Consider the following 72,089-nt stretch of genomic DNA (forward strand, 5'->3'; position numbering starts at 1 on the left):
TGCTAGTTTACATTCATATTCTATTCTCCCTTTATCAGTTTCTTGGTCCTCCTTTGCTGTATTCTAAAATCCTCAGGTTTACTACTATTTCTGGCAACTTTATAGGCTTTTTGTTTTAATCTTATACAATCCTTAACTTCCTTTGTTATCCACAGTTGACTGCCTTTACTTTTGGGGTTTTTGTGCCTTGAAGGAATGTACAGTTGCTGTAAATTATGTAATAATTCTTTAAAGACTGTCCATTGCCTATGTACTGTCATACCTTTTAATGTATTTTCCCAATCCACCTCAGCCAATTTGCCCCTCATACCTTCATAATTTCCATTGTTCAAATTTAACACCCTGGCTTCAGATTGAACTACCTCACTTTCAAACATAATGTAAAATTCTATCATATTATGGTCACTCATCCTTAAAGGTTCTTTTACAACAAGATTATTAATTAGCCCTTTCTCATTACTTAATGCTAGATCTAAAATAGCCTGTTCTCTAATCGGTTCCTCGACATACTGCTCTAGAAAACCATCCCTAACACATTCCAGAAACTCGTCCTCCACAGCATTACTGCTCATTAGGTTTACCCAGTCTATATGCAGATTGAAGTCACCCATGATTACTGTATTACCCATGCTACACGCTTCTCTAATCTCCTGATTAAAACCATACCCCACACTACCACTACTGTTTGGCCTATAAACAACTCCTACCAATGTTTGCTGCCTCTTGCTGTTTCGTAGCTCCACCCAAACAGATTCCACATTTTGTTCTTCTGATCTGAGATCCTCCCTTACTAATGTACTGATCCCATCCCATATTATCAGTGCAACACCACCTCCTTTTCTTTTTTTCCTGTCCGTCCTATTTGGGCCATTAAGTCATCTACCTTGTTGTGAATGCTATGTGCATTCAGGTAGAGAGCCCTTAACCTTGTCTTTTTGACATTCTGCATTCTAAGCCTAGTTGATATTTGTCTTTGTTTCGCCTGTCTTCTAATGTCACGTTACTTTTCTACCTCCTGTTACCAGCTTTGCTTCCTTCCAATTCGAGCTACCCCTCAGGTTCCCATCCCTCTGACAAGCTAGTTTAAACCCTTCCCAATAGCACGAGCAAATCTCCCTCCAATTATATTAGTTCCAGTCCTGTTAAGGTGTAGAATCATAGAACGTTTAAGGCACAGAAAGAGGCCACTTGGCCCATTGTGTCTGTGCCAGCCAAAAAGCGATCTACCTATTCTAATCCCACTTTCCAGCATTTGGTCCGTAGCCCTGCAGATTACGGCACTTGAGGTGCATATCCACACTCCTTCTGAATGAGTTGAGGGTTTCTGCCTCAACCACCCTTTCAGGCAGTGAGTTCCAGACCCCCACCACCCTCTGGGTGAAAAAGATTTTCCTCATCTCTCCTCTAATTTTTCTACCAATCACTTTAAATCTATGCCCCCTTGTCACTGACCTCTCTGCTAAGGTGAGGAACCATCGCTCTCACCAGTATCCAAAATGGAAAACCGATTAGCAAGGCAGGCTCAGGGAACTCCTGCACTGCCTACCTGGTTCTCTTAAACCCCCTGGCAGTCACCCATTCCCTCTCTGCCTGCATGCTCCTTACCTGTGGTGTGACCACATTCCTAAACGTCTATCCATGTATTCCTCAGCCTCGCAGATGGACAACAGTGACTCCAGCCACTGCTCGAATTCCGAAACCCAGAGCTCAAGCTTCTGCAGCCGGAGACACTTCTGCAGTTGTGTTCGTCTAGGTCACATGGTGCATCCATGACTTCCCACATACCGTAGGATGTACATTCCACTTGGCTGAGTTGCCTTCCTTCCACTCACCGAGGTGGAGTTGGCGGCCCAGAGGTTGGGGCAGCTGTTCCGAACATGCCCCACTCCGTCTAAGGTCCAGAAGACACAGTCGACCGTCCCCTGGAACTTGACATCAAAGCAGCCCTCCGAAACCTCCTCCCACGCCAGCTGCATAAATAGCTGGTGGCGGAAGGAGTAAACATGCTCAAGGCTGCTTTCCCGAAGACCAAGCGGGACTGGGGTGATCCCCGACCTCACCTCCCCCAGATGGTGCAAGTGGAGGAGGAGGAGGAGCTCACCAGGAATAAAGGACAGAACCTTTGATAACATTACTCGCTGTGCAGTGGCCCCCAGGTGGTCCACTGGCAGGAAAGTCCTGCCCATGGTGAGCCCCCCACTCAGGGCCAGGGCCACCGCCCACTTGGTTTTCAGGAAAAACACAGCCTTCCCGTACATCTTTGAGGCTGCGACAATGGCCGAGGGGCCGACAACCTCTGTCTTTGCCTTTACACAAACCTCAATAGTCATAGTTGGGTGGGTGTAACTCTTCACCCCAGGCTTTGCTGTTAGGATTTTGAATGGTGACGGGGCCACAGGAGTGGCTGCAGCATAGGAAGGTCCCACCACCGGAGAGGACTGTGATGCCATGAGGCAGAAGAGTCACACCCACAGCTGAACAAAATAGGGTTGAGAATAAATAATTAATTTGTCCCACAAATACTTTGCTAGGGGTTATCACAAGGGAAAAGAGGCTGAAGGAGCGGAAGGTCAGGAGGAGCCAGTCTCTTTGTAGATGTTATTTTAAGGCAGTCCTTTCGCTCGTCTTCCAGTTGGTGGTGTGGGCGGGGGAGTGAGGTCTTCACCTGAGACAGCTGTAGCTGCCCAGACACACTCTGTTTCCGGTGTTGAGGGGAAAGAGAAAGTCTCTTCACCTGGGCAGCTCCAGCTATCCCAGGCTAGATCGTTGGGGTGAGGAGGGAACTCCTATTCAATGCTGTTAAACACAGGAGCTCCCTATTGAACAAAACAACCCCACTTAAGGTCTTCTGGTCTCTTCTCTCCTCCCCCCACCCCCCGCTCCCCTCCCCTCCCCTCCCCCTCCCAACAATCACTGAAAGAGCTTCAAAAAGACAAACACACAAGAGCTGTCAGTTCTTTTAGCCTCCTGTTTTCCTGTTTTGGAATATGGATAGATGGAAAAATCTTCCTTTCAATCTCAGTCTTTCTCCTTGCAGCAGTCACACATCCACAGTCAGCTGCACCTCGTAATCAGGCAGCAGCCACACCCCGTACTGTACCTGTCCTGGGAGTGTTTGATGGGACAGTGAACTCCTTCATCTTCACCTATACACAATTTTCTGATTTCGAAGAGCCCCAATTCAGCAACTCAATATTTTAAACTTTTCAGCGTGAAGTTGAGTCTGATTTGAGGTAATTGATGGTGATGACACTACCACTGTCGGCCTGATGATGGTGCCACTGAGCAAGGTGATTTTGTGATAGCTCTGAAATAAAAACAAGAAATGCTGGAATCACTCAGCAGGTCTGGCAGCATCTGTGGAAAGAGAAGCAGAGTTAACGTTTCGGGTCAGTGACCCTTCTTCGGTTCAGATTTCCAGCATCCGCAGTATTTTGCTTTTATTATATTGTGATAGCTCAGGACTGTCACCTGGTGGCCCCTGGCAGTACTGCAGTAGTTTGAGATTTGCAGCAAATTAAACCAGGGCCCATCAGATTATTATGAACTAACTGTGCTCACTGCAAACCAATTCAAACAGGAGAAATAGCAGCATTAATAGTTATGATTCTATGATAGAAATTGATGAACCCTAATGACTTACACTGTTTTCTTACTGAAATGACAGCTTTCCATCATTCCGTTAACATGTTTCAAAATTAATTTAATGTTAACCGAACAGAGTCGTGATCCTGTGATGGTATTTATTATAATGGACTTGTTTTAAATGCTGCCCTCGGATATATTCCCAGGACTGGGATCAGGTTCCACTCAATACCTGCCTGGCTAAATTTCTTTCTTCAATATCTCCTCTGTCACCCCAACTGTCTTCTCCCATTTCAACATTGCCTGACTTGCTCGAACCATTACCCAAGCTCTCCCTCCCCCTCCCCTCCCCTTCTCCACCTCCTGCCCCTCCCCCTCTCCACCTCCTGCCCCCCTCCCCTCCTCTCCCTCCCCCTCCCCTCCCCTTCTCCACCTCCTGCCCCTCCCCCTCTCCACCTCCTGCCCATACCCCTCTCCACCTCCTGCCACCCTCCCCTCCTCTCCCTCCCCCTCCCCTCCTCTCCCTCCCCCTCCCCCTCCCCTCCCCCTCTCCACCTCCTGCCCCCTCCCCTCCTCCCTCCCCCTCTCCACCTCCTGCCCCCCTCTGCTCCTCTCCCTCCCCCTCTCCACCTCCTGCCCCCCTCCCCTCATCTCCCTCCCCACCTCCTGCCCCTCTCCCCTCCTCTCCCTCCCCCTCTCCACCTCCTGCCCCCCTCCCCTCCTTTCCCTCCCCCTCTCCACCTCCTGCCCCCTCCCCTCCTCTCCCTCCCCCTCTCCACCTCCTGCCCCCCTCCCCTCCTCTCCCTCCCCCTCCCCTCCCCTTCTCCACCTCCTGCCCCTCCCCCTCTCCACCTCCTGCCCATACCCCTCTCCACCTCCTGCCACCCTCCCCTCCTCTCCCTCCCCCTCCCCTCCTCTCCCTCCCCCTCCCCCTCCCCTCCCCCTCTCCACCTCCTGCCCCCTCCCCTCCTCCCTCCCCCTCTCCACCTCCTGCCCCCCTCTGCTCCTCTCCCTCCCCCTCTCCACCTCCTGCCCCCCTCCCCTCATCTCCCTCCCCACCTCCTGCCCCTCTCCCCTCCTCTCCCTCCCCCTCTCCACCTCCTGCCCCCCTCCCCTCCTTTCCCTCCCCCTCTCCACCTCCTGCCCCCTCCCCTCCTCTCCCTCCCCCTCTCCACCTCCTACCCCCCTGCCCTCCTCTCCCTCCCCATCTCCACCTCCTGTCCCTCCCCATTTCCCTGACCCCTTCCCCTCCTCCCTCTCTCCTCTCTCCACCCTCTCCCCCTCCCCCCATCCTCTCTCCCCCCCTATCCCCCTGTCCGCACCCTGCCCCTGCAATTTCCCACCAGGAATGGCTCGGAGTTCCCTGACTGCCCACTTTTTCGTCCTCCCAATTCCCAGGCAGCGCTGTAAGCAGTGTAGATGGAAGCATAAAATTACAAAAAGATATTGATAGATTAAGTGAATGGGTAAAACCGAGGCAGATGGATTTCAGTTAGCAAATACGAGGTTATTCACTTTGAACCAAAAATGGATAGAACAGGGTACTTTCTAAATGGTGAAAAGCTAGAAACAGTGGAGGTTCAAGTACATAGATCATTAAAATGTCAAGAACAGGTACAGAAAATAATCAAACAGGCTAATGGAATGCTGGCCTTTATATCTTTAGGGCTAGAATACAAGGGATAGAAATCATACTTCAGCTATACAAAGCCCCAGTTAGACCACACCTGGAGTTACTGTGAGTAGTTCTGGGCACCACACCTTAGAACGATATATTGGCCTTGGAGTGAGTGCAGTGTAGATTTATAAGAATAACTAGACTTCAAGGGTTAAATTACGAGGAGAACAAATTAGGGTTGTATTCCCTGGTATTTTGATGGTTCAGGGGTAATTTGATCAAAGTTTTCACGATATTAAGAGGAACTAATAGGTAGATAGAGAGAAACTATTTCCACTAGTTGGGGAATCTGAGACTCGGGGGCAAAGTCTAAAATTTAGAGCCAGACCTTTCAGGAGTGAAGTTAGGAAACACTTCACACACAAAGAGTGGTAGAAGTTTGGAACTCTCTTCCTCAAACAGCAATCAATGTTGGATTGATTGTTAATTTTAAATCTGAGATTGATAGATTTTTGTTTACCAAAGGTGTTAAGAGATTTGGGACAAAGGTGGGTTTATGGAGTTAGGTCACAAATCAGCCGTGATCTCATTGAATAGTGGAACAGGCTTGGTGGTATCTTGGTGGAAATGCTGAATGGCCTGCTCCTGTTCCTGTGTTTCCCAGTGAGAGAGTCTGGAGCGTCCTGCTCATTGTGAGCCAAACTTGGACCTGAGCAGTGACTGCTGACTGTTTTGCTGCAAGTCCCATTCACTTATTGCCCCCTTGTTCTCCCTGACCTGCACCACCTCCTCTTCCAACAACATATCCATTTTAAAATTCTCATCCTTGTGTTCAAATCCCTCCATAGTCTTTCCCCTCCCTATCTCTGTCACCTCCTCCAGCCCCACAACCCTCGGGCATCTCTGTAACCTCCTCCAGCCCCACAACCCTCAGACATCTCTGTAACCTCCTCCAGCCCCACAACCCTCGGACATCTCTGTAACCTCCTCCAGCCCCACAACCCTCGGACATCTCTGTAACCTCCTCCAGCCCCACAACCCTCGGACATCTCTGTAACCTCCTCCAGCCCCACAACCCTCGGACATCTCTGTAACCTCCTCCAGCCCCACAACCCTCGGACATCTCTGTAACCTCCCCTAACTCTGGTGTCGTGCATTGCTGATTTTAATTACATTGACAGCTGTCGATGTCAATCCCACCCAATCAGCAGCTAGCTTGATTAGACGAGTGCAGCAAAGTAGAGAATATTTTATGTGCACAAAGATTATATTTGTAGAAAACAAATCTGTGTTTACCTTCCAATCACCTGCCACTTCAGGAGTCGCTCAAACACTGGGATCCTGGGTTCAAAGGTCATGCAACACCTTGGTACCCGCTTAATATTTAAGTTTTCTGCATTTTGGCTCCAACATGTAACAAAGATTTTTTTAATTCTTTCCTGGGATGTGGGGATTGCTGGCTAAGCCAGCATTTATTGCCCATCCCTAAGTGCCCTTGAGAAGATGGTGGTGAGCTGCCTTCTTGAACCGCTGCAGTCCATGTGAGTAACTTTATTAAGAACTTTCAGTCACAACTGCTCAGTGCAGCTATATTTATAAGAGTGTCACAATCCTGAACCCTGTTGTCAGCATTTGTTTGGAGCAGAATTCTAGTCTATACAAGCCACACAGTTACAGAGCCAGGGCTACTGTTTATCCTGAAACTTAGAGCCAACACTTAAACAGGAAACATTCCTTCTAACTTTTCATAATGTTTGCCAAAGTTTAATTGTTTGTCAGCAAAATGAATAAAAGTGATAAGATCTGCATCTGATTAATATCCAGATTAGTAATAAGTGTTTTTTTATATAAATGTTATGTATATGTGTTGGGAAAATTCAGTTTCAATGTTTTTTAAAGGATATAAATGTTTGAAACCGAAAATGATACAGGATCAATGAGGGAGAGACAGAGACAGTGACAGAGTGAGAGAGGGAGAGACAGAGAGAGAGACGGAGTGAGAGAGGGAGAGTCAGAGAGAGAGACGGAGTGAGAGAGAGAGAGTCAGAGAGAGAGACGGAGTGAGAGAGGGAGAGTCAGAGAGAGAGACGGAGTGAGAGAGTGAGAGACGGAGACAGTGACGGAGTGAGAGAGTGAGAGACGGAGACAGTGACGGAGTGAGAGAGTGAGAGACGGAGACAATGACGGAGTGAGAGAGTGAGAGACGGAGACAGCGACGGAGTGAGAGAGGGAGAGACGGAGACAGCGACAGAGTGAGAGAGTGAGAGATGGAGACAGTGACGGAGTGAGAGAGTGAGAGACGGAGACAGCGACGGAGGGAGAGAGGGAGAGACGGAGACAGTGACGGAGTGAGAGAGTGAGAGACGGAGACAGCGACGGAGTGGGAGATGATTTGTTACTTTTCATCAGCTGCATTCAAAAATGTCCAATGTCCGAATTAGCCAACTTGTTTTTAAGATCTGTGATTATCAGAACTAAAACCTTTCAATAATATAGCTCCAGAAAAGAGCAGTTGATTAAAGATTCCATCAAAGATTGCTTTTAAATCTTAGCTTTATGACATGAGCTTGTATTGCTGGACGGAGTGAGCCTGTCTGTCTCATTTCCCACATTTCTACTCTCATCCTTTCCCCTCCCTCCCAGAACCATGATAGGGATCCCCTTGTCCTCACCTTCCACCCACTCTCCATATTCAACAGATCATCCTCCACCATTTCCGCCAACTCCAGTGTGATGCCACTACCAAACACATCTTCCCTTCCCCTCACCTGTCAGCATTCCAAAGGGACTGTTCCTTCCGTGACACCCTGGTGCACTCCTCCATCACCCCCGACAGCTCGTCCCCTTCTCACAACACCTTTGCCCTTTTAACACCTCCCTCCTCACCGCCCACAGCCCCAAACACCCCTTCCATGTGAAACAGCAATTTACTTGTACTTCTTTCAATTTAGTATATTAGAGCATGGCGACCCGAACCCGACGGGACCCGACGACCTGTGTCGGATCGGGCCGGGTCACACTTCCAGGTCCAGCATTTGGGCTCGGGTCGGATCGGGCCGGGTTGGACACGCTCTATCACCACCTCCGGTAAGTGGCTCCAATGTTAATGTATTTTTTGGATTTGAAAGGTGGTTTTGTTACAGTTATTTTAAGCTTGTGCACATTAGCAACAAAGTGAAAAACAGAAGGTAGGTTAACTGATGGTCGGGCCGTGTCAGGCTCAGGGTCAGACACAGTTCTGTCAGGCTCGATCGGGTTTCATTTGTAGACCCAAGCCGGCCTTTATACTGTATTCGCTGCTCACAGTGTGGTCTCATCTACACTGGGGAGACCAAACGCAGATTGGGTGACCGCTTTGCGGAACACCTCCACTCGGTCTGCAAGCATGATCACAAGCTTCCAATCACTTGTCATTTTAATTCTCCACCCTTCTCTCCTCTCACTTCTCTATCTTCAACCTCCTACACTGTCCCAATGAAACTCAACAGAAGCTGGAGGAACAGGAACAATTAGATTAGTCAAACATGATCTATCTTTTATAAATCTGTTCTGGCTACCTTAACTAACTCAAACCTCTCCAAGTGCCTGTTGATTTTTTCCCTGATCATTGTTTCTGAAACCTTACTCACTGTAGTGTTGTGCTGTGTTTTTTTATGTCATCATGTAATGATAACAGCAGGCTTGACATTCAGATTCAACACAAACACTATTTATTGTCTTACTGATCTACATTGCATGATCTCAGGTCCTGGCCTTTTCCTCACTGGTGCGCTCTCTGTAAGCCATGTGCTGAGTGTGTGTCCCAAAATGCTGACTCCTTAAATATGTCTGATGATGTCATCAGTTGCATCAGGGGCCTGATCTCTTAAAGGTACAGTTTCTTAAAGGTGAGGTCACCAATTCACTACATTACACCCTCCACTGATGTTAAACCGACTGGCCTGTAGTTGCTAGGACTGTTCTTACACCCTTTCTTGCCACTTTCCAATCCTCTGGCACCTCTCCTGTATCCCAGGAAGATTGGAAGATTATGGTAAGCCCTTCCGCTATCTCCACACCCACTTCCTGGGATGTAAGCCATCCGGACCAGGCAACTTATCCTCTCCAAGCATAGCCAGCCTTTCCAGTACATCCAGCCTCTCAATTTTAACCCCATCCATTACCTCTACCATCTCCACTTATACTGATATTTTGTCAGATTCATCTTCCTTAGTAAACACCAATACAAAGTACTCATTCAGTATTCTAGTCTTGCCTTACACCTGTAAGCATATATTGTCCCTAATAGGACTCACTCCATCTCTTACTATCCGCTTACTATTTACATGCTGGTAGATGATTTTTGGGTTCCTTTTTATGTTGACTGCCATTCTATTCTCATCTTCTCTCATTATATCCAGTCTTATTTTCCTCTTCACTTCCACTCTCAACTTATTGTATTTGACCTGGTTCTCACTTGAAGAATTCACCTGACATGCATCATATACCCTCCTTTATTTGTTTCATCACATTCTCTATCTCCCTCGTCATCCAAGTGCCCTGTTTTTGGTTCCCTTACCTTTTGCCCTTGTTGGAACGTACCTCAGCCTGTACCTGAAACATCATCTCCTTAAAGATCACCCATTGTTCAGGCACAGTTTCTGCTGTCAATCCAGTCACTGTGTTGAGCTGTTCCAGGTGAAACAGTCTGTGAATGGATACCAATGATTTTTCTTTGCAATATTTTAGATAACTGTCTTTCTGCAGATTTTCCAGCTTGAGAATTAATTTATTCTTGCTTCCAACACCAATCGTAATGGAGTTAAGTCTCATAATTGCAAATTACTTTGACTAATAAAGCAGTTCTCATTAGTTTAGGTGAGATTTTGTTGTTGTGATGCTGAACACACATCAGTTATAGGATGCACTAGTGGAACAGAGAGTCTTGCTCCTTAACAAGAGACTACATGTACATCATTGCTGCATTGGCAAAATTTAATCCCAGCTCTGGTTAAGATCATCATCAGTTATACAGGGCATTTGTGAGATCACATCTGGAGTATCATGTACAGTACTGGTTTCCTTATTTAAGGAAGGATGTAAATGCATTGGAAGCAGTTCAGAGAAGGTTTACTAGACTAATACCTGGAATGAGCGAGTTGTCTTCTGAGGAAAGCTTGGACAGGCTAGGCTTGTATCCACTGGAGTTTAGAAGAGTAAGAGGTGACTTGATTGAAACATATAAGATCCTGAGGGGTCTTGACAGGGTGGATGTGGAAAGGATGTTTCCCCTTGTGGGAGAATCTAGAACTCAGGGTCACTGTTTAAAAATAAGGGGTCGCCCATTTAAGACAGAAATGAGGAGAAACCTTTTCTCTCAGAGGGTCGTGAGTCTTTGGAATTCTCTTCCTCAAAAGGCAGTGGAAGCAGATTCTTTGAATATTTTTAAGGCAGAGGTAGATAGATTCTTGAAAAGCAAGGGGGTGAAAGGTTATCAGGGATAGGTGGAAATGTGGAGTAATCAGTTCAGCCATGATCTTATTGAATGGTGGAGCAGGCTCGAGGGGCCGAGTGGCCGAGTCCTGCTCCTAATTCATATGTTTGTATCTGTTCTGTGGAATGTGCTGCCTGAAAGGGCGGTGGAAGCAGATTCAATAATAACTTCAAAAGGGAATTTGATAAATGTTTGAAATGGAAAAATTTTCACTGTTTTGAAAAAAGAGCAGGGGCTGTAAGACTGATTGGATAGTTCATTCAAAGAGCCAGCACAGACACGATGGGCTGAATGATCTCATTCTGTGCTGTATGATTCTATACATAGCACGGCTGAGAATGAGCTGAATATTTGGAGCTTTGCACAGCTGGTGATTGAGAATTGATGCAGTTTTATCTGTAAAGAAATCTCATGTTGGATGTCTGGACAATTCAGGTCAATGCAGTGCACGATGTGAGAGTGGATTAATTCATAGAAGAGATGTGGGGAGTCTAACACTACATAAACACAACGGAAAGGTAACAATCTCCAGAAATATTGTCCTCAACCTGATGAGCAGTGAATTTGGCTGAGCTTGTGAGAGTCGGCATAATCTAAAGAGGGAAGATTGGAGGAGGTTCAATAAATGACACAAATCTGTGTCCAGTTTCAGAGATGAATCTGCCAACAAATGAAATTACTGATCCTGGAGATCAAGGATTTATAATCCTTGTGCATAATGTGAAACCTAACAATCTGATAAATACCTGGAGTCATGTACATCAGTAAAAAATTATCTCCAAGCTTTAAATCCTTTTACTGTCAGTCTGGCAGAGTTTGTAAATAAAACACTCCTGTACAAACCCTCCAGCTGATTGGACAGATCAGTGGGTCATAAATCTGTTCCCTTGTTCATGGTTCTAGCTCCATGATGTTTAATCTTTTGGGATCAGTTGTATATAATTCATTATCTGCAGAAAGAAGGTTGAGAATGAATGTGAACAGAGAGGTCTGTAGTGAGAAGTGAGATCAGGACCTGACCATCTCTACAGCTTATCCAAAGCCAGTATAAATATGACATTCTAACATTTTAAAATAGCCTCTCTGCATAGCAACAAAATACAACTTTCTAAATGTGTTTAGTGCAGACATGCTGGAGCGATAAACTGAACTGATCTAACTGACAAACTCATTAGTAAAGGGAAGAAAGGGGTAAAAAAGTTTCTGTGTGGGACCAGAACAGAATGAAGGGAATGAAGCTTGTAGAGAATGATTGTTAATGGTGATCCCACAGGGAATTCTTCATAGGGTCAGTGTTATAACCAGGTGAGAAAGAGGTCTAGGGTTCCCTTTCAGCCTTCACCTGGTCTTACTGTAACAGGGTTTAATTTTAAACACACTGTGTTTTTAGCTCCCCCTTTGTGAATCCTTGTTCACCACTTTCCAATTATAAGGCAAAGAAATTAGAACAAACAGGCTTTTTTTGATTTAAAGAAGAAAAGTGAAGTTTATTAAAACTTAAATTCTAATTTGGTTAACGTCTACAGATACATGCCACACCCCACACTAGCATGCATCTGTGATACGCACATGCAAATAGAGACAGAAAAGAACAGAAGAAAAATAAAGTGAAAAAGTTCGAGGCAATCTCTGAAGAGGGGTTTGTTACTGTGCTTCGAACTTGCTGCAGAATCCTTGATTGTAGGCAGATCTGCTTTTCGTTGGGACCCAGTATTCTTCTTAAACCTTGTTCATAGTAGGAGACTTTTTCTCTCTCTACAATGGGTTCTGAAGCTGGTGAGAACGAGATGAGAGCAGATAGAAGAGAGATGTTCTCGGTACAGGGGCAAACAGCTTTCTCTCCAAATTCTCTGTGGCAAGTTAAAAAAAAAACCTCCAACAGCCAGTCAGTCATGTGACTGAACTGGTCTGACCACATCTGTTTGTTTATTTGGCCATTTTAGCAGTTAAACTGGAATACGAGATCCTCCACTCTAAACGTCTGGTAATCAAGAGTCCATTGTGGATTAAATTGGAGCAGGGAGTAGTTCCTTTGTTCCAACACTGTCTGCTAGTATGCAAAAATGTATTTCCAGCCAGGGGGCTTGGCAACACCTTGTAATAGGCCTTCTTTTGTTCCCAGCAACAATTTAAAAATTTAATGCCCATGTGGTGAAATTAATGTGCCTCATTCTTGGCAGGTGAGGCCCTGCATGACAGTTAGATGTTAAAGGATTGAACATTGTCATGTCCCAGAATTGAGAGGAGACGAACTAATATATCAGCAGGTGATTAAAGGTTGGTGCTAATGATAGCAAGAAGAGGGCGTCAGATATAGTTGAAATTCAAACTGCACAGTATTGGGATCTGGAGATTATCAACTGATGTGTGAGAAGCCGTGAATAAGTGAGGGCTGCAGATAGAAGGAGGGTTTGGAATGATGGCAGCAACTGAAAGAAGTTCTGCATTTGGGATCTCAGGAACCGTCAACATTCTGACAGGAAAAGGCGGGGGAGGCAAATGATTCTTCCCCACTATTGATCCCGACCCCATCATCAACCTGTGACGCTTCCCCCCACCCCAACCTTCTGTGGCGGCTGCTCGCTCTCTCCTGCCTTCCTTGTTGCTGCTCCTCTCCTCCTCCATTTCCATTGGCAGCCCCACCAGACCCCGTCTGGAGAGGGACCGGGCTGAATTTTCCCGGCCTCATGATGCCAGGCTTGGAGCCAGGGAAATAGGGGGGAGTTGAATCAGGGTGGGCTCCCCAACTCATTCCCACGGCCAGGGAAGTTTCCCATGGGCAGATGAGGACTCGGATTGGCTGCGCACACGATGGAGATGGGTAGCCAATTATGTTGATTACAGACTTACTGAGAGCAATTTAGAGGGTGCACCAGCATTGTGTTGCCGCTGGAGTGGACCCAGTCACGTGCGGAGGCCGCTATCTCTGTGGAGGTGGCTGGAGGGCGGGGAGGAGGTGCGTGTGGTCATCAGAGCTGGAGGCTCCGTGCTCCAAAGAGGTTTCCTCTCCGCTTCAAGGGGCCCAAAGGCTTCACCTCCTCAGCATTTTAACTTTAAATACACACCTCCTAGGGCACCTCCATGTCGAGGCACCCTCGTGGTCTTCGACCTGCTTCAGCAGCACCCACTTCTTCCAGTGGGGCTGCTGAGGTTCCAGAGCTGCTGGCCCTCTGAGTGGGCTGGCAGGATTGAGAACTCACCCACCTCTGGGAAGATTGCATGTTGATCATGCAGCCGGAAGGCATGGTCTCAGGACCCCCATTTGGTCCACACGTCAGGGACCCAAAGAACACAGGAAAATCCAGCCAGGTATTGCTGGAAGAAAAACAAGTGCAAAAGCAGTAAAACCCCTTCTGTGTTCAACAAAATGAACTTTGAACAATTCCTCTCCAGCAGTTAAACAAACTCAGAGTTTTAATTAATATTAAACTGCAAAACATACACAAATGTGAATGACCTGTACTGTATCTTTATTGCTAAATTTACAGTGTAAAAGAGACAAAGAACTCGACAGTAAATTTAACAGATGTTTAAAGCCACTACCAGTGAAACTACCCCCTCCCTTCCAATCCATATCAAGAATCACTCAGATTTGTACAATGAAAACATGAACAAATATTCATCAAAGTGAATTGCTCCTTTGCCAAAATGTCTGGTGTAAAACAGAATGTCTGTGCCTGTTATAATTCCAATCTCTTTCTCTTCAAGCATTGAAATGTGTTCAACAAGTTTTGGTCACAATATTTATCAATTTACACTTTACGTTGTCACTATGCTCCGCTTTATCCAACCAACAATTCACAATATTTGATGATAAAATGGGTTGTGTTTCAGGTGCCTTGTGGGGTTTGACTGCCATCATACTGGGTAAATGTAGCTTCAGTTCTTGACTCCAGGTTTCCCCAAGGCAGCTGTTGCCAATACTGGGAAGCCAACAGAATGCTCACCTCAACCTCACATTCAAGGACACTCATGATCAGCACCCTCCCGAACCCCCTACCCCTGACCCTCAACCCTCAGCTCCCATTACCCTAGCTCGTGACCCCTGACCCCCAGTCCACAGCTTCCAACCACCAACCCCCAATACCCATCTCACAACCCAAAATCTTCAACCCCGGCCCTGATCCCTGACCACTGTCCGCAACAGCCGGCCCCAGCCCATTCCCTGACCGGTCCCCCAGACCCCTGTTACCTGGTGTGGGGGCTGGTGGGTGTCACTATGACTCTCCCTGTGGCTGCTCTCCATCCACCGGCTCGTTGACAATATCGGGGTCGCCACTGACCCCTCCTCGGTTCAGGCACGCGGTTTCACCCTCATCCCCAGCTCCCATAGCAGCCATTTCCCAAACTCCAGCCCAGACAGTATTTTATACCCAGTCACCCACAGGGTGGTGGAAGCGAATACGATCAATGACTTCAAGAGGAAGTTGGATGGCCACCTGAGAGAAATAGACCTGCAGGGCTACAGGGATCGAGCCGGGGAGTGGGACTGACTGCATAGCATGGACTCAATGGGCCAAATGGCCTCCATCTGTGCTGTAAATTACTCCATGATCTCTGGTACCAGGATGTCACATCGAGTGATCCTGGCCTACAGTGAAGCAAACAATTAGTGTTGGCTTTGTGGATGATTCTCTTATTAAACGTTTTATCTTTTACTCCAGTTCCTGGGCTGCGGCCTCACTGAGCAACATGACCACCAATTGACCACCCTACTCCTCCGTATCTGACATGTTTATTTCAGTACAAATGGCCCAGATGACCAGCTTAACCCTATTGACCAGATTAACCCTATCAACTAACTTAATACTATTGACCAGATTAACTGTATTGATCAGGTATCTTAGCAACTTCACCCCATTGGAACAGTCTGTTTAGTTTAGTTTAGTTTAGTGATACAGCACTGAAACAGGCCCTTCGGCCCACCGAGTCTGTGCCGACCATCAACCACCCATTTATACTAATCCTATACTAATTCCATATTCCTACTACATCCCCACCTGTCCCTATATTTCCCTACCACCTACCTATACTAGGGACAATTTATAATGGCCAATTTACCTATCAACCTGCAAGTCTTTGGCATGTGGGGGGAAACCGGAGCACCCGGAGGAAACCCACGCAGACACAGGGAGAACTTGCAAACTCCACACAGGCAGTACCCAGAATTGAACCCGGGTCACTGGAGCTGTGAGGCTGCGGTGCTAACCACTGCACCGCCCGTCATTGAGAATTGAATGAAAGGACAGTGATTTTTAATAGTTGGCAGTTTAGGATGTGCTGCTCACTCACTCCTGGTGGGACATTTCCCCACCCATGTAAATAAACATCAGTCTTTATTCATGATAGTTTCTGTCATTTCAGAGACTCTCTGCCCATCCCCTCAAACCCGGCTTCAATATTAACCCTTGGTTTGTTTGTGGCTTTATCTCATGCTCTTGACCAATCAGTTAATCAAGGTCAAACCTATTACCTGCTGATCAGCTCCAACCACCATCCTATCAGATTTACCACCATCCAATCAGATCCACCCACCATCCAATCAGATCCACCACCATCCAATCAGATCCACCCACCATCCAATCAGATTCACCACCATCCAAACAGATCCACCAATGTCCAATCAGAGCCTCCCACCATCCAATCAGATCCATCAATGACCAATCAGATCCACCCACCATCTAATCAGATTCATTACCATCCAATCAGATCCACCAATGTCCAATCAGATCCGCCACCATCCAAACAGATCCACCAACGTCCAATCAGATCGACCCACCATGCAATCAGATTCACCATCATCCAATCAGATCCCACCACCATCCAAACAGATCCACCACCATCCAATCAGATCCACCCATCATCCAATCAGATTCACCACCATCCAATCAGATCCGCCACCATCCAAACAGATCCACCAACGTCCAATCAGATCCACCACCGTCCAATCAGATCCACCACCGTCCAATCAGATCCACCACCGTCCAACCAGATCCACCAACGTCCAATCAGATCCACCACTATCCAATCAGATGCACCACCATCCAATCAAATCCACCACCATCCAATCAGATCCACCACCATCCAATCAAATCCATCACCATCTAATCAGATCAACCCACAATCCAATCAGATCCACCACCATCCAATCAGATCCACCACTATCCAATCAGATCCACCACCATCCAATCAGATCCACCACTATCCAATCAGATCCACCACCATCCAATCAAATCCATCACCATCTAATCAGATCAACCCACAATCCAATCAGATCCACCACCATCCAATCAGATCCACCCACCATCCAATCAGATCCCACCACCATCCAATCAGATCCCACCACCATCCAATCAGATCCACCCATCATCCAATCAGATTCACCATCATCCAATCAGATCCGCCACCATCCAAACAGATCCACCAACGTCCAATCAGATCGACCCACCATGCAATCAGATTCACCATCATCCAATCAGATCCCACCACCATCCAATCAGATCCACCCATCATCCAATCAGATTCACCACCATCCAATCAGATCCGCCACCATCCAAACAGATCCACCAACGTCCAATCAGATCGACCCACCATGCAATCAGATTCACCATCATCCAATCAGATCCCACCACCATCCAATCAGATCCACCCATCATCCAATCAGATCCACCCATCATCCAATCAGATCGACCCACCATGCAATCAGATTCACCATCATCCAACCAGATCCACCAACGTCCAATCAGATCCACCACCGTCCAATCAGATCCACCACCATCCAATCAGATCCACCACCGTCCAATCAGATGCACCACCATCCAATCAGATGCACCACCATCCAATCAGATCCACCACCATCCAACCAGATCCCACCAACGTCCAATCAGATTGATCCACCACGCAATCAGATTGACCCACCATCCAATCAGATTCACCTGCTATGCAATCAGATCCACCACCATCCAATCAGATCCACCACCATCCAATCAGATCCACCCACCATCCAATCAGATTCACCACCATCCAATCAGATCCACCCATCATCCAATCAGATTCACCACCATCCAATCAGATCCCACCACCATCCAATCAGATCCACCCATCATCCAATCAGATCGACCCACCATGCAATCAGATTCACCATCATCCAACCAGATCCACCAACGTCCAATCAGATCCACCACCGTCCAATCAGATCCACCACCATCCAATCAGATCCACCACCGTCCAATCAGATGCACCACCATCCAATCAGATGCACCACCATCCAATCAGATCCACCACCATCCAACCAGATCCCACCAACGTCCAATCAGATTGATCCACCACGCAATCAGATTGACCCACCATCCAATCAGATTCACCTGCTATGCAATCAGATCCACCACCATCCAATCAGATCCACCACCATCCAATCAGATCCACCCACCATCCAATCAGATTCACCACCATCCAATCAGATCCACCCACCATCCAATCAGATCCACCCACCATCCAATCAGATTCACCACCATCCAATCAGATCCACCCACCATCCAATCAGATCCACCCTAGTGTTATTTTGGTACCAAGAGATGGGAATTTTTTTCAGCAGTTGTGGCAGTTTCTGAGCGATGAATTATTTGATTAATCTGTAATTAGATCCTTAGTTCTCTGTACATGATGGTCCCAGGAGAGCAAATGACATTTTAGAATGTCAGCAATAATTACACAAAGCATGCGGATTAATGAGAGTCTGCAGACAGGAATACTGCACCCTAAATCTCAACAGCTTCCTCATGACAGGCTCTTGGTATTGGGCAGTCCTGTGGGTCCCAGGTCACAGATCCTCTGTGTAGATGAGGCAGGGATTCACTTTCTCTATGATCTGCAGCTGAACACTGGACATGAATCTTCTCCTGGGGCTCCCAGACTTGTAGTTCAGTGTGGTTTTGTAAATGTTCTTTGCATGTTTTGGGAAGATGATGGTTGTGCTTTCAAAACGCAGAGGTTTCTGTCGTGGCTCAAATAGGAGCTGTGATTTATAATTCCTCCATGTGCAGTTGGGAGTGGTGATAATTGTCTCGCTGTAGCAGGTGACGGTTGGAATGAGTCGGTAATACACACAATCACGGTAGTGCTTGTCTGACTCATAATTCACAGCTGAGTGACACCTGCAAACATATAACCAGCAGTTAGCCTGGCTTCTGCTCACCCAGTGAAACACACATTTCTCCTCGTAGCTACCTCCCCACCAAACCCCACCTTCCCCCCCACCACTACCCCGAGATATTGGCCTTGGAGAGAATACAGTGTAGATTTACCAGAAAGAGCCCTGGACTCCAAGGGTCAAATTATGAGGAGAAATTACACAAAACAGCATTGTATTTCCTGGAATTTAGAAGATTAAGAGGTGATTTGTTCGAAGTTTTCAAAATATTAAGGGAACTGATGGGGTTGATAGAGAGAAACTATTTCTGCTGGTTGGGGAGTCTAGGACTAGTGGGGGAGGGAGGCAGAGTCTAAAAGTTAGAGCCAGACCTTTCAGGAGTGAAATTAGGAAACACTTCACACAAAGAGTGGTAGAAGTTTGGAACTCTCTTCTGAAAATGGTAATTGATGCTAGATCAATTGTTAATTTTAAATCTGAGATTGATATATTTTTGTTAACACAAGGTATTAAGGGATTTGGGGCAAAGGCAGGTTTATGGAGTTAGGTCACAGATCAGCCACGATCTCATTGAATGACCTCCTCCTGTTACTATGTTTGGATATGTGGACACTCAGGACTGGTGCACCGATCTATGTATATCCTGTTACAATCAGGTGAGAAAGGGGTCTAGGGGTTCCCTCTCAGCCTTTTCCTGGTTTGGCTGTAACAGGGTTTTACTTTTAAAACACAGTGTTTTTAGCTTCCCCTCAGTGAATCCTTGCTCACTGCTCTCTATTTGTAAGAAGTCAACCAGTCAGGTTTTCTTAAATTTAAACAAGAAATGTGTAAGTTTATTAACTTTAAAACTCTAATTCTGTTAAAATTACTACGAATACTTGACGTGCCCACGCTAGCAAGCATATGCGATAAACACACACACAGATAGTGATGGAAGAGGAGAAAGAATGAAGGGGAATAGTTTAAAGCAATAGCTGAAGTTCATTTACTGTCTTTTGAGTTCGATGTAGAGTCTTTGACTGCAGTTAAATCTTGCCGTTTCATTGGGGCCTAGTGCACGCTTTCGAACTTGTTTCGATGTAGGGGTCTTCTCTCTTGAGGTTTAAGTGGCTTCAGTGGATCTGGAAATTCATGAGAGAGAGAGAGCCAGGGAGAGAGACCTTCCCTCTCGTTTGTCTTCCAAGTGCAGTTTCTGTCTTCAAAATGTTCTGTGAACACAATTCAAAAACCCTGGGCCAGCAGGTTGGTCATGTGACCAGGTTTGTTCAACAAACTCTCCTGCATTTTTTGCGGATTGTCTATCTTAGCAGACACCCTCAGTGAAGGGGAATGGAATGCCGGCTTGTTACACATTCAGTGTCTGGTGATCAAAATCCATTTGGGTTAATTGAATCAGGGAGCAGTTCCATTGTTTCCTCCAGGCACTATCTCTTGAATGCACATGTTTCCAACCACTGCTGTGATCTTTTTAAACAAGTCCACTTTTCAGTCCAGCAACAGTTTAAAATTACTATTTCACATGACAAAATTAATATGCCTCATTTGTGGCAGGTGGGTCTTCATGACAATCCACTTGCATCATGTGCAGTGGGTCAAATGTACACTGAAACTCAGCAACAGAGCCCCAACAATACTGATCAGCCCGGCTCTCAAATGGTGAGGTGCTGTTACTTTTAACAGGTTGTTAATCAAAAGGAAAACTGCATTTAAATAGCATTTTTCACATCCTCAGGACATCCCAAAGTGTTGCAGAGACAATGAATGATCACTGAAGGGTGGTCACTGTTGGAAACTGCAGTCAATTCTCACACAGCAGGAACCCACATAATAACCAGAGAATCTGCGTTTGCAATATTTGCTGAAGGACAATATTTGCATGGACACTGGGGAGAGCTCCCTTGATCTCCTTCCAAATCGTAGCCATGGGATCTTTTACATCCACCTGAGAGGGCAGATGGGGCCTTGGATTAACATCTCATACAGAAGATGGCACCTCCGACAGTGCAGCACTCCCTCAGTACTGACCCTCTGACAGTGCAGCACTCCCTCAGTACTGACCCTCTGACAGTGCAGCACTCACTCAGTACTGACCCTCCGACAGTGCAGCATTCCCTCAGTACTGACCATCCGACAGTGCAGCACTCCCTCAGTACTGACCCTCCGACAGTGCAGCACTCCCTCAGTACTGACCCTCCGACAGTGCAGCACTCCCTCAGTACTGACCCTCCGACAGTGCAGGACTCCCTCAGTACTGACCCTCCGACAGTGCAGCACTCCCACAGTACTGACCCTCCGACAGTGCAGCACTCCCTCAGTACTGACCCTCCGACAGTGCAGCACTCCCTCAGTACTGACCCTCCGACAGTGCAGCACTCACTCAGTACTGACCCTCCGACAGTGCAGCACTCACTCAGTACTGACCCTCCGACAGTGCAGCACTCCCTCAGTACTGACCCTCCGACAGTGCAGCACTCCCTCAGTACTGACCCTCCGACAGTGCAGCACTCCCTCAGTACTGACCCTCCGACAGTGCAGCCCTCCCTCAGTACTGACCCTCCGACAGTGCAGCCCTCCCTCAGTACTGACCCACCGACAGTGCAGCCCTCCCTCAGTACTGACCCACCGACAGTGCAGCACTCCCTCAGTACTGACCCTCCGACAGTGCAGCACTCCCTCAGTACTGACCCTCCGACAGTGCAGCACTCCCTCAGTACTGACCCTCCGACAGTGCAGCACACCCTCAGTACTGACCCTCCGGCAGTGCAGCACTCCCTCAGTACTGACCCTCCGGCAGTGCAGCACTCCCTCAGTACTGACCCTCCGACAGTGCAGCACTCCCTCAGTACTGACCCTCCGACACTGCAGCACTCCCTCAGTACTGACCCTCCGACAGTGCAGCACACCCTCAGTACTGACCCTCCGACAGAACAGCACTCCCTCAGTACTGACTCTCCGACAGTACAGCACTCCCTCAGTACTGACCCTCCGACAGTGAAGCACTCCCTCAGTACTGACCCTCCGACAGAACAGCACTCCCTCAGTACTGACTCTCCGACAGTACAGCACTCCCTCAGTACTGACCCTCCGACAGTACAGCACTCCCTCAGTACTGACCCTCCGACAGTGAAGCACTCCCTCAGTACTGACCCTCCGACAGTGCAGCACTCCCTCAGTACTGACCCTCCGACAGTGCTGCACTCCCTCAGTACTGACCCTCCGACAGTGCAGCACTCCCTCAGTACTGACCCTCCGACAGTGCAGCACTCCCTCAGTATTGACCCTCCGACTGCACAGGACTCCCTCAGTACTGACCCTCCGACAGTGCAGCACTCCCTCAGTACTGACTCTCTGACAGTGCAGCACTCCCTCAGTACTGACCCTCCGACACTGCGACACTCCCACAGTAATGACCCTCCGACAGTGCAGCACTCCCTCAGTACTGACTCTCCGACAGCGCAGGACTCCCTCAGCACTGACCCTCTGACAGTGCAGCACTCCCTCAGCACTGACCCTCCGACAGTGCAGCCCTCCCTCAGTACTGACCCTCCGACAGTGCAGCACTCCCTCAGTACTGACCCTCCGACAGTGCAGCACTCCCTCAGTACTGACCCTCCGGCAGTGCAGCACTCCCTCAGTACTGACCCTCCGACAGTGCAGCACTCCCTCAGTACTGACCGACAGTGCAGCCCTCCCTCAGTACTGACCCTCCGACAGTGCAGCACTCCCTCAGTACTGACCCTACGACAGTGCAGCACTCCCTCAGTACTGACCCTCCGACAGTGCAGCACTCCCTCAGTACTGACCCTCCGACAGTGCAGCCCTCCCTCAGTACTGACCCTCCGACAGTGCAGCACTCCCTCAGTACTGACCCTCCGACAGTGCAGCACTCCCTCAGTACTGACCCTCCGACAGTGCAGCACTCCCTCAGTACTGACCCTCCGACAGTGCAGCACTCCCTCAGTACTGACCCTCCGGCAGTGCAGCACTCCCTCAGTACTGACCCTCCGACAGTGCAGCACTCCCTCAGTACTGACCCTCCGACAGTGCAGCACTCCCTCAGTACTGACCCTCCGACAGTGCAGCACTCCCTCAGTACTGACCCTCCGACACTGCAGCACTTCCTCAGTACTGACCCTCCGACAGTGCAGCACACCCTCAGTACTGACCCTCCGATAGAACAGCACTCCCTCAGTACTGACTCTCCGACAGTACAGCACTCCCTCAGTACTGACCCTCCGACAGTGCAGCACTCCCTCAGTACTGACCCTCCGACAGTGCAGCACTCCCTCACTGACCCTCCGACAGTACAGCACTCCCTCACTGACCCTCCGACAGTACAGCACTCCCTCAGTACTGACCCTCCGACAGTAGAGCACTCCCTCAGTACTGACCCTCCGACAGTGAAGCACTCCCTCAGTACTGACCCTCCGACAGTGCAGCACTCCCTCAGTACTGACCCTCCGACAGTGCAGCACTCCCTCAGTACTGACCCTCCGACAGTGCAGCACTCCCTCAGTACTGACCCTCCGACAGTGCAGCACTCCCTCAGTACTGACCCTCCGACAGTGCAGCACTCCCTCAGTATTGACCCTCCGACTGCACAGGACTCCCTCAGTACTGACCCTCCGACAGTGAAGCACTCCCTCAGTACTGACCCTCCGACAGTGCAGCACTCCCTCAGTACTGACTCTCCGACAGCGCAGGACTCCCTCAGCACTGACCCTCTGACAGTGCAGCACACCCTCAGCACTGACCCTCCGACAGTGCAGCCCTCCCTCAGTACTGACCCTCCGACAGTGCAGCACTCCCTCAGTACTGACCCTCCGACAGTGCAGCACTCCCTCAGTACTGACCCTCCGGCAGTGCAGCACTCCCTCAGTACTGACCCTCCGACAGTGCAGCACTCCCTCAGTACTGACCGACAGTGCAGCCCTCCCTCAGTACTGACCCTCCGACAGTGCAGCACTCCCTCAGTACTGACCCTACGACAGTGCAGCACTCCCTCAGTACTGACCCTCCGACAGTGCAGCACTCCCTCAGTACTGACCCTCCGACAGTGCAGCCCTCCCTCAGTACTGACCCTCCGACAGTGCAGCACACCCTCAGTACTGACCCTCCGACAGTGCAGCACTCCCTCAGTACTGACCCTCCGACAGTGCAGCACTCCCTCAGTACTGACCCTCCGACAGTGCAGCACTCCCTCAGTACTGACCCTCCGGCAGTGCAGCACTCCCTCAGTACTGACCCTCCGACAGTGCAGCACTCCCTCAGTACTGACCCTCCGACAGTGCAGCACTCCCTCAGTACTGACCCTCCGACAGTGCAGCACTCCCTCAGTACTGACCCTCCGACACTGCAGCACTTCCTCAGTACTGACCCTCCGACAGTGCAGCACACCCTCAGTACTGACCCTCCGACAGAACAGCACTCCCTCAGTACTGACTCTCCGACAGTACAGCACTCCCTCAGTACTGACCCTCCGACAGTGCAGCACTCCCTCAGTATTGACCCTCCGACTGCACAGGACTCCCTCAGTACTGACCCTCCGACAGTGAAGCACTCCCTCAGTACTGACCCTCCGACAGTGCAGCACTCCCTCAGTACTGACCCTCCGACAGTGCAGCACTCCCTCAGTACTGACCCTCCGACAGTGCAGCACTCCCTCAGTACTGACCCTCCGACAGTGCAGCACTCCCTCAGTATTGACCCTCCGACTGCACAGGACTCCCTCAGTACTGACCCTCCGACAGTGCAGCACTCCCTCAGTACTGACCCTCCGACACTGCGACACTCCCACAGTAATGACCCTCCGACAGTGCAGCACTCCCTCAGTACTGACTCTCCGACAGCGCAGGACTCCCTCAGCACTGACCCTCTGACAGTGCAGCACTCCCTCAGTACTGACCCTCCGACAGTGCAGCCCTCCCTCAGTACTGACCCTCCGACAGTGCAGCACTCCCTCAGTACTGACCCTCCGACAGTGCAGCACTCCCTCAGTACTGACCCTCCGACAGTGCAGCACTCCCTCAGTACTGACCCTCCGACAGTGCAGCACTCCCTCAGTACTGACCCTCCGGCAGTGCAGCACTCCCTCAGTACTGACCCTCCGACAGTGCAGCACTCCCTCAGTACTGACCGACAGTGCAGCCCTCCCTCAGTACTGACCCTCCGACACTGCAGCACTCCCTCAGTACTGACCCTCCGACAGTGCAGCACTCACTCAGTACTGACCCTCCGACAGTGCAGCACTCCCTCAGTACTGACCCTACGACAGTGCAGCACTCCCTCAGTACTGACCCTCCGACAGTGCAGCACTCCCTCAGTACTGACCCTCCGACAGTGCAGCACTCCCTCAGTACTGACCCTCCGACAGTGCAGCACTCCCTCAGTATTGACCCTCCGACTGCACAGGACTCCCTCAGTACTGACCCTCCGACAGTGAAGCACTCCCTCAGTACTGACCCTCCGACAGTGCAGCACTCCCTCAGTACTGACCCTCCGACAGTGCAGCACTCCCTCAGTATTGACCCTCCGACTGCACAGGACTCCCTCAGTACTGACCCTCCGACAGTGAAGCACTCCCTCAGTACTGACCCTCCGACAGTGCAGCACTCCCTCAGTAGACTCTCCGACAGCGCAGGACTCCCTCAGCACTGACCCTGTGACAGTGCAGCACTCCCTCAGCACTGACCCTCCGACAGTGCAGCCCTCCCTCAGTACTGACCCTCCGACAGTGCAGCACTCCCTCAGTACTGACCCTCCGACAGTGAAGCACTCCCTCAGTACTGACCCTCCGGCAGTGCAGCACTCCCTCAGTACTGACCCTCCGACAGTGCAGCACTCCCTCAGTACTGACCGACAGTGCAGCCCTCCCTCAGTACTGACCCTCCGACAGTGCAGCACTCCCTCAGTACTGACCCTACGACAGTGCAGCACTCCCTCAGTACTGACCCTCCGACAGTGCAGCACTCCCTCAGTACTGACCCTCCGACAGTGCAGCCCTCCCTCAGTACTGACCCTCCGACAGTGCAGCACTCCCTCAGTACTGACCCTCCGACAGTGCAGCACTCCCTCAGTACTGACCCTCCGACAGTGCAGCACTCCCTCAGTACTGACCCTCCGACAGTGCAGCACTCCCTCAGTACTGACCCTCCGGCAGTGCAGCACTCCCTCAGTACTGACCCTCCGACAGTGCAGCACTCCCTCAGTACTGACCCTCCGACAGTGCAGCACTCCCTCAGTACTGACCCTCCGACAGTGCAGCACTCCCTCAATACTGACCCTCCGACACTGCAGCACTTCCTCAGTACTGACCCTCCGACAGTGCAGCACACCCTCAGTACTGACCCTCCGACAGAACAGCACTCCCTCAGTACTGACTCTCCGACAGTACAGCACTCCCTCAGTACTGACCCTCCGACAGTGCAGCACTCCCTCAGTATTGACCCTCCGACTGCACAGGACTCCCTCAGTACTGACCCTCCGACAGTGAAGCACTCCCTCAGTACTGACCCTCCGACAGTGCAGCACTCCCTCAGTACTGACCCTCCGACAGTGCAGCACTCCCTCAGTACTGACCCTCCGACAGTGCAGCACTCCCTCAGTACTGACCCTCCGACAGTGCAGCACTCCCTCAGTATTGACCCTCCGACTGCACAGGACTCCCTCAGTACTGACCCTCCGACAGTGCAGCACTCCCTCAGTACTGACCCTCCGACACTGCGACACTCCCACAGTAATGACCCTCCGACAGTGCAGCACTCCCTCAGTACTGACTCTCCGACAGCGCAGGACTCCCTCAGCACTGACCCTCTGACAGTGCAGCACTCCCTCAGTACTGACCCTCCGACAGTGCAGCCCTCCCTCAGTACTGACCCTCCGACAGTGCAGCACTCCCTCAGTACTGACCCTCCGACAGTGCAGCACTCCCTCAGTACTGACCCTCCGACAGTGCAGCACTCCCTCAGTACTGACCCTCCGACAGTGCAGCACTCCCTCAGTACTGACCCTCCGGCAGTGCAGCACTCCCTCAGTACTGACCCTCCGACAGTGCAGCACTCCCTCAGTACTGACCGACAGTGCAGCCTTCCCTCAGTACTGACCCTCCGACACTGCAGCACTCCCTCAGTACTGACCCTCCGACAGTGCAGCACTCACTCAGTACTGACCCTCCGACAGTGCAGCACTCCCTCAGTACTGACCCTACGACAGTGCAGCACTTCCTCAGTACTGACCCTCCGACAGTGCAGCACTCCCTCAGTACTGACCCTCCGACAGTGCAGCACTCCCTCAGTACTGACCCTCCGACAGTGCAGCCCTCCCTCAGTACTGACCCTCTGACAGTGCAGCACTCCCTCAGTACTGACCCTCCGACAGTGCAGCACTCCCTCAGTACTGACCCTCCGACAGTGCAGCACTCCCTCAGTACTGACCCTCCGACAGTGCAGCACTCCCTCAGTACTGACCCTCCGGCAGTGCAGCACTCCCTCAGTACTGACCCTCCGGCAGTGCAGCACTCCCTCAGTACTGACCCTCCGACAGTGCAGCACTCCCTCAGTACTGACCCTCCGACAGTGCAGCACTCCCTCAGTACTGACCCTCCGACACTGCAGCACTTCCTCAGTACTGACCCTCCGACAGTGCAGCACACCCTCAGTACTGACCCTCCGACAGTACAGCACTCCCTCAGTACTGACCCTCCGACAGTACAGCACTCCCTCAGTACTGACCCTCCGACAGTGCAGCACTCCCTCACTGACCCTCCGACAGTACAGCACTCCCTCAGTACTGACCCTCCGACAGTAGAGCACTCCCTCAGTACTGACCCTCCGACAGTGAAGCACTCCCTCAGTACTGACCCTCCGACAGTGCAGCACTCCCTCAGTACTGACCCTCCGACAGTACAGCACTCCCTCAGTACTGACCCTCCGACAGTGCAGCACTCCCTCAGTACTGACCCTCCGACAGTGCAGCACTCCCTCAGTACTGACCCTCCGACAGTGCAGCAATCCCTCAGTATTGACCCTCCGACTGCACAGGACTCCCTCAGTACTGACCCTCCGACAGTGAAGCACTCCCTCAGTACTGACCCTCCGACAGTGCAGCACTCCCTCAGTACTGACCCTCCGACAGTGCAGCACTCCCTCAGTACTGACCCTCCGACAGTGCAGCACTCCCTCAGTATTGACCCTCCGACTGCACAGGACTCCCTCAGTACTGACCCTCCGACAGTGCAGCACTCCCTCAGTACTGACTCTCTGACAGTGCAGCACTCCCTCAGTACTGACCCTCCGACACTGCGACACTCCCACAGTAATGACCCTCCGACAGTGCAGCACTCCCTCAGTACTGACTCTCCGACAGCGCAGGACTCCCTCAGCACTGACCCTCTGACAGTGCAGCACTCCCTCAGTACTGACCCTCTGACAGTGCAGCACTCCCTCAGTACTGACCCTCTGACAGTGCAGCACTCCCTCAGTACTGACCCTCTGACAGTGCAGCTCTCCCTCAGTACTGACCCTCCGACAGTGCAGCACTCCCTCAGTATTGACCCTCCGACAGTGCAGCACTCCCTCAGTACTGACCCTCTGACAGTGCAGCACTCCCTCAGTACTGACCCTCTGACAGTGCAGCTCTCCCTCAGTATTGACCCTTCGACTGCACAGGACTCCCTCAGTACTGACCCTCCGACAGTGCAGCACTCCCTCAGTATTGACCCTCCGACTGCACAGGACTCCCTCAGTACTGCACTGGGAATGTCATCCTGGAGTTTGTTGTAGTGGTCTGAAGCGGTTAATGTTTGTGACAGTAAGAGTAATACTGTGATGATGTCAGTGATCAAAAGTGGTCGAGCCTCAAGAGGGAGACACAGCATCATGTCAGCAGGAAGTTAGACCTGCTAAAGAGAAAGTGTAAATAGTTCTTGAAATTGAATCAGTGAATTATTGTTTAAAACCTTCCAAAGACTCAGTAATCTCTACAAGCCAGAGGGATCAAACCTGCCTCCCAGTAATATACACCATTTGGAATGAAAGTTGAATCAGCTGTTCCTGACGCAGTGGGAGTGGCACAGCCCACACCCAAATATATCAGAAAGGCTCACAAACTGCAGCCAATCAGAGCACATTATTCCCGTCACTGATTTCCTCCAATAACTGCAACAGGGGATCAGCAGAACCTCAGAAAACAGGCCGAGTGCTTCAAGAAACTGTCATGGGGTCTTCCTCACAGCCCTACCCTTGACCCTCAAAACATTCCAGTGCAAAAACTGGCCTTTGGTGTCGTTTAGGAGCCAATTGAATCTCTTGAGGGAAAATTTCCCATCTAACTGGATCGCACCAGCACCTCAGACCCACTAGTGACGGGGTAACTCCTTGTTGGGGGGGTAACTCCGAGTGAAGGGGTAACAGCAAGTGACGGGGTAGCTCCGAGTGAAGGGGTAACAGCGAGTGACGGGGTAACAGCGAGTGACGGGGTAGCCCCGAGTGATGGTATAACTGCGAGTGACAGGGTAACTGCGAGTGACAAGTAACTCTGAGTGATGGGGTTGCTCCGAGTGACGGGGTAACTGCGAGTGACAAGTAACTCCGAGTGACGGGGTAACTGCGAGTGACAAGTAACTCTGAGTGATGGGGTTGCTCCGAGTGACGGGGTAACTGCGAGTGACAAGTAACTCCGAGTGACGGCGGCACAGTGGCGCAGTGGTTAGCACTGCAGCCTCACAGCTCCAGGGACCCGGGTTCGATTCTGGGTACTGCCTGTGTGGAGTTTGCAAGTTCTCCCTGTGTCTGCGTGGGTTTTCTCCGGGTGCTCCGGTTTCCTCCCACAAGTCAAAAGACTTGCAGGTTGGTAGGTAAATTGGCCATTATAAATTGTCACTAGTATAGGTAGGTGGTAGGGAAATATAGGGACAGGTGGGGATGTTTGGTAGGAATATGGGATTAGTGTAGGATTAGTATAAATGGGTGGTTGATGGTCGGCACAGACTCGGTGGGCCGAAGGGCCTGTTTCAGTGCTGTATCTCTAATCTAATCTAAAAACTCTGAGTGATGGGGTTGCTCCGAGTGACGGGGTAACTGCGAGTGACAAGTAACTCTGAGTGATGGGGTTGCTCCGAGTGACGGGGTAACTGCGAGTGACAAGTAACTCTGAGTGATGGGGTTGCTCCGAGTGACGGGGTAACTGCGAGTGACAGGGTAACTGCGAGTGACAAGTAACTCCGAGTGATGGGGTTGCTCCGAGTGACGGGGTAACTGCGAGTGATGGTATAACTGCGAGTGATGGGGTAGCTCTGAGTGACAGGGTAGCCCCGAGTGATGGTATAACTGCGAGTGATGGTATAACTGCACTCTTGCATTCTCTGGCACAGTCTGTCCTCAGTTGTTATTTCCTCCTGGGTTTGTCCTTGTCTTGAACTGTCCACCCTCCCCGTGCCAGGGTTAGAATTAGCCTGTGTCCAGGGCACCTCCCATCGAGTCAGTTAGAGCCTCACTGGGTGTGTGTATATAAACCTTATCACAGACAACTGTGACTTTGGTCAGCAATGATTCAGAGATTGAGAAATGAGTGAGTGATTTAGTTGTGAGCCACACCTGCTGTGCGTTTTCTATCATGTGCCTGAACCTCTGCTCCTGTTCTGCAAAGTATCCTCGCTGTTTTAATGAGATGAGGATTTTATTGAAGAATGGTTTGAGATAAACATTATTATGACAAATGCTGTGTAGACCCAGCTGCTAACACCAGCCCAGCAGTACAGCCATAATCAGTATGTTTCCATTAGCAGCAGCTCCAAGGAGCAGCCTGTACACAGAGTGGAACCTTCACTGCTAAAACATCAGTGTGTTTCAGTGTCTGACTCAGTGATAACATCACATTTAACCGAGTTAAAACTGGAATCAAAAGAGCAACATTTCAGAGCGTGTCAGTCAAACCTTAGTGGGGCAATTAAGTGCAAAATGCATTTACAGAGGTATGAAGAGAGAGTTGTCTAAAGCAGGCTGGGAAAATAGACTCAGGGGAAGGTCAGTGGATGAGCAGTGGTAGACATAGGAACAGAGGAAGATAGGAACAGGAGTAGGCCATTCAGCCCCTCGAGCCTGTCCTGCCATTCAATGAGATCATGGCTGATCCACAGCCTAACTCCATATACCTGCCTTTGGCCCATATCCCTTAATATCTTTGCTTAACAAAAATCTATCTCAGATTTAAAATTAACAACTGTTCTAGTTTCAACTGCTGTTTGTGGGAGAGAGTTCCAAACCTCTACCACCCTTTGCATGAAGAAGTGCTTCCTAACATCTCTCCTGAATGGTCTGGTCCTAATTTTTAGACTATGCCCCCGAGTTTTAGAATCTCCAACCAGTGGAAATAGTTTGTCTTTATCTAGCCTGTCTTTTCCTGTTAATATCTTGAAGACTTCAATCACTTAACCTTCTAAATTCTAGCGAAAACAGGCCTAATTTGTGTAATCGCTCCTCGTAACTTCATCCCTGTAGTCCAGGTATCATTCTTGTAAACCTACATTGCATTCCCTCCAAGGCCAATATATCCTTCCGATGGTGTGGTGCCCAGAACTGCTCACAGTACTCCAAGTGGGGTCTAACCAGGGTTTTGTACAGCTGCAGCATAACCTCTGTGTCTTCATACTCCAATCCTCTAGATATAAAGGCTAGCGTTCCATTAACCTTTTTGATTATTTTCTGTACTTGCTCGTGGCATTTTAAAGATCTATGCACCTGAACCCCCAAGTTTCTTTGGACATCCACTGTACTTAACCTCTTCCCATTTAGAAAGTACCCTGCTCTATCCTTTTTTGGTCCAAAATGGATAATTTCACACTTGCCCGCATTGAAATCCATCTGCCACAGTTTTGCCCACTCACCTAGTCTGTTAATGACTCTTTGAAATTTTATGCTATCATCTAGACTGTCTACAATGCTGCCTAACTTTGTATCATCAGCAAATTTGGATATATGATTACTATGCCATCATCCAAGTTGTTAATGAATGATGTGAATAATTGAGGCCCCAACACAGATCCCTGCGGGACACCACTAGTCACATCCTGCCAATCGGAGTACTTACCCATTATCCCCACTCTCTGTCGCCTACCACTCAACCAACTTTCTAACCATGTCAATAATTTGCCCTCAACTCCATGGGCTTCTACCTTAGTTAACAGTCTCTTATGTGAGACTTTATCAAATGCCTTCTGGAAGTCCATATAAATAACATCCATAATTCCCCTGTCCACCACCTTAGTCACTTCTTCAAAAAGTTCATTGAGATTTGTCAGGCATGACCTTCCTGTCATGAATCCATGCTGGCTGTCCCTGATTAACTGAAATTTTTCGAGGTGTTCAGTCACCCTATCCTTGATTATAGACTCCAGCAACTTGCCCACCACAGATGTCAGGCTAACTGGTCTGTAATTTCCTTGGTTCCCCCTTTCACCCTTCTTAAAAAGTGGAGTAACATGTGCAACTTTCCAATCCAGAGGGACTTGGAGGGCTCAATGGCCTGTTCCTGTGCTGGACTGACCACTCCTGAATCTAGGGAACTCTGAAAGACTATAGTTAGGGCATCTACAATGTGGTCCCCTACTTCCTTTAACACCCTCGGATGGAAACCGTCAGGTCCTGGGGATTTCTCATTCTTTAGTTCCATTAATTTCCTTGTTACTGATGTTTTACTTACAATAATTGTATTATGTCCCTGTCCCCTATCGGCTATTAATTTTTCGGGACTTCCGGCAAGTTGTCCTCCTTTTCAACTATAAATACTGTGGCAAAGTAATTGTTCAACATGTCTGCCATTTCCCCATTATCAATGACAATATCTCCATTTTCAGTTTTTAGTGGGCCTACATTGCTCTTGACCACCTGCTTTCCCTTTATGTAACTATAAAATTTCTTCTTATTGATTTTGATGTCCCTTGCAAGTTTCCTTTCATAATCTCTTTTAGTAGCTCTTATAAGCTGCTTTGTGACCTTTTGCTGGTCTTTGTATCGATCCCATTCGGCCGGATCTGTGCTGCATTTTTCGTTTTTGTAAGCCTTTCTTTTTGTTTTATGCTATCCCTCATCTCTTTAGTTGTCCATGGTTGTTTTTCCTGTGAAGTGGAGCTTTTTCCTCTCAGGGATATATACTCGCTCTGTATTCCGTTTAATGTTTCTCTAAGTATTCTCCACTGTTCTTCAGTCGTTTGACCCATTAACAGATCTACCCAGTTTACCGTGCACAGTCTCTGTCTCATCCTGGTAAAGTCAGCCTTACCCAAGTCTAAAATTCTAGTAGCTGATTCATGCTTTTCACTTTCAAACACTACCTTGAATTCGATCATGTTGTGATCACTATTTGATAAATGTTCACGCACAGTTAGGCTACTAATTAAATTTGGCTCATTACTCATAACTAAATCTAATATTGTCCCCTTGTTACATCTAGGACATATTGCTGTAGGAAACTATCCCGGACACATTCCAGAAATTCACTACCTTTCTGACAGGTGCTAGTCTGCCTCTCCCAATCTATGTGTAAGTTAAAATCCCCCATTAATACTACTCTGCCTTAGTTACACACTTGCCTAATATGTGCATTTATACAATCTAACACCTCAGAACTGCTACCAGGAGGTCTATACACAACATCTATTACAGTTTTAGATCCTTTTCTGTTCCTCAATTCCACCCATAAGGTCTCCACTGGATACTTTCCCCTCATTATATCCTCCCTCACCAATGAGGTGATATTATTTCTAATCAGTAAGGCTACTCCACCCCCTCTGCCATTTTCCCTGTCCCTCCTGTAAACTTTATAACCAGGTATATTTAGTTCCCAGTCCCGACCATCCTGCAGCCACGCCTCCGCAATGGCCACCACATCATAATCTTGCATCTGAATTTGTACCTGCAGCTCATCTAGTTTATTCCTTACACTCCGTGCATTTGTATATAGAACTCTTATTTGGGCTATACCCCCTAACCTGTCCCTCTAACATTTAAGCAGATATTTCATAACGCTCAGCAAAAATTTATCCCGGTCAAAAAGAAGGATTCGATGAGAAGGATGAACCACCCGTGGTTCACAAAGGCCGTCAAGGAGAGTATCCAATCAAAAACTAAGGCATACAAAGTGACGAAAACTAGTGGTAGGCCAGAGGATTGGGAATTTTTAGGAACCTGCAGCAAATGATTAAAAAGCTAATAAAGAGGGAGAAAATTGATTATGAAAGTAAATTGGCAAGAAATATAAAAACAAACAGAGCTTCTATGGGTATATAAAAAGAGAGAGAGTAGCTAAAGTGAGCGTGGGACCCTTGGAGGATGCAATTGGAGAATTGATAATGGGGAACAGGGAAATGGCAGATAATTTAAATCAATATTTTGCATCGGTCTTCATGGTGGAGGACACTGTAAACATCCCATAGATATCAGATAAACAAGGAGCTAATGGGAGGAAAGATCTTGTAACAGTCTCCATCACAAGGGACAAAGTATTTGACAAACTAATGGGACTGAAGGCAGACAGGTCGCCAGGACCTGATGGCCTACATCCAAGGATTTTAAAGGAAGTGGCTGCAGAGATAGTGGAGGCATTGGTCGAAATATTCCAGAACTCACTGGATTCCGGGAGCCTCCCAGCAGATTGGAAAACCATTAATGTGACGCCCCTGTTCAAGAATGGAGGGAGACAAAAAGCAGGAAACTATAGGTCAGTCAGCCTAACATCAGTCATTGGGAAAATGCTAGATTCCATTATTATTTATTTTATTTATTGATACAGCACTGAAACAGGCCCTTTGGCCCACCGAGTCTGTGCCGATCAAGAACGACCCATTTATACTAACCCTGCAGTAATCCCATATTCCCTACCACCTACCTACACTAGGGGCAATTTACAATGGCCAATCTACCTATCACCTGCAAGTCTTTGGTGGTGGGAGGAAACCGGAGCACCCGGCAGAAACCCACACGGTCACAAGGAGAACTTGCAAACTCCGCACAGGCAGTACCCAGAATCGAACCCGGGTCGCTGGAACTGTGAGGCTGCAATGCTAACCACTGTGCCCCTGTGCTGCCCCAAGGAAGAAATAGCAGGAAATTTAGAAAAGCTTAATGCAATTAAACAGAGTCAACATGGTTTTGTGAAAGGGAAATCATGTTTGACAAATTTGCTAGAGTTCTTTGAGGATATAACAAGTGGAGTTGATAAAGGGGAACCAGTAGATATAGTGTATTTAGATTTTCAGAAGGCATTCGATAAGGTGCCACATACAGTCATAGAGTTATACAGCACAGAAACAGGCCCTTCAGCCCATCGTGTCTGTGCCAGCCATCGAGCACCTATCCATTCTAATCCCATTTTCCAGCACTTGGCCCATAGCCTTGTACACTATGGCGTTTCAAGTGCTCATCTAAATACTTCTTAAATGTAGTGAGGGTTCCTGCCTCTACCACCCCTTCAGGCAGTGTGTTTATAAAAGATTATTGCACAAGATAGGAGCTCACGGTATTGGGGGTAATGTATTAGTATGGATTGAGGATTGTCTAACACACAGAAGACAGAGAGTCGGGATTAATGGGTCTTTTTCAGGTTGGAAAGCTGTAACTAGTGGAGTGCCACAAGGATCAGTCCTAGGGCCTCAATTATTTACTATCTATATTAATGACTTGGAGGAGGGGGCAGAGTGTAATATATCCAAATTTGCTGATGATACAAAAATAGGTGGGAGGGCATGTTGTGATGAGGACAAAAGGAATCTGCAAGGGGATATTAGATAGGTTGAGTGAGTGGGCAAAAACTTGGCAGTTGGAGTTTAATGTGGGAAAGTGTGAGGTCATGCACTTTGGTCGGAAGAATCAAAAGGCAGACTATTATTTAAAGGGACAGAGATGCCAAAAAAGTGCAGTACAGAGGGATCTGGGTGTTCTTGTACATGAAACACAAAAAGTTAGCATGCAGGTGCAGCAAGTAATTAAGAAGGCAAATGGAATTTTGGTCTTTATTGCTCGGGGGTTGGAGTTTAAAAATAGGGAAGTCTTGTTACAACTGCACAGGGTGTTGGTGAGGCCACACCGGGAATACTGCGTACAATTTTGGTTCCCGTATTTAAGAAAGGATATACTGGCATTGGAGGCAGTTCAAAAGAGATTCACTAGGCTAACTCCTGGGATGAAGGGGTTGTCTTTATCAAGAACAGCTAAACAGGTTAGACCTTTATTCATTAGAGTTTAGAAGAATGAGGGGTGATCTTATTGAAACCTACAAGATTCTGAGAAGGCTTGACATGGTAGATGTTGAGAAGAAGTTTCCACTAGTCGGGGAATCTCAAACTAGGGAACATGGTTACAGAATAAGGGGACACTCATTTATAACTGAGATGTGAAGGAATTTCTTCTCTCAGCGGGTAATGAATGTCTGGAATTCTCTATCCCAGAGAGTTGTGGAGGCTAGATCACTGAAAGTATTTAAAGAGGAGGCAGATTTTTGAAATATCAGGGAGTTGAGGGCGATGAGGAGCTGGTACGGAAGAGGAGTTGAGGTCTGGGGCAGATCAACCATGATCTTATGGAATGGCAGGGCAGATTTGAAGGGCCGAATGGCCTACTCCTACTCTTGTTTCTTATGTTCCTATGTAAATGCAGCAGGTTTCACCAACACTGATCCCGACAGTAACCGAGGGTGAACTGCAACTTGCACTGTCAGGCTGTGCCCAATATTATCATTGAAGAGGTAAATCAACATTAATTTGATGCAAATCCAAGCAATGCTCTGGCAAGAGAACAGAACATTTACCAAGTGTAAAACACTCGCCAACTTCCCAGATTCCACAGAGATGGCAACAGAATTCGAGTTGTGCAGTGACAAATGAGCCAAAGTCACTATGGGTCAGGGGTCAGGGTACGGGTCAGGGCAGGGGTCAAGCTATCGATCTTGTTTGGGATGTCACAGCAGAAACTCTTCTTTCTTTAATCTACGCCACAGTTACTGCCATTCCCAGGTCTTCAAACAGCTAATCCTGTGCTAGAGATAAATCTTTTGTTTAAAACATGAGTTCCTGACGGGACCACATCACAAACTCTCAGATCTGCTTCCCCAGAAAGTAAATTTTAAATCTAAAAAGCCTTTCCATTCCAGGCAGCAAGAGATTCAAGCAGAAAGCATTCTGACAGCACACACAAGGTGTATGTTTAAATTACTTGCCTGTTAACACACTCTGCTCCGCCTCTTGATATTTCAACCAACATTACAGAACAGAAACAGGACATTTGACCCAACAGGTCTCTGCAGGTTTAATCCAGTCTAATCCCACTCTCCCGCTCACTCCCCACAGGCCCTTGGCTTTAATATTGATGGTAAATCCCCATTCCGTATTCCTGTGGGATGCCACTGGATGGAGGATGGATTTGGTATTTACTGCTTATTATCTGTGACTGTGCTCCATCGCTGTGTCTCCTGACTGGGAGATCACAGTGAACTTCCCCTGGGCACACGCACAGTGCATCCCCAAACCACTGAGCTCACACAGTCCTTACCGTATTTCCTGCACTGATTCCGTATTGACTTCAATGCTTTCACCAAAGAATACTGGCTGCAATCTGCGTCTTGGATCCAACATGGGTGAACTCAGGGAAACATACGGGATCTGAAATAAAACCACAGCATATTAACAGGAATGGCTAGACACACACATCAGAGCACGGCTAGACACACACATCAGAGCACGGCTAGACACACACATCAGAGCACGGCTAGACACACCCATCAGAGCACGGCTAGACACACCCATCAGAGCACGGCTAGACACACACATCAGAGCACGGCTAGACACACACATCAGAGCACGGCTAGACACACTCATCAGAGCACGGCTAGACACACATATCAGAGCACGGCTAGACACACACATCAGAGCACGGCTAGACACACCCATCAGAGCACGGCTAGACACACACATCAGAGCACGGCTAGACACCCATCAGAGCACGGCTAGACACCCATCAGAGCACAGCTAGACACACCCATCAGAGCACGGCTAGACACCCATCAGAGCACAGCTAGACACACCCATCAGAGCACGGCTAGACACCCATCAGAGCACAGCTAGACACACTCATCAGAGCACGGCTAGACACCCATCAGAGCACAGCTAGACACACCCATCAGAGCACGGCTAGACACACCCATCAGAGCACGGCTAGACACACCCATCAGAGCACGGCTAGACACCCATCAGAGCACGGCTAGACACCCATCAGAGCACGGCTAGTCACCCATCAGAGCACAGCTAGACACACCCATCAGAGCACGGCTAGACACCCATCAGAGCACAGCTAGACACACCCATCAGAGCACGGCTAGACACACCCATCAGAGCACGGCTAGACACCCATCAGAGCACAGCTAGACACACCCATCAGAGCACGGCTAGACACACCCATCAGAGCACGGCTAGACACACCCATCAGAGCACGGCTAGACACCCATCAAAGCACAGCTAGACACACCCATCAGAGCACGGCTAGACACACTCATCAGAGCACGGCTAGACACCCATCAGAGCACAGCTAGACACACCCATCAGAGCACGGCTAGACACCCATCAAAGCACAGCTAGACACACCCATCAGAGCACGGCTAGACACACCCATCAGAGCACGGCCAGACACCCATCAGAGCACGGCCAGACACCCATCAGAGCACAGCTAGACACCCATCAGAGCACGGCCAGACACCCATCACAGAACGGAGAGATCTGAATATTTTCATTATATGCATTGTTTGAAATTTAAAATGGAAATACAGAATGGTGGAGATACAGAGGATGGTGTCAGAGACACATCAAAGGCATATTGTAGGTTCAATAGGAACAGTGTCAGCTCTGGGTGCTGAAACTCCCAGCGTAAATCTGGGGGAGCACCGCACTGTCGGAGGGTCCGTACCGAGGGAATGCTGCACTGTCGGAGGGTCAGTACTGAGGGAGTGCCGCCCTGTCGGAGGGTCAGTACCGAGGGAATGCTGCACTGTCGGAGGGTCAGTACCGAGGGAATGCTGCACTGTCGGAGGGTCAGTAACGAGGGAATGCTGCACTGTCGGAGGGTCAGTACTGAGGGAGTGCTGCACTGTCAGAGTGTCAGTACTGAGAGAGTGCTGCACTGTCGGAGGGTCAGTACTGAGGGAGTGCTGCACTGTCGGAGGGTCAGCACTGAGAGAGTGCTGCACTGTCGGAGTGTCAGCACTGAGAGAGTGCTGCACTGTCGGAGAGTCAGTACTGAGGGAGTGCTGCACTGTCAGAGGGTCAGTACTGAGGGAGTGCTGCACTGTCGGAGGGTCAGTACTGAGGCAGTGCTGCACTGTCGGAGCGTCAGTACTGAGGGAGTGCTGCACTGTCGGAGCGTCAGTACTGAGGGAGTGCTGCACTGTCGGCGGGTCAGTACTGAGGGAGTGCTGCACTGTCGGAGGGTCAGTACTGAGGGAGTGCTGCACCGTCGGAGGGTCAGTACTGAGGGAGTGCTGCACTGTCGGAGGGTCAGTACTGAGAGAGTGCCGCACTGTCGGAGGGTCAGTACTGAGAGAGTGCCGCACTGTCGGAGGGTCAGTACTGAGAGAGTGCTGCACTGTCGGAGGGTCAGTACTGAGGGAGTGCTGCACTGTCGGATGGTCAGTACTGAGGGAGTGCTGCACTGTCGGAGGTCAGTACTGAGAGAGTGCTGCACTGTCGGAGGGTCAGTACTGAGGGTGTGCTGCACTGTCAGAGGGTCAGTACTGAGGGAGTGCTGCACTGTCGGAGGGTCAGTACTGAGGCAGTGCTGCACTGTCGGAGCGTCAGTACTGAGGGAGTGCTGCACTGTCGGAGCGTCAGTACTGAGGGAGTGCTGCACTGTCGGAGGGTCAGTACTGAGGGAGTGCTGCACTGTCGGAGGGTCAGGACTGAGGGAGTGCTGCACTGTCGGAGGGTCAGGACTGAGGCAGTGCTGCACTGTCGGAGGGTCAGTACTGAGGGAGTGCTGCACTGTCGGAGGGTCAGTACTGAGGGATTGCTGCACTGTCGGAGGGTCAGTACTGAGGGAGTGCTGCACTGTCGGAGGGTCAGTACTGAGGGAGTGCTGCACTGTCGGAGGGTCAGTACTGAGGGAGTGCTGCACTGTCGGAGGGTCAGTACTGAGGGAGTGCTGCACTGTCGGTGGGTCAGTACTGAGGGAGTGCTGCACTGTCGGAGGGTCAGGACTGAGGGTGTGCTGCACTGGCGGAGGGTCAGTACTGAGGGAGTGCTGCACTGTCGGAGGCTCAGGATTGAGGGAGTGCTGCACATTCGGAGGGTCAGTACTGAGGGAGTGCTGCACTGTCGGAGGCTCAGGATTGAGGGAGTGCTGCACATTCGGAGTGTCAGTACTGAGGGAGTGCTGCACTGTCGGAGGGTCAGTACTGAGGGAGTGCTGCACTGTCGGAGGGTCAGTACTGAGGGACTGCTGCACTGTCGGAGGGTCAGGACTGAGGGAATGCTGCACTGTCGGAGGGTCAGTATTGAGGGAGTGCTGCACTGTCGGAGGATCAGGACTGAGGGAATGCTGCACTGTCGGAGGGTCAGTACTGAGGCAGTGCTGCACTGTCGGAGGGTCAGTACTGAGGGAGCGCTGCACTGTCGGAGGGTCAGTACTGAGGGAGCGCTGCACTGTCGGAGGGTCAGTACTGAGGGAGTGCTGCAATGTCGGAGGGTCAGTACTGAGGGAGTGCCGCCCTGTTGGAGGTTCATTACTGAGGGAGTGCTGCACTGTCGGAGGGTCAGTATTGAGGGAGTGCTCACTGTCGGAGGGTCAGTACTGAGAGAGTGCTGCACTGTCGGAGGGTCAGTACTGAGGGTGTGCTGCACTGTCAGAGGGTCAGTACTGAGGGAGTGCTGCACTGTCGGAGGGTCAGTACTGAGGCAGTGCTGCACTGTCGGAGCGTCAGTACTGAGGGAGTGCTGCACTGTCGGAGCGTCAGTACTGAGGGAGTGCTGCACTGTCGGAGGGTCAGTACTGAGGGAGTGCTGCACTGTCGGAGGGTCAGTACTGAGGGAGTGCTGCACTGTCGGAGGGTCAGGACTGAGGGAGTGCTGCACTTTCGGAGGGTCAGGACTGAGGCAGTGCTGCACTGTCAGAGGGTCAGTACTGAGGGAGTGCTGCACTGTCGGAGGGTCAGTACTGAGGGAGTGCTGCACTGTCGGAGGGTCAGTACTGAGGGAGTGCTGCACTGTCGGAGGGTCAGGACTGAGGGTGTGCTGCACTGGCGGAGGGTCAGTACTGAGGGAGTGCTGCACTGTCGGAGGCTCAGGATTGAGGGAGTGCTGCACATTCGGAGGGTCAGTACTGAGGGAGTGCTGCACTGTCGGAGGCTCAGGATTGAGGGAGTGCTGCACATTCGGAGTGTCAGTACTGAGGGAGTGCTGCACTGTCGGAGGGTCAGTACTGAGGGAGTGCTGCACTGTCGGAGGGTCAGTACTGAGGGAGTGCTGCACTGTCGGAGGGTCAGTACTGAGGGAGTGCTGCACTGGCGGAGGGTCAGTACTGAGGGAGTGCTGCAATGAAATGTTATACCCAGGCTCTGTCTGCTCTCTCAGGTGTCTGTAAAAGATCCCATGACACTATTGCTAAGAAGAGCAGGGGAGTTCTCCCGAGCTTCCTGACCAATATTCATCCCTCAATCAGCACCTAAAATACATTTAAAAACAGAAATTGCTGGAAATACTCAGCAGGTCAGACAGCATCGTGCAGAGAGAAACAGAGTTAACATTTCAGCTCTTTTGTCAGAACCTAAAACAGATTATCTGTTGATTAACACTTTGCTGTTTATGCAGCATCAGCACAGGAGAAGCTCATTCAGTCCAATCAGACTGTTCCATATGTCCATTCACCCACCTTGGCTCCATATCCTTCACATCCTTTTATATCCTAATGGTGGAAGGGAGGTGGAGGAGGAAATATGCAGACAAATTTGGGAAATGAGTAAATAAACAGTAGTATATTAATCATGGTGCGTTCGATGTTAACTGGTCAGAAGAGTTAAGACAGGGTTTAAGGGGAATCGGCTTTCTGCAGTTTGTACAGTGTTCCTTTCAAACCCCGTCTGTGAAAAGCCCAACCAGCGAGGATACATTACTGGATCTAGTAATAGGTAATGAACCAGAACAGAGAAGAGAAATAAAAGTATAACAACAACAACTTATATTTATATAGCACCATTAACCTAGTAAAACCTCCCAAGGTGCTTCACAGGAGCATCATCAGCCAAAGTATAACACTGAGCCAGAGATATTAATATAAAATAAAAGCAAAATACTGCAGATGCTGGAAATCTGAAACAAAAACAAGAAATGCTGGAAATACTCAGCAGGTCTGGCAGCATCTGTGGAGAGAGAAGCAGAGTTAACGTTTCGGGTCAGTGACCCTTCATCAGAACTGCCAGAACTGTTGTTGTGTCAGGAGATATTAAGTCAGGTGACCAAAAGCTTGGTCAAAGAGGTAGATTTTAAGGAGTGTCTCAAAGGAGGAAAGCGAGGTGGAGAGACGGAAAGGTTTAGGGAGGGTATTCCAGAGCTTGGGGCCCAGGCAACTGAAGGCGCAAACACCAATGGTGGAACGATTAAAATCAGGGATGATCAAGAGGCCAGAATTAGAGGAATGCTAATATCTCAGAGGGTTGTGGGGGCTGGAGGAGATTAAAGAGATAGGGAGAGCGAGGACATGGAGGGATTTGAAAACAAGGAGGAGAATTTTAAAATCATGATGTTGTTTGAATGGGAGCCAGTGTAGATCAGCGAGCACAGGGATGATAGGTGAACAGGACTTGGTGTGAGTTAAGACATAGGCAGCAGAGTTTTGGATGACCTCAAGTTTACAGAGAGTAGAATGTGGGAGACCAGCCAAGAGTGCGTTGAAATAGTCAATTCTAGAGGTAACGAAAGCATGAATGAGGGTTTCAGCAGCAGATGAGTTGAGACGGACGAAGTCAGGCAATGTTATGGAGGTGGAAATAGGTAGAAAAGTAGGGGAACATCTAGGTAATAGTGACCATAATATAATATTCTTTAAGATGGTAATAGGGAAAGAGATAAGCATGGGAAAGATCAGCTAAATAGATTGGAGAAAAGAGGGGCTGAGATTAGAACTTGGGAAAATAAAATAGGCAACAATGGGAAACATTTAAAAAAGTGTTCAACAGAGTGCAGGTAAAATATATTCCGTTAAAAAGCAGGAATTAAGCACTAATGAGACTCCATGGATGAACATGAGAATTAGGAGCAGGAATAGGCCACTCGTCCCTCAAGCCTAATCCGCCATTCACTAAGTTCATGGCTGAACTGATTTCTCCACATTACCACCTACCCCCGATAAACTTTCAATAAAGACTATTTATTTATAATATAAAAGGAAAGTTGGGATGGGAATAGGACCATTAAGGGACGTACAGAATAAAATCACAGGCAGCAATTGGAAAATGGCAGAAATATTCAATAAATATTTTGCTTCAAAAATAACGAAGTCACATATAATTTGGAAAATGAAGTCTAAATGGGTAGAGGAGCAGCAGCATCTGAAAATTCAAATACACAAATCACTAAAATAAGTGATGTAGGTTAATAAAGCCATAAAAATAGCAAATCAAGCACTGGGGTTTATTTCCAGAGGGATAGAATTGAAAAGTAGAGAAATTGTGCTAAACTTGTATCAAACCTTGGTTTGCCCACACTTGGACCTGGATTTTATACTCTCCCCCATGGTAAGTTTGAAGGTGGGGAGAGCATTTAATTGGGCAGGATGGTGGCGAGGTAGGGGGAACCCCGCTACCATCCCACCACCACCCCAATTAAGTCTGTGGTGGGAAGACCCCTGGACAGCCTTCCCCCTCTGCCACTAATTGAGGCCCATAAGTGGGCAATTAACATCCAATTAAGGGTCTCATCCTGTGACCACCAGTAGCCGAGACCCCCATCACCTACATAAAATACTGCCCTTGGAGAACTGACCAGTTCTGGTCACCAGAGAATAAAAAGGATATATCGACGCACTGGAGAAGGTGCAAAAATGATTAACAAGGATGATTCCGGAACTGAGAGGTTATATCTATCGGGAAATCTGGAACAGGCTGGGGCTTGTTTCTCTGGAAAAGAGAAGGCTGAGGGGTGACCTAATAGAGATCTATAAAAATGCTATCACTATAAAAATAAATGTTAAAGAAATGCAAGTTTTTCTTCCTAATCTCATTGGTTCCACCAAGTATAGAGAGTGCTGTCACTGTCGCGGGGAATGTGAGTTGTGTAATTTATAATTACCCCTTCCACCCTCAGATCAGTCATCCCAATGCAGTGAATCTTGACGTGTGGGTGAGTGTTGCTGCTGTAATTTGCTATTGAAGGAATTGTTTTGTGTTCCACAATAGTTTAATCAAGTCCTAGCCACACCACATGACTGTCTGATCTATCCAGAATATCTCTGATATGTGGTGCACAGACCGCGTGTCCTGTGTATAATAATGTGATGGTGGGTGAGAATTTCTCTGTCATATTTATCCTGGGAGTCAGTGTATAATCAGTACCCAGGATTAGATTCCCCGTGGGGATTTAGTGCAGCTGTGCGTTTACAGTGTGTGAGAGACAGGATAAAGAGAGTATGAGAGAATGGAGAGAGAGTGAGAGAGAAAATGGAAAGAGAGACTGAGTGCAAAGATGAGGAGTGAGTGAAAGAGAAGATGGAGTGAGTGTGAGAGGATGGAACGAGAGTGATAGGATGGTGAGAGATAGAGAGAGGATGGACGGAGCAGACTGCGTGTCCTGTGTATAATAATGTCTGCAAGATCATTGCTCATTATCAGCCCTTGGAGAATTCCCATTAAACCAGGAGATTTCATTCACCTTTCATTAACCCAGACTGATCCACACACTTGCAATTCTAACTTTGGGATTTTCTCAGACATTAATTTTATTTTTAATGTTTCTGTTGTTCCAGAACCTTCCCTTTTGACTGACTGTATTTTGTTGAAACATTTGTCCGGGCCTTTACATCCCCAACATCACAGATTCAGGTGTTTTGATGCATCTTTGTACGTTCCTGCTAAAGTTATTGTAAAGGAAAATGTTAAAGGATATAAATATTCAGTTTGTGATGATAATTCAGAAGGTTCTGCTGACAGAGAGCACTAGCTTTGTGATTGGATGTTACTGGAAGCTGTTGTTGCAACATCAAAATCAGTTAAACAATGAAAAGAGGAACAGAAGCACAGACACAATGGGCCAAATGGCCTCCTTTTGCAGCTGTAAATTTCTGTGAGAAGCACAGGTGTGGCAGGGTTAAACTTTCAATTGTTTGAGATAAGTTACCAGCGTATTTCATGAAACTTTACCAGTGACATTTAAGTTGATCCCATAGCTCCGTGGTGAGCTGGCATGGATTCGATGGGCCAAATGGCCTATTTCCATGCCATAAATGCCTCTCTGACTCTAAACCGATTAATAGATTCCAGGTAATTAATACAGAGAGTAGTGTCTATAGCAAAGAAGGAGTAATAGTAAAGTGTAATGATTATAAGAGTAATTAATGCAGCGAGGAGGAATAGTGAAGAGTAATGAATACTGCGAACATTCACACACACTCACTGACTGTCTTACTGTTTAAATAATGTGAATTATGAGTGACCAGCACAAGTTCCCTTTGTTGAGTGTCACTGTTAACATGTTGCCAAGAATCCCACACTCTGAGATGATCAGGGTGCAGAGACAGTGTTGGATCTTTTCCGATGTGTTTAAATATCTGAAACAGTTACCGGATATTACACGGAGGTATTTGGAACTGAACTGTTACTGTAAGAATGGATTTTCTCAGTATCTGAATGATTAGAAGGCAGTACACAAGGTGCAATAACAAACTTACATATTCAATCCTGGCCTCGTTGCTTTAAAATTGCTCTTTGCACCTGCCTGCAAACTGTGCACTCTCTCTAACTGCATCGAGCTCTGCTGCTCTTCTCACTTTCAGGGACCTTTGGTCAAGGATGTTTGGACTAAGTGCCCTTTGCCAAACCTTGCTGTCTAACAGTTGCCATAGAAACCTGTGGAAATGCTCTGTAACTTGCCACAACGTTAACAGCACAGAATGGAATATCACACCTGGGATAAAAGTTGAGAAATGGGCCACACCATCTCAGAATGGTGAATCACAGGCCTTCATTCTAATGCACTCATGATGGTAGGAGAGGCTCAGTGGAGGGGGGAGGCTAAAGAGTTAAATCTGCGGAGCGGGACAACAACAGGCTGCGCATGTTGCCATTTTTCCAGTGGGGAATATCGGGGTGAGTGAGTGCCCTGCAGTGGAGAGGAAGATCCATCATTAACACATTGAGACTGGCCTCCTGTAGTGCCATCATACCTGATTTATATTTAACAATTACCACACACGTTTCCTGGGTTTGGGATTCCCGTCAGTGAAAGGGAGACGGGAGCTGTCACTTTCATTAATACCTTTTCCAACATTCCTTGTGAGCCAAGGGGAGCTGGAGTGCTCCCCACCCCCAACCCTGCACTCTCAAGCAATCCAACAGCCACTCCAGCCATGATCCCTCCGTCCTCCCTCCCTCCTCCCAGCCCCGATCCCTCCTCCCTTCCCCCTCCCCACAGCCCCAATCTCCGCCCCCCTACACTCGGAGCTGTCTGTACTATTTTGTATTGCTGGTTTACTCAGCCACTTTCTTTCTGTCTGAATGTCAGTGATAACAAACACTGTTTAAACACACAATGACACAGAGCTCACATCCTCACTTTACTGCTTTCTCTACAGTTCTCTATATTGTTAATATTTCACCCTGTTACAGAGTAACACTCACTCACTCCAACACTAATATCTAATCAGCCAGCTGTGTTTCCAAAAACCGTCTGAAGAAAGTTTTAAAATCCAGGTGTTAGCAACACATACACAGGGTCCAAGAGAGTGAAGTGAATTCACCAGAGGCACAATCGGGGGTTGTTTAGAGTGAGTTTGAGCTGACTGAGAACCCCGAATCCCAGTACTCAGCTCAGCAAAAACCACACCAGAAACATCAGACAGTCTCCGCCCCAGGACCTTCACTATCAACAATCAATGAGTAGTCTTTCCCAACATAACCATCTGCAACACCAGGTTCTCACATTTCCTGAACACTCTCAGCTTGTCCAGACAGATTCCACAAAATTGTCGGAGATTCAATCATTTCATGGTCAACAAAAATGCAGAAAGTGCACAAAAAATATATCATAATTAATATATAATATATCAAATATATAATCATGAACTCTTCTGACTCACGAAAAGACCAATCAGCCCATCACACAACTAGCTCACAACAAACCCAGTCGAATCCCACTCTCCCCCTCACTCCCCACACCCTTTAATATCTCACTCAGTCTAATCCCACTCTCCCCCTCACTCCCCACACCCTTTAATATCCCACCCAGTCTAATCCCACTCTCCCCCTCACTCCCCACACACTTTAATATCCCACCCAGTCTAATCCCACTCTCCCCCTCACTCCCCACACCCTTTAATATCTCACTCAGTCTAATCCCACTCTCCCCCTCACTCCCCACACCCTTTAATATCACACCCAGTCTAATCCCACTCTCCCCCTCACTCCCCACACCCTTTAATATCTCACAGTCTAATCCCACTCTCCCCCTCACACCCCATACCCTTTAATATCCCACCCAGTCTAATCCCACTCTCCCCCTCACTCCCCATACCCTTTAATATCCCACCCAGTCTAATCCCACTCTCCCCCTCACTCCCCACACCCTTTAATATCACACCCAGTCTAATCCCACTCTCCCCCTCACTCCCCACACCCTTTAATATCTCACAGTCTAATCCCACTCTCCCCCTCACACCCCATACCCTTTAATATCACACCCAGTCTAATCCCACTCTCCCCCTCACTCCCCACACCCTTTAATATCTCACAGTCTAATCCCACTCTCCCCCTCACACCCCATACCCTTTAATATCCCACCCAGTCTAATCCCACTCTCCCCCTCACACCCCACACCCTTTAATATCTCACAGTCTAATCCCACTCTCCCCCTCACACCCCATACCCTTTAATATCTCACCCAGTCTAATCCCACTCTCCCCCTCACACCCCATACCCTTTAATATCCCACCCAGTCTAATCCCACTCTCCCCCTCACTCCCCACACCCTTTAATATCTCACCCAGTCTAATCCCACTCTCCCCCTCACACCCCATACCCTTTAATATCCCACCCAGTCTAATCCCACTCTCCCCCTCACTCCCCACACCCTTTAATATCCCACCCAGTCGAATCCCACTCTCCCCCTCACTCCCCACACCCTTTAATATCTCACAGTCTAATCCCACTCTCCCCCTCACACCCCATACCCTTTAATATCTCACCCAGTCTAATCCCACTCTCCCCCTCACACCCCATACCCTTTAATATCCCACCCAGTCTAATCCCACTCTCCCCCTCACTCCCCACACCCTTTAATATCCCACCCAGTCGAATCCCACTCTCCCCCTCACTCCCCACACCCTTTAATATCTCACAGTCTAATCCCACTCTCCCCCTCACTCCCCACACCCTTTAATATCCCACCCAGTCGAATCCCACTCTCCCCCTCACTCCCCACACCCTTTAATATCTCACAGTCTAATCCCACTCTCCCCCTCACTCCCCACACCCTTTAATATCTCACCCAGTCTAATCCCACTCTCCCCCTCACACCCCACACCCTTTAATATCTCACAGTCGAATCCCACTCTCCCCCTCACTCCCCACACCCTTTAATATCTCACAGTCTAATCCCACTCTCCCCCTCACACCCCATACCCTTTAATATCTCACCCAGTCTAATCCCACTCTCCCCCTCACACCCCATACCCTTTAATATCCCACCCAGTCTAATCCCACTCTCCCCCTCACACCCCACACCCTTTAATATCTCACAGTCTAATCCCACTCTCCCCCTCACACCCCATACCCTTTAATATCTCACCCAGTCTAATCCCACTCTCCCCCTCACACCCCATACCCTTTAATATCCCACCCAGTCTAATCCCACTCTCCCCCTCACTCCCCACACCCTTTAATATCCCACCCAGTCTAATCCCACTCTCCCCCTCACACCCCATACCCTTTAATATCCCACCCAGTCTAATCCCACTCTCCCCCTCACTCCCCACACCCTTTAATATCTCACAGTCTAATCCCACTCTCCCCCCTCACACCCCATACCCTTTAATATCCCACCCAGTCTAATCCCACTCTCTCCCTCACTCCCCACACCCTTTAATATCTCACAGTCTAATCCCACTCTCCCCCTCACACCCCATACCCTTTAATATCTCACCCAGTCTAATCCCACTCTCCCCCTCACACCCCATACCCTTTAATATCCCACCCAGTCTAATCCCACTCTCCCCCTCACTCCCCACACCCTTTAATATCCCACCCAGTCTAATCCCACTCTCCCCCTCACACCCCATACCCTTTAATATCCCACCCAGTCTAATCCCACTCTCCCCCTCACTCCCCACACCCTTTAATATCTCACCCAGTCTAATCCCACTCTCCCCCTCACACCCCATACCCTTTAATATCCCACCCAGTCTAATCCCACTCTCCCCCTCACTCCCCACACCCTTTAATATCTCACAGTCTAATCCCACTCTCCCCCTCACACCCCATACCCTTTAATATCTCACCCAGTCTAATCCCACTCTCCCCCTCACACCCCATACCCTTTAATATCTCACCCAGTCTAATCCCACTCTCCCCCTCACACCCCATACCCTTTAATATTCCACCCAGTCTAATCCCACTCTCCCCCTCACTCCCCACACACTTTAATATCCCACCCAGTCTAATCCCACTCTCCCCCTCACTCCCCACACCCTTTAATATCCCACCCAGTCTAATCCCACTCTCCCCCTCACTCCCCACACCCTTTAATATCCAACCCAGTCTAATCCCACTCTCCCCCTCACTCCCCACACACTTTAATATCCCACCCAGTCTAATCCCACTCTCCCCCTCACTCCCCACACCCTTTAATATCTCACTCAGTCTAATCCCACTCTCCCCCTCACTCCCCACACCCTTTAATATCTCACCCAGTCTAATCCCACTCTCCCCCTCACTCCCCACACCCTTTAATATCACACCCAGTCTAATCCCACTCTCCCCCTCACACCCCACACCCTTTAATATCACACCCAGTCTAATCCCACTCTCCCCTTCACATCTCACACCCTTTAACATCCCACCCAGTCTAATCCCACTCTCCCCCTCACTCCCCACACCCTTTAATATCTCACAGTCTAATCCCACTCTCCCCCTCACTCCCCACACCCTTTAATATCACACCCAGTCTAATCCCACTCTCCCCCTCACTCCCCACACCCTTTAATATCACACCCAGTCTAATCCCACTCTCCCCCTCACACCCCACACCCTTTAATATCACACCCAGTCTAATCCCACTCTCCCCTTCACATCTCACACCCTTTAATATCCCACCCAGTCTAATCCCACTCTCCCCCTCACTCCCCACACCCTTTAATATCACACCCAGTCTAATCCCACTCTCCCCCTCACTCCCCACACCCTTTAATATCACACCCAGTCTAATCCCACTCTCCCCTTCACATCTCACACCCTTTAATATCCCACCCAGTCTAATCCCACTCTCCCCCTCACTCCCCACACCCTTTAATATCCCACCCAGTCTAATCCCACTCTCCCCCTCACACCCCATACCCTTTAATATCCCACCCAGTCTAATCCCACTCTCCCCCTCACACCCCATACCCTTTAATATCCCACCCAGTCTAATCCCACTCTCCCTCTCACTCCCCATACCCTTTAATATCACACCCAGTCTAATCCCACTCTCCCCCTCACGCCCCACACCCTTTAATATCACACCCAGTCTAATCCCACTCTCCCCCTCACACCCCACACCCTTTAATATCACACCCAGTCTAATCCCACTCTCCCCCTCACACCCCACACCCTTTAATATCACACCCAGTCTAATCCCACTCTCCCCCTCACTCCCCGCACCCTTTAATATCTCACCCAGTCTAATCCCACTCTCCCCCTCACTCCCCACACCCTGTAATATCCCACCCAGTCTAATCCCACTCTCTCCCTCACTCCCCACACCCTTTAATATCACACCCAGTCTAATCCCACTCTCCCCCTCACTCCCCACACCCTGTAATATCCCACCCAGTCTAATCCCACTCTCCCCCTCACACCCCACACCCTTTAATATCACACCCAGTCTAATCCCACTCTCCCCCTCACGCCCCGTATCCTTTAATATCACAACCAGTCTAATCCCACTCTCCCCCTCACTTCCCACACCCTTTAATATCCCACCCAGTCTAATCCCACTCTCCCCCTCATTCCCCACACCCTTTAATATCCCACCCAATCTAATCCCACTCTCCCCCTCACTCCCCACACCCTTTAATATCCCACCCAATCTAATCCCACTCTCCCCCTCACTCCCCACACCCTTTAATATCCCACCCAGTCTAATCCCACTCTCCCCCTCACTCCCCACACCCTTTACTATCCCACCCAGTCTAATCCCACTCCCCCTCACGCCCCGTATCCTTTAATATCACACCCAGTCTAATCCCACTCTCCCCTTCACATCTCACACCCTTTAATATCCCACCCAGTCTAATCCCACTCTCCCCCTCACTCCCCTCACCCTTTAATATCCCACCCAGTCTAATCCCACTCTCCCCCTCACCCTTTAATATCCCACCCAGTCGAATCCCACTCTCCCCCTCACTCCCCACACCCTTTAATATCCCACCCAATCTAATCCCACTCTCCCCCTCACTCCCCTCACCCTTTAATATCCCACCCAGTCGAATCCCACTCTCCCCCTCACTCCCCACACCCTTTAATATCCCACCCAGTCTATTCCCACTCTCCCCCTCACTCCCCACACCCTTTAATATCCCACCCAGTCTATTCCCACTCTCCCCCTCACTCCCCTCACCCTTTAATATCCCACCCAGTCTAATCCCACTCTCCCCCTCACTCCCCTCACCCTTTAATATCCCACCCAGTCTAATCCCACTCTCCCCCTCACTCCCCACACCCTTTAATATCCCACCCAGTCTATTCCCACTCTCCCCCTCACTCCCCACACCCTTTAATATCCCACCCTGTCTATTCCCACTCTCCCCCTCACTCCCCACACCCTTTAATATCCCACCCAGTCTAATCCCACTCTCCCCCTCACTCCCCTCACCCTTTAATATCCCACCCAGTCTAATCCCACTCTCCCCCTCACTCCCCTCACCCTTTAATATCCCACCCAGTCGAATCCCACTCTCCCCCTCACTCCCCACACCCTTTAATATCCCACCCAGTCTATTCCCACTCTCCCCCTCATTCCCTACACCCTTTAATATCCCACCCAGTCTAATCCCACTCTCCCCCTCACTTCCCGTAACCTTTAATATCCCACCTAGTCTATTCCCACTCTCCCCCTTACACCCCACACCCTTTAATATCCCACCCAGTCTAATCCCACTCTCCCCCTAACTCCCCATACCCTTTAATATCCCACCCAGTCTAATCCCACTCTCCCCCTCACTCCCCATACCCTTCAATATCCCACCCAGTCTAATCCCACTCTCCCCCTCATTTCCCGTATCCTTTAATATCCCAGCTAGTCTAATCCCACTCTCCCCCTTACACCCCACACCCTTTAATATCCCACCTAGTCTATTCCCACTCTCCCCCTTACACCCCACACCCTTTAATATCCCACCCAGTCTAATCCCACTCTCCCCCTCTCTCCCCACACCCTTTAATATCCCACCCAGTCTAATCCCACTCTTGCCACACCTGGACAGAAATCCCCTTGTTTAAAATGTTTTTTGGACTCTTTGCAAATGCCTCACCTTTGAACGAGCACCCATTGACTGTGCACACATCCCTAAATACACAGTGCCCCCCCCGTGGAATATGTGAATTCTGAATGGTGACCCTGACAGGAGGCTCATGTGAACATTGATTCCTCAGTGGGAGCCTGTTTGTTCTCTGTCACACTCTGTCTTTATGCCATGTCTCCCTGTCTTCCTATTAAACCTCAGTCACTCACCAGCCGTGTTAATAGGCTTCGTGTAGGGGAAGCAACAGCTTCCCTGACTCTGACCGAAATCAGTTGATGGTAAATGGGAGGGCAGCTCTCCAGACTGCCTGGGGTCAGAATCGGGAACAGAGCCTGATCTCTCCATGTGTTTAACTAGTTCTGTACTAGTGGTTAACTAGTTCTGTACTAGTGGTTAACTAGTTCTGTGCTGGTTTACTGCCCTATGCTTTCCATTTACATTGTAATTCTGCAGTTTATCTTATACTAAATTGAGACCCAATTCCAGTATTTATTTTAATATTGTGAAATATGCAGCACACAGCTTCACTAGTTTGCTGAATGCCATTGTTCAATCTCTGAAAGACTCAGGAGGCTGGGAAAGGATGCAGGTTTGCACTGGGTGAGTGTTTACAGGTGGGAAACCAGCCAAGAAATTCTCAGTGTGGAATTCTCAGCCGCTGGATATTTAAGAGGTGGGTAACACGCAACGTTTTTTTATAGGATATAATCTAATACATCTTAAATCAGCAGCAAATACACACTGTCAGTGACAGTGAATATTAGACAGTGATTGACGTACCTTTAACAAACTTGGAATGTTATCAAACACTCACATTTATACTTCATTGGTTTAACCTTTGATGGATTTTAATGTCATATAAATTGCTCTTTAGAGTGTTCCCACGTTTAATATTTTTACATTTCAGTTAAATAACCATGTATCTGTGAGTCACAGAATTGTAGAACGATACCTCACAGAATGAGGCCATTCAGCCCATCCTCCCTGTGCTGGCTCTTTGAAAGAGCTATTTAAATAGTCTCGCTGCCCCCTCTGCTCTTTCCCCATAGCCCTGCAAATTTTTCCCCTTTCAGGCAGCGCATTCCAGATCACAACAACTCACTGTGTAAAAAATATTTTTCCTCATGTTCTTTCTGGTTCTTTTATCAATCACCTTCAATCTGTGTCCCTCTGATTACCGACCCTCATGTCACTGGGAATAGTTTCTCCTTATTTACCCTTCATGATTGTGAACACCTCTATTAAATCTCCCCTTAACCTTCTCTGCTCTCAGGAGAACAATCCCAGTTTCTCCCAATCTCTCCACATTAACTGAAGTCCCTCATCCCTGGGACCTTTCCAGTAAATCTCCCTCCGCATTCTCTCCAAAGCCTTCACATCCTTCCTAAAGTTTGGTGCCCAGAATTGAACACAATCCTCCAGGTGGAACTGAACCAGTGTTTTATAAACAAAAACAAGAAATGCTGGAATCACTCAGCAGGTCTGGCAGCATCTGTGGAAAGAGAAGCAGAGTTAACGTTTCGGGTCAGTGACCCTTCTCCGGAACTGACAAATATTAGAAAAGTCACAGATTACAAGCAAGTGAGGTGGGGGTGGGGCAAGAGATAACAAAGGAGAAGGTGCAGATTGGACCAGGCCACATAGCTGACCAAAAGGTCACGGAGAAAAGGCAAACAATATGTTAATGGTGTGTTGAAAGACAAAGCATTAGTACAGATTAGGTGTGAATACACTGAATGTTTTATAAAGATTGATCATAACTTCCTCGTTCTTGTACTCTATGCCTCTATATCCCATGTACTTTCTCAACCTGCCCTGACACCTTCAACGATATGTGCACAAATACCCTCAGGTCCCTCTACTCCTGCAGCCCCTTCAGAAACGTATCCTTTATTTTATATTGCCTCTCCTCGTTCTTCCTACCAAAATGTATCACTTCCACCTTTCTGCATTAAATTTCATCTGCCATGTCTCACCAGTCTGTCTATGTGCTCCTGAAGTCTGTCACAATCCTCACAGTACACTAATAATTCAGTAATTGTGTTTACCCAAGGATTCATCAGTATAATCAAACATAACAACATAACACTCCAACAACAACAATTTGCATTTATATAGCACTTTAACATAGACAATTGCCCCAAGGTGCTTGACAGGAAAGTTATCAAACAAAATTTGACACTGAGCCATATAAGGATAAATTAGGGAAGCTGCTTAGTCAGAGGTGGATTTTTAAGAAGCATTTTAAAGGAGGAGAGAGAGAGGTGAAGAGGTTTAGGGAGGGAATTCCAGAGCTTAGGGCCCAGGCAGCTGAAGGCACGGCCGCCAATGGTGGAGTGATGAAAATGGGGGATGTGCAAGAGGCCAGAAATAGAGGAACATCTATTAAACACCAAACAGGCCACATTTAACAAACCCAAAGAGCCCAGTATTGGGAAGCCCCTCCATCATCTCCCATCCTTTCCCCCCATCACCTATCAGTTAAATGTACTCTTACCAGTTTACCCTCTCGGCTCCTTGCAACTGGTGCTGGGCTAACTCTTGGGCTTCCTTTGTCTTCAGGAATCCTTGGAGAAAGTGCAAAGAAAGGTGGGCTGGGGCTCGGTGGGAGCCCAGAGTCAGGACTGTCCAAAAAACGTTCCCAGTTTTTACATTTCCTCTCAAAGTTTTCATCCATCCCTTGTAAGTTAAGGTGACCCACCATTGCTGGGTGTCAAGCAGAATTAATCTGAATGGTTAATCATGAGCCAGAGATCCAGAATAGATCCAGAATCTCAGTCAGGAAGGAATCTGTAAAGAGAGAGCAGAATGAGAAAGGGCTTCAAGACTGGGACCCAGCCATTACTGCAGGTCTAAGGAGAGAAATACTAGACTGAGGCAGAGAGACCCACACACAGAGACACTGGGAGAGAGACACTGAGAGAGACACACACACAGAGACACTGGGAGAGAGACACTGAGAGAGAGAGAGAGACACACACACAGACACTGGGAGAGAGAGACACACACAGAGACACTGGGAGACACTGGGAGAGAGAGACACACACAGAGACACAGGGAGAGAGATACACTGAGAGACACACACACACAGAGACAGTGAGAGACACTGGGAGAGAGACACACTGAGAGGGAGACACACACACACAGACAGTGAGAGACACTGAGAGAGAGACACACACAGAGACACTGAGAGACACAGGGAGAGAGACACACTGAGAGGGAGACACACACACACTGACAGTGAGAGACACTGGGAGAGAGACACACTGAGAGAGACGCACACACACAGAGACACTGAGAGACACTGGGAGAGAGACACAGAGAGAGAGAGAGAGAGAGAGACACACACACACACACACACACACACACACACACACAGAGTGAGAGACACACACACAGAGACAGTGAGAGACACAGGGAGAGAGACGCACTGAGAGAGAGACACACACAGAGACACTGAGAGACACTGGGAGAGAGACACAGAGAGAGAGAGAGAGAGACACACACACACACAGTGAGAGACACACACACAGAGACAGTGAGAGACACAGGGAGAGAGACGCACTGAGAGAGAGACACACACAGAGACAGTGAGAGACACTGGGAGAGAGACACAGAGAGAGACACACACACACAGAGACAGTGAGAGACACTGGGAGAGAGACACTGGGAGAGAGACATTGAGAGAGAGACACACACACAGAGACAGTGAGAGACACAGGGAGAGAGACGCACTGAGAGAGAGACACACACAGAGACACTGAGAGACACTGGGAGAGAGACACAGAGAGAGAGAGAGAGAGACACACACACACACAGTGAGAGACACACACACAGAGACAGTGAGAGACACAGGGAGAGAGACGCACTGAGAGAGAGAGACACACAGAGACAGTGAGAGACATAGGGAGAGAGACGCACTGAGAGAGACACACACACAGAGACAGTGAGAGACACTGGGAGAGAGACACACTGAGAGAGACACACACACAGAGACAGTGAGAGACACTGGGAGAGAGACACATTGAGAGAGACACACACACACAGACAGTGAGAGACAGTGAGGTATAGACACACACACACAGAGACAGTGAGAGACACTGGGAGAGAGACACACTGAGAGACACACACACAGAGACAGTGAGAGACACTGGGAGAGAGACACACTGAGAGACACACACACAGAGACAGTGAGAGACACTGGGAGAGAGACACAGAGAGAGAGAGACACACACAAAGAGACACTGAGAGACACAGGGAGAGAGACGCACTGAGAGAGAGACACACACAGAGACAGTGAGAGACATAGGGAGAGAGACGCACTGAGAGAGACACACACACAGAGACAGTGAGAGACACTGGGAGAGAGACACACTGAGAGAGACACACACACAGAGACAGTGAGAGACACTGGGAGAGAGACACATTGAGAGAGACACACACACACAGACAGTGAGAGACAGTGAGGTATAGACACACACACACAGAGACAGTGAGAGACACTGGGAGAGAGACACACTGAGAGACACACACACACAGACAGTGAGAGACACTGGGAGAGAGACACACTGAGAGACACACACACAGAGACAGTGAGAGACACTGGGAGAGAGACACACAGAGAGAGAGACACACACAAAGAGACACTGAGAGACACTGGGAGAGAGACACACTGAGAGAGACACACGCACACACAGACAGTGAGAGACACTGGGAGAGAGACACACAGAGAGACACACACACAGAGACAGTGAGAGACACTGGGAGAGAGACACACAGAGACAGTGAGAGACACAGGGAGAGAGACACACTGAGAGAGACACACACACACAGACAGTGAGAGACACAGGGAGAGAGACACACAGAGAGACACACACACAGAGACAGTGAGAGACACTGGGAGAGAGACACACAGAGACAGTGAGAGACACTGGGAGAGAGACACACAGAGACAGTGAGAGACACAGGGAGAGAGACACACTGAGAGAGACACACACACACAGACAGTGAGAGACACAGGGAGAGAGACACACTGAGAGAGAGAGACACACACAGACACAGTGAGAGACACAGGGAGAGAGTCACACTGAGAGAGAGAGACACACATACACACACACAGTGAGAGACACAGGGAGAGAGACACACTGAGAGAGACACACACAGACAGTGAGAGACAGAGAGAGAGAGAGAGACACACACACACACAGACAGTGAGAAAGAGACACACAGAGACAGTGAGAGATACTGGGAGAGAGACACACTGAGAGAGAGAGACACACACACAGACAGTGAGAGATACTGAGAGAGAGACACATACATGCACACAGAGAGACACTGGGAGACACACAGACAGAGACAGAGAAAAAGAGAGACAAAAAGAGAAACACAGAGAAAGATAGAGACAGCGAAAGAGAGAGAGAAACAGAGAGATAGGGAGACAGAGAGAGTGATAGAGAAACACTGAGAGACACAGAGAGAGTGAGACTGAGAGAGAAAGAGTCACACACACTAGAAAGGATAAAGAGAAAAACGCTCAGTGAGACAAGCAGTGAGAAGCACTCACTGAGACAGACACACAGGGACGCACACTCAATGCGTGAGAGAGTGGCACACACACACACACACACTCACACTCACACTCTCTCAAACAACACACGCACACTGACACACACATACTCTCACACACACAAGAGCATGCACACCCACACACAAACACAGAGTGACACTCACTGTGAGAGATGGCACTCTGAGTGATTTGGTATCTTTCTCTGAGCTTTGAAACATGAATTCCAGTTGGAGCTTGCAAACAGGAGTGTTTGTGCCCGGGCATACGATAGCTATTAAAGAAAGGCTCCCCTCAGGCTGGCATATGGCCAACCAACCAGGGCAGTGGACTCTCTCCAGTACAGCCATAGCTTATTAACCATTTCAATGTCACTGTATAATCTGCAATTAGGATGGCCACAACCACAGTGCACACTACAAATCACCATTCTCTGACTGGGTGATCTGGTGTAAAACTCTTTGATTTAACACTCACAACTGTCTCACTAGTGTAACTTGCTTTCAGACTGTTTACTTTTGCATCCACTCAGAGGTGTGCTGGCCAGGATAAGGCAGACAGAAAACAGAGCCCAGTGTGTGGAGTAAGTCTGAGCCCAGAAATCAGCTCCCAATGAGCAGCCTTGTTTCTCTTGTTTTTGATTGGCTGAAAGAGCAGCAATTCAGGACAACACCAGCAGGGGGCAGCAGGGTAGTGAGTGGGAACCTGTGTCTGAACAACAAAGAACAGTACAGCACAGGAACAGGCCATTCGGCCCTCCAAGCCTGCGCTGATCTTGATGCCTGTCCAAACTAAAACCTTCTGCACTTCCGGGGACTGTATCCCTCTATTCCCATCCTATTCATATATTTGTCAAGATGCCTCTTAAACGTCTCTATGGTACCTGCTTCCACCACCTCCCCCGGCAACAAGTTCCAGGCACTCATCACCCTCTGTGTAAAGCACTTGCCTCGCACATCCCCTCTAAACTTTGCCCCTCTCACCTTAAACCTATGTCCCCTAGTAACTGACTCTTCCACCCTGGGAAAAAGCTTCTGACTATCCACTCTGTCCATGCCACTCATAACTTTGTAAACCTCTATCATGTCGCCCCTCCACCTCTGTCGTTCCAGTGAAAACAATCCGAGTTTTTCCAACCTCTCCTCATAGCTAATGCCCTCCAGACCAGGCAACATCCTGGTAAACCTCCTCTGTACCCTCTCCAAAGCCTCCACGTCCTTCTGGTAGTGTGGCGACCAGAATTGCACGCAATATTCCAAGTGTGGCCTAACTAAAGTTCTGTACAGCTGCAGCATGACTTGCCAATTTTTATACTCTATGCCCCCACCGATGAAGGCAAGCATGCCGTATGCCTTCTTGACTACCTTATCCACCTGCGTTGCCACTTTCAGTGACCTGTGGACCTGTACGCCCAGATCTCTCTGCCTGTCAATACTCCTAAGGGTTCTGCCATTTACTGTATACTTCCCACCTGCATTAGACCTTCCAAAATGCATTACCTCGCATTTGCCCGGATTAAACTCCATCTGCCATTTCTCCGCCCAAGTCTCCAACCGATCTATATCCTGCTGTATCCTCTGACAATCTTTATCATTATCCGCAACTCCACCAACCTTTGTGTCGTCCGCAAACTTACTAATCAGACCAGCTACATTTTCCTCCAAATCATTTATATATACTACAAAGAGCAAAGGTCCCAGCACTGATCCCTGCGGAACACCACTAGTCACATCCTTCCATTCAGGAAATCACCCTTCCACTGCTACCCTCTGTCTTCTATGACCGAGCCAGTTCTGTGTCCATCTTGCCAGCTCACCTCTGATCCCATGTGACTTCACCTTTTGTACCAGTCTGCCATGAGGGACCTTGTCAAAGGCTTTACTGAAGTCCATATAGATAACATCTACTGCCCTTCCTTCATCAATCATCTTTGTCACTTCCTCAAAAAACTCAATCAAGTTAGTGAGACACGACCTCCCCTTCACAAAACCATGCTGCCTCTCGCTAATAAGTCCATTTGTTTCCAAATGGGAGTAAATCCTGTCCCGAAGAATCCTCTCTAATAATTTCCCTACCACTGACGTAAGGCTCACCGGCCTATAATTTCCTGGATTATCCTTGCTACCCTTCTTAAACAAAGGAACAACATTGGCTATTCTCCAGTCCTCTGGGACCTCACCTGTAGCCAATGAGGATGCAAAGATTTCTGTCAAGGTCCCAGCAATTTCTTCCCTTGCCTCCCTCAGTATTCTGGGGTAGATCCCATCAGGCCCTGGGGACTTATCTACCTTAATGCTTTGCACCAGCAAGATCCCAGGACCTGGGGACGGGGTATTCCCCACAGCACAGGTAGAATGGCATTAGTTACACAATCACTCTTTGCTGACGATGCTGCTTTAACATCTCACACTGAAGAGTGCCTGCAGAGTCTCATCGACAGGTTTGCGTCTGCCTGCAATGAATTTGGCCTAACCATCAGCCTCAAGAAAACGAACATCATGGGGCAGGATGTCAGAAATGCTCCATCCATCAATATTGGCGACCACGCTCTGGAAGTGGTTCAAGAGTTCACCTACCTAGGCTCAACTATCACCAGTAACCTGTCTCTAGATGCAGAAATCAACAAGCGCATGGGTAAGGCTTCCACTGCTATGTTCAGACTGGCCAAGAGAGTGTGGGAAAATGGCGCACTGACACAGAACACAAAAGTCCGAGTGTATCAGGCCTGTGTCCTCAGTACCTTGCTCTACGGCAGCGAGGCCTGGACAACGTATGCCAGCCAAGAGCGACGTCTCAATTCATTCCATCTTCGCTGCCTTCGGAGAATACTTGGCATCAGGTGGCAGGACTATATCTCCAACACAGAAGTCCTTGAAGCGGCCAACATCCCCAGCTTATACACACTACTGAGTCAGCGGCGCTTGAGATGGCTTGGCCATGTGAGCCGCATGGAAGATGGCAGGATCCCCAAAGACACATTGTACAGCGAGCTCGCCACTGGTATCAGACCCACCGGCCATCCATGTCTCCGTTATAAAGACGTCTGCAAACGCGACATGAAATCGTGTGACATTGATCACAAGTCGTGGGAGTCAGTTGCCAGCATTCGCCAGAGCTGGCGGGCAACCATAAAGACAGGGCTAAATTGTGGCGAGTCGAAGAGACTTAGTAGTTGGCAGGAAAAAAGACAGAGGCGCAAGGGGAGAGCCAACTGTGCAACAGCCCCAACAAACAAATTTCTCTGCAGCACCTGTGGAAGAGCCTGTCACTCCAGAATTGGCCTTTATAGCCACTCCAGGCGCTGCTTCACAAACCACTGACCACCTCCAGGCGCGTATCCATTGTCTCTCGAGATAAGGAGGCCCAAAAGAAGACACAATCACTATTGAGAAAGGAGGGAGTTGGTGCAAAGAACAAATTCTCAATCGATATAACAGGCAACATGAAACTTAATGCGTAGAATGTTTCAGCAAAGAACTCATCATTCAAATCATCAGGTCTGTGCCAGAAACAGTCACCATTCACCAGTAACAGTCTTTACATGAACCACCCAGTCTCATCCCACTTTCCCCCTCGCTCCCCAAAACTTTAATAACCCACCCAGTCTAATCCCACTCTCCCCCTCACTCCCCAAACCTTTAATATCCCACCCAGTCTAATCCCACTTTCCCCCTCGCTCCCCAAAACTTTAAAAACCCACCCAGTCTAATCCCACTTTCCCCCTCACTCCCCAAACCTTTAATATCCCACCCAGTCTAATCCCACTCTCCCCCTCACACCCGACACCCTTTAATATCCCACCCAGTCTAATCCCACTCTCCCCCTCACTCCCGACACCCTTTAATATCCCACCCAGTCTAATCCCACTCTCCCGCTCACTCCCCACACCCTTTAATATCCCACCCAGTCCAATTCCACTCTCCCCCTCACTCCCCACACCTTTAATATCCCACCCAGTCTAATTCCACTCTTCCCCTCACTCCCCAAACCCTTTAATATCCCACCCAGTCTAATCCCACACTCCCCCTCATTCCCCACACCCTTTAATATCCCACCCAGTCTAATCTCACTCTCCCCCTCACTCCCCTCACTCTTAAATATGCCACCCAGTCTAATCCCACACTCCCCCTCATTCCCCACACCCTTTAATATCCCACCCAGTCTAATCTCACTCTCCCCCTCACTCCCCTCACTCTTAAATATGCCACCCAGTCTAATCCCACTCTTCCCCTCACTCCCCTCACCCTTTAATATCCCACACAGTCTAATCCCACACTCCCCCTCATTCCCCACACCCTTTAAGATCCCACCCAGTCTAATCCCACTCTTCCCCTCACTCCCCTCACCCTTTAATATCCCACACAGTCTAATCCCACACTCCCCCTCATTCCCCACACCCTTTAATATCCCACCCAGTCTAATCCCACTCTTCCCCCTGAGTCCCCACACCTTTAATATCCCACCCTTTCTAATCCCACTCTCCCCCTCACTCCCCTCACTCTTAAATATGCCACCTCGTCTAATCCCACTCTCCCCCTCACTCCCCACACCCTTTAATATCCCACACAGTCTCATCTCACTCTCCCCCTCACTCCCCATACCCTTTAATATCCCACCCAGTCTAATCTCACTCTCCCCCTCACTCCCCATACCCTTTAATATCCCACCCAGTCTAATCCCACTCTTCCACTCACTCCTCACAGCCTTTAATAACCCACCCAGTCTAATCCCACTCTCCCCCTCACTCCCCACACCCTTTAATATCCCTCCTAGTCTAATCCCACTTTCACCCCTCGCTCCCCACACCCTTTAATGTCCCACCCAGTCTAATCCCACTCTCCCCCCTCACTCCCCACACACATTAATATCCCACCCAGTCTAATCGCACTCTCCCCCTCACTCCCCTTACACTTTGATATCCCACTCACCCCCTCACTCCCCTCACACTTTAATATCTCACCCAGTCTAATCCCACTCTTCCCCTCACTCCTCATAAACTTTAAGATTCCTTTTTTTCCAAGGTGGGTTTTAAGGTGCAGCTTAAAGGAGGAGAGAGAGAGGCAGAGATGTTCAGGGAGGGAATTCCAGAGTTCTGGCTCAGGCAGCTGAAGGCACGGCCGCCAATGGTGGAGTGATGGAAATCTGGGATGCTTGAAGGAGCAGAAGTAGAACAGGGCCAAAATCTCCAAGTGTTGTGGGACTGGAGGAGATTACAGAGATAGGGAGGGGCGAGGAGATTCGAACTTTAAAATCGCTTTGTTAACTAACTGAGAGCCAACATAGGTCAGCAAGCACAGAGTGTGAAAGGTCAGCAGGACTTAGTGGGAGTTAAAATACAGCAGCAGAGTTTTGGATGACTTGAAGTCTACAGAGGGTGAAAAAGGGGTCACCAGTCAGGAGAGTGTTGGAATAGTCAAGTCTAGAGGTTACTGAGGCTGTAGATAGGACTTGAAACTAACCAGTGGGGGGGGGGGGTTCAATTGAAGGGAAGTTTAAAAAAATCAAAAAGAAACGAGAGAGCAGAGGTGCAGGGTAGTGAAGAGGTGAACGGTTATCAAAGTGTGACAGGAAGGGGCAGAAAATATAAACAGAAGAGTGCAGCAGAAATTCGAACCAGAATGAGTAATAATGGTAAAAGGTCAAAGGTGAAGGCTTTTTATCTGAATGCACGCAGCATTTGTAACAAGATAGATGAGTTGACGGCACAAATAGAAATAAATGAATATGACTTGATAGTTATTACAGAGACGTGGTTGCAGGGTGACCAAGACTGGGAACTCAATATTCAAGGGTATTCAACGTTCCGGAAAAATAGGCAAAAAGGAAAAGGAGGTGGGGTACCTTTGTTAATAAAGGAAGATATCAGTACGGTGGTGAGCAGTGATATAGGTGCAATAGATCGCGATGTGGAATCAATTTGGCTGGAAATGAGGAATAGCAAGGGGAAGAAGTCATGGGTGGGAATTGTCTATAGGCCCCCGAAGAGTTGCCTCACTGTTGGACAAATTATAAATCGGGAAATACTGGAGGCGTGTAAGAAGGATGCTACAATTGTCATGGGTGATTTTAATCTGCATATTGACTGGACAAATCAAATTGGCAGATTGGTAATGTGTAATGAGGTAGGATGAATAAGAGATCTCATAATTAAGGATCCTTTAGGGGGAAGCGATCATTTCTTATGTTCTTATGTTACAAAGCCATGGATGAGGTGGCACAGCACATTACACAGAAACGTATACGAGTAATAAAATGTACATCAAGTATTGAAATATAGAGCAGGTTTAGCATTCAATCTCTATTTTATAGTCCCTTGGGCTGAAGAATAAACAGACCAGGTTCACTGACATGAACACGTACAGACTCAGAATTTGTGCTTTCGTCACTAACACTGCATCACTCAACTGCAGCCTCTTAATTAACATTCAAACTTGGATGAGTCTGTAGGATGTTACAAAGGAACAAATGTGTTTGTAATGGGGAACATTATTTGTTCTTGGACTAAAACTGCTTCCTGTAATAATTCAGCTCAATGCATGTGTGATAGACTTGGATGTAGCTATATGTTTACAGTCATATCCACTGCTATAAACTGAATGGTATTCCCAATATCTCTATAAATATACAGGAAAGGAGTTACTGGGACTTCCTGAATTTTCAATACCTGATCTCTCAAATTCACAAAGGGATTGTTAGTAAAAACCGAATGATTTCTCTCTCAGTCTGTAACGGGTGAAATTTTGTTTGAAACTTCACTGCAAAATGCTGCTGTTAAATGCTCTCTGTGCTGCGTGGATTTAAAGGGACTGTCACCAAATGATCATTGGACTAAAAAATTTTCATTTAATTAATTGACATTATGCACCAACCCAAACAAAAATTCACCGACCATCCCTACTGTCCATCTCTCCACCCTCCTCCTCTCCACCTTCCCTCTCTCTATCTCCGATACTCCCATTCCCTTACCTCCCCAGCTCATTCTTGCCTCTGACGAACAGCACTGGGATTGGGAAATGCAGCATTGCTGAGATTTTGTGAGCTGCAGACAGTCTGAGTGTGAAGGTAACTCTGCCAAGGCAGGGTGATTTCAGTGTGTTCAGTAAGACACAGAAGCTGGGACAGATGCTGCTCTCACTCTGAGTGCTGGTCTAGTCCAGGCAGAACTGATGGTCCAGTGGATCTCTGGCTCTGAGTTTCCTCTCAGATGGATCCGCACTGGAGGAGAGTCAGGTGGTGGATTTGATTTTTCACACCTCATTTCTATTCTGTAACTCACTGCATTTTGCTGGGAAAATCCACCTGCTTTTATTGGGAGACTTTGCTGCAGCTTGAACCATGAGTTTTGTTTCCTGTAGTTGGTAAAGAGTCAATTTAAATAGACTCTGTAGACTGCTGTAAGCCGGCCCTGACTCCATGGTGTCAGCAGATACTCTGGCCGTGTCCAGCACTCAGGACAAGAGTCTTTGTCTGGAAGCTCATTGAGCAGCTGCACAGGAGGGCACCGCAATTCAGCAGAGCTGTCCCAGATCACTGTACCACTTGCAACAGGGCCTCATGTCTGCTGAACGGTGGTGGGGGGGTGAGATGGTGAAGGATCTGATCCTCAAGGGGCAGCTGTGCTGGTGACATGCTCAGTGGAGGAGCTTTGCTCTGGGGGTGTGGTCATGGGAAGGGCCATGCTCTGGAGGTGTGGTCATGGGAGGGGCCATGCTCTGGGGGGTGTGGTCATGGGAGGGGCAATGCTCCGGGGTGTGATCAGGGGTGGGCCATGCTCAGGGGGTGTGATCAGGGGAAGGGCCATGCTCAGGAGGTGTGGTAATGGGAGGGGCCATGATCTGGGGGTGTGGTCATGGGAGGGGCAATGCCCTGGGGTGTGGCCAGGGGCGGGCCATGCTCTGGGGGTGTGGTCATGGGAGGGGCAATGCTCCGGGGTGTGATCAGGGGCGGGCCATGCTCAGGGGGTGTGATCAGGGGAAGGGCCATGCTCAGGAGGTGTAATGGGCGGGCCATGATCTGGGGGTGTGGTCATGGGAGGGGCCATGCTTTGGGGGTGTGGTCATGGGAGGGGCAATGCTCTGGGGGTGTGGTCATGGGAGGGGCAATGCTCCGGGGTGTGATCAGGGGCGGGCCATGCTCAGGGGGTGTAATCAGGGGAAGGGCCATGCTCAGGAGGTGTAATGGGAGGGGCCATGATCTGGGGGTGTGGTCATGGGAGGGGCCATGCTCTGGGGGTGTGGTCATGGGAGGGGCAATGCCCTGGGGTGTGGTCAGGGGCGGGCCATGCTCTGGGGGTGTGGTCATGGGAGGGGCTCTCCAGTGTGGGACAGAGAGAGAGATTGTGATAATGGACAGAGATAAAGAGAGCGATCATCTCTCCAAACACACACCAGGGCTTGCAGTTTGATTCTTTATCCCGTTCATCTATTTTCCTCACCCTAAAGATCTTTGGACATTTCCAAGATAACAACATTTGATAAAAGTCTTTCTCTCAGGAGCAGCCTGAGCTGAGATGAGGAACTCACCCTGCGGCTGCCCATCAGCCTGGGAGCTGGGGTGATACAGTTAGGTGTCACTGTCCATTCAGTAAGGGGAACAGAACAACTAGAATCAGCTTTTATAACCAGTGCCACATCACTCACTCTGTTACAGCTGTATATTGCAGCAGCTTCTCGGATTGCTTTTAAATGTCAGCTAATTTTGCAGAAATCCTCCTTTTATTACCAGTTTAACTGTAAACAATAACATCTGCACAGATCTGACACAGTTCTATAATTAATAACTATTCCAAGGGACTTTCAAAATTGCACAGAGCCCAAAAACCCCCAAATAACTGACTGGGGAGTTTGAGAACAGAGACAGAATTTTGCCCAAAACAGGAGTTTCCATGTGAAAGATGGAGACTCTGTATTCTGAGGGAAGAGGTTGTGATACGAATCCAGTAGCAGTCGTATGACTCTACACTGTGTTTAAATAGAGTCATAGAGTTATACAGCACAGAAACAGGCCCTTCGGCCCATCATGTCTGTGCCAGCCATACAGCACCCAACTATTCTAATCCCATATTCCAGCACTTGGCCCGTAGCCTTGTATGCTATGGCGTTTCAAGTGCTCATCTAAATACTTCTTAAATGTTGAGGGTTCCTGCCTCTACCACCCCTTCAGGCAGTGTGTTCCAGATTCCAACCACCCTCTGGGTGAAAAAATGTTCCTCAAATCCGCTCTAAACCTCCTGCCCCTTACCCTAAATCTATGCCCTCTGGTTATTGACCCCTCCGCTAAGGGAAAAAGTTTCTTCCTATCTAACCTATCAATGCCCCTCATAATTTTGTATACATCAATCATGTTCCCCCTTCTGATTAATACACATTTTAGTAATTATTGTCATTCCTGCAGATTCATCTGATGAATTGCCATTTTAAATCTGAGTTTCATCTAAAGTCGTACTACAGCTGACTGAACTTGTCACTTCTGCTCACTGTGCACACTGTGATCATCACTTACATTTCCACAGCATGTACAAAACATTTAAATCAGGATATACTTATTATCAGAAAGTGCTGGAAATACTCAGCAGGTCTGGCAGTATCTGTGGAAAGAGAAAACAGAGTTAACGTCTGTGACTTTGCGTCAGAAATGACAAAGGTTAGAAATATAATAGGCTTTGAGCAAGTGAAAAGGGGAAGGGGGGGGGGGATGGGGAGAAGAACAAAAGGGAAGGTCTGTGATTGGACAGAGAGCAGGAGAGATTAAATCACAAAAGACGGGAGGATTTCTCCCGGGGAGGGGCCCGTCTATCAATGACTATGAAAAGGCACAGGCAGGGAGCCCCCCTCCAGCACAAAATCCAGCCCAATATCTCAGCTCCATGACCTTGCATCAGAACCTCAATGTCCTTTAGCTTTTTCTTTATTTGTTCGTGGGATGTGGGTGTTGCTGGCTAGATTAACATTTATTGCCCATCCCGAATTGCCCTTGCATTGAGAGGCTTGCTCGGCCATTTCAAAGTCAGTCACATTGTTGTGGGCCTGGAGTCACATGTAGGCCAGACCAGGTAAGGACAGCAGATTTCCTTCCCTAAAGGACATTAGTGAACCAGATGGGTTTTTACAACAATCGACAATGGTTTCATGGTCATCATTAGATGAGCTTTTTAATTCCAGATTTTTATTAATTGATTAATTGCATTGAGGCCTCACTGCCGTGTCAATATCAGGCCAGGCTTTCCAAGTGTTGAGGCCGGTGGTGGGTCTCTCCCTGAGGCACTTTCCGCCCCCCACCCCCCATGACCCCGACATCGGGAGGGGGGGGGGTCTGTAAAATTTGCCCCATAGGGGGGATTTTTATGCTTTCCCCTGGGGCAGGTTCGGAGGGAGGGGGAACATAAAATTGCGTGGGATGGTGATGGCGGAGGAGGGGGAGGGGGAGGTGGTTCAAGCTACCTTCCCGCCTCTGCCAAAATGTAGTCTGGGGCGGGAAGGCCCATGAACAGCCTCCCTACCCTGCCCTTAACTGATCAATTAAATACCATTTGGGGGGTGGAGGGGAGGGAGGTGGGGGTTAGGGCTTGTGGGGAGTGCAGGGGGTGGAGGAGCTGCGTGGGGGTCGGGGGGGGGGTCCCTTGTGAAAGGTCACAGTACCTGACTGAGGGACCCGACTTCGGGAAGGGGGGGACTGCTGAGAGCCACACCCCTGCCCTTGCTGCCAACCCCCTCCCTCACCCGCGACCCCCAGCCCACCAGATCCCTCCCACCCTGATCTACCTGTAGCCTGGATCCAGAGACCCTCCTGGGCCTCCGCTCGGTGCAGCTGACCAGTCTCTGATTGGCCAGCAGCTCTCCAAGACTGAGACTTCTGGCGATGCGGTCCTTGATCGTGGGATTCTGAGCATTGCTTTTTCTCGACGTCGAGACCCCCATCACCAGCATAAAATTCCAACCATAGAGTTAAAAAGCAAGGAAGTTATGATAAAACTTTATAAAACACTGGTTTGGCCTCAACTGGAGTATTGTGTCCAGTTCTGGCACCACACTGCAGAAAGGATGTGCAGGATGAGAAAGGATGAGAAAGTGCAGAAAAGATTCACGAGAATGGCTCCAGAGATGAGGAGATTCTGTTACATGGATAGGTTGGAGAAGCTGGGGCTGTTTTCCTTAGAGAGAAGAGACAGTTGAAAGGAGATTTGTTTGAGGTGTTCAAAATCATGAGGAGTCTGCACTGGGTAGATAGGGAGAAACTGTTCCTATTATGATCAGCCATGATCATAATGAATGGCGGAGCAGGCTCGACGGGCCGAATTGCCTACTCCTGCTCCTATTTTCTATGTTTCTATATTGGCGGAAGGATCCAGAAGCAGAGGACACCAATTTAAGGTGATTTTAAAACAACAAACAGCGAAACAAAGAAAAATGTTTTTGTGCAGTGTGTGTTTAGGATCTGGAATGCACTGTCTGAGAATGTGGTGGAGGCAGGTTCAGTGAGTGTTTAGTATCTGGAATGCACAGTCTAAGAGTGTGGTGGAGGCAGGTTCAGTGAGTGTTTAGGATCTGGAATGCACTGTCTGAGAGTGTGGTGGAGGCAGGTTCAGTGAGTGTTTAGGATCTGGAATGCACTGTCTGAGAGTGTGGTGGAGGCAGGTTCAGTGAGTGTTTAGGATCTGGAATGCACTGTCTGAGAGTGTGGTGGAGGCAGGTTCAGTGAGTGTTTAGGATCTGGAATGCACTGTCTGAGAGTGTGGTGGAGGCAGGTTCAGTGAGTGTTTAGGATCTGGAATGCACTGTCTGAGAGTGTGGTGGAGGCAGGTTCAGTGAGTGTTTAGGATTTGGAATACACTGTCTGAGAGTGTGGTGGAGGCAGGTTCAGTGTGTGTTTAGGATCTGGAATGCACTGTCTGAGAGTGTGGTGGAGGCAGGTTCAGTGAGTGTTTAGGATTTGGAATACACTGTCTGAGAGTGTGGTGGAGGCAGGTTCAGTGTGTGTTTAGGATCTGGAATGCACTGTCTGAGAGTGTGGTGGAGGCAGGTTCAGTGAGTGTTTAGGATCTGGAATGCACTGTCTGAGAGCGTGGTGGAGGCAGGTTCAGTGAGTGTTTAGGATCTGGAACGCACTGTCGGAGAGTGTGGTGGAGGCAGGTTCAGTGAGTGTTTAGGATCTGGAATGTACTGTCTGAGAGTGTGGTGGAGTCAGGTTCAGTGTGTGTTTAAGATCTGGAATGCACTGTCTGAGAGTGTGGTGGAGTCAGGTTCAGTGAGTGTTTAGGATCTGGAATGCACTGTCTGAGAGTGTGGTGGAGGCAGGTTCAGTGAGTGTTTAGGATCTGGAACGCACTGTCGGAGAGTGTGGTGGAGGCAGGTTCAGTGAGTGTTTAGGATCTGGAACGCACTGTCGGAGAGTGTGGTGGAGGCAGGTTCAGTGTGTGTTTTGGATCTGGAACGCACTGTCGGAGAGTGTGGTGGAGGCAGGTTCAGTGTGTGTTTAGGATCTGGAATGCACTGTCTGAGAGTGTGGTGGAGGCAGGTTCAGTGAGTGTTTTGGATCTGGAACGCACTGTCGGAGAGTGTGGTTGCGGCAGATTCAATCAAGGCTTTCAACAGAGAATTGGTTAATTATCTGAAGAGAAAAAATTTTCAGGACTATGGGGAAAAGGCAGGGAGTGGGACTAGGTGAGTTGCTCTTCCAGAAAGCTGGCACAGACATGATGGGCCAAATGGCCTCCTTCTGTGCTGTAACCATTCTATGATTCATGATGATAGATCAGGCACTACCATCAATGGCAGGAGAAGTACGTTGGAGTTGTGGAAAGAGGGAGTTCCAGAATACTGTACACGTTCCAGTGTGAACCTACCTCCTACATCTGGGCAACAAAAGGTGAGCATTCCACCGTGTACAGTGTAATTATCCACGTGCTCTCTATCATTCCACCGTGTACAGTGTAATTATCCACGTGCACTCTATCATTCCACCGTGTGCAGTGTAATTATCCACGTGCACTCTATCATTCCACCGTGTGCAGTGTAATTATCCACGTGCTCTCTATCATTCCACCGTGTGCAGTGTAATTATCCACGTGCACTCTATCATTCCACCGTGTACAGTGTAATTATCCACGTGCTCTCTATCATTCCACTGTGTACAGTGTAATTATCCACGTGCACTCTATCATTCCACCGTGTACAGTGTAATTATCTACGTGCACTCTATCATTCCACCGTGTACAGTGTAATTATCCACGTGCTCTCTATCATTCCACCGTGTACAGTGTAATTATCCACGTGCACTCTATCATTCCACCGTGTACAGTGTAATTATCCACGTGCTCTCTATCATTCCACCGTGTGCAGTGTAATTATCCACGTGCTCTCTATCATTCCACCGTGTACAGTGTAATTATCCACGTGCACTCTATCATTCCACCGTGTACAGTGTAATTATCCACGTGCACTCTATCATTCCACCGTGTACAGTGTAATTATCCACGTGCACTCTATCATTCCACCGTGTGCAGTGTAATTATCCACGTGCACTCTATCATTCCACCGTGTGCAGTGTAATTATCCACGTGCACTCTATCATTCCACCGTGTACAGTGTAATTATCCACGTGCACTCTATCATTCCACCGTGTACAGTGTAATTATCCACGTGCTCTCTATCATTCCACCGTGTACAGTGTAATTATCCACGTGCTCTCTATCATTCCACCGTGTACAGTGTAATTATCCACGTGCACTCTATCATTCCACCGTGTACAGTGTA

The 72,089-nt window shown here is 48.8% G+C and overlaps 2 protein-coding genes across 2 annotated transcripts; one reads left to right on the forward strand and one right to left on the reverse strand.

Annotated features, from left to right (window-relative positions):
* Positions 1–14,704: 14,704 nt before the first annotated feature.
* Positions 14,705–58,594, reverse strand: rflna (refilin A). The gene is made up of 4 exons (XM_068054487.1): positions 58,506–58,594; positions 55,273–55,565; positions 37,362–37,471; positions 14,705–18,829 (listed from the first exon to the last, which is right to left on the reverse strand). Exons 2-4 carry the CDS (start codon positions 55,477–55,479, stop codon positions 18,496–18,498), a joined length of 651 nt encoding a protein of 216 aa, XP_067910588.1. The 5' UTR covers positions 55,480–55,565; positions 58,506–58,594; the 3' UTR covers positions 14,705–18,495.
* Positions 16,394–18,286, forward strand: LOC137383043 (uncharacterized). The gene has a single exon (XM_068055642.1). The coding sequence runs from the start codon at positions 16,394–16,396 to the stop codon at positions 18,284–18,286; it is 1,893 nt and encodes a 630-aa protein (XP_067911743.1).
* Positions 58,595–72,089: the final 13,495 nt, after the last annotated feature.

This window comes from Heterodontus francisci, chromosome 23 (assembly GCF_036365525.1).
Source record: "Heterodontus francisci isolate sHetFra1 chromosome 23, sHetFra1.hap1, whole genome shotgun sequence".
Classification (NCBI taxonomy): domain Eukaryota; kingdom Metazoa; phylum Chordata; class Chondrichthyes; order Heterodontiformes; family Heterodontidae; genus Heterodontus; species Heterodontus francisci.

Bases quoted from the DNA above. Each gene is read 5' to 3' on its own strand.
- LOC137383043 (XM_068055642.1), top strand. From the start codon at position 16,394: ATGTCCAATCAGATCCGCCACCATCCAAACAGATCCACCAACGTCCAA.
- rflna (XM_068054487.1), bottom strand. From the start codon at position 55,479: ATGGTGGGTCACCTTAACTTACAAGGGATGGATGAAAACTTTGAGAGG. The intron at 37,472-55,272 runs GTAAGAGTACAT...GTTTTATTTCAG, and splicing joins GGAGCCGAGAGGGTAAACTG to ATCCCGTATGTTTCCCTGAG. The intron at 18,830-37,361 runs GTAAGGACTGTG...ATATGTTTGCAG, and splicing joins GAATCAGTGCAGGAAATACG to GTGTCACTCAGCTGTGAATT.